Raw genomic sequence first — 57,576 nt, 5'->3', positions numbered from 1 at the left:
GGATAATATCTGTAATCTGTTTTATATCGACAATTTTTAATTGATTAATTAATCCTTCTTTCAGTCCATAGTGGAAATATTCTCCTGGTGCAACCTCACGAATAGTAGTATCTGTAGGAGTATCAATTAAGGTACGACTGTCATTTGGAAGACTTTTTAACTCTTCTATTGACTCCACATTTCTAATAATTTTTAGTAAAGCACTTGATCCAGCTTGAGTAATGTTAAATTCGCATTTCCATTGAGCTAATTGTTTCTTTCTGCTAATTGAATCTTTTTCTTTCAGACATCTTGAGAAAAAAATATTTTAAATTAAAAAAAAATCATAATTTATATTTATTTTTTGGATAAATGTATACGTTACCTTTAAAATCGAATGATTTCTCAAATTTATCACTGATAAAAACATGAAATATCATACACAGTCAAATATTAATTAGCTAAGAATATGCACTTACATTATTTTTAGAACTTTTAATTTACAAATTACGAAATCACTGGTTATAAATAATTAATTGATTTCACTAAATTAAAGTTTTGCAATTCGACGCTGAATGTAAACAGAAAACGTACCATACACTTATAGGTTATATTAAAACAGAGATAAAAAATAAAAATAAAATTTCTATCGTTGTGCGCATGCGCCAATACAATTCAATCCTACCTCAGCAAAAAGACCTCTGAAAGAGTTCATATTCATGACATCTTACGAAGTCAGAAAAAAGACCTCTTAAAAAGCTCAGATTATTGATGTCTGTCTTATGAGTTCAGTAAGTAAACTACTTGAAGAGCTCATATTTTAGAAGTCTTACAAAGTTTGTCAAAAGATTTCCTGTCGACTTCTTGATTAAGAGTTCTGATTGATGAATTCGTTAAGACATCATATTTAGACTTCTTATGGACGTCTTTGAAAAGACTTCTTCCAGAAGTCTTTCTGATTTGGATGCTGACTGGGATGCAGGCCGTAATATTTTACAAAATTTTTGAAAATAAGGATCTTGAATTACATCAAATGATAAATTATTACTATAAAAAAAGTTACTTAAAGCTTCGTCAATTTTTAAGTGTTCTTTGTCACTTATCGAGTCTGAAAAAGAACTGATTTTACGCTTCTCCTTTTTAGTAGATTTCATAGAAATCTAACTATTGCATTTGTCCTCATGACGCAACTTTCGAAAAATTTTGCTATTTTCTGACTCAGTTCGTCAAGCTGATTCAGAAAATACCATTAGCTCAAAAGTTTATATATGTATGTATTTATATATATATATATATATATATATATATATATATATATATATATATATATATATATATATATACGATATAACGCGGCTTATCCGGACGATAGCGTCTCCAATTCATCATGGATCTTTTCCAAACTCAACATACTTATTTTTCAGACGAAAATTAAGGCCAAGTTCAAAGATGAGCTCAATCGGTCAAGTAGTTCAGAAATTACAGGGTTTTAAAATTTTCAAAATCATAAAAACTCATTTTCTGGCAGATTCTTTCGCGTATAATTTTTGAATGAAATAACTTATTTAATTTTTGTAAATTTTGTATTAAAGCCCATTTAATGAGCTTCAATTTTTATACCAATTCATTCTCCTCAACTCAAATTAACCTCTTCGTCTGTAGATTTTTAATAAAATTTTACTCTTGCAGTCGTTTTTATTTTTGTTTAATAAGTATAACGCGTCCAAATTTCTTAACTTCCCGCTAAGAAAATCGAAGATATTCAAAAATCGGGACGTTATTGTTCTTACCCCGTTTTTCAAAAATCGAGTTTTTATCAGATCTCGACGTTTTAAGGTGTCAGGAAGCTTCCCTGACTTCTCTAGCGAGGGTGTCTGTATGGCTGTATGTATGTGTGTGTGTGTGCGTGTGTGTGTGTGTGTGTGTGTGTGTGTGTGTGTGTGTGTGTGTGTGTGTGTGTGTGGATATATGTAAACCTCTTATAACTTTTGAACGGCTGGACCGATTTGATCTCGGTTGGTGCCATTCGAAGGGGCTTGACCAAAGAGCCCTAGTATTTGATCACGTACCAGTAGATGATCACTCCATGTATTTGTATATCTATATTCACAAATATAAGTATACAAATACATGGAGTGATCATATACTGGTACGTGATCATATACTGAGGCTCTTACCTTACCAGTATACGATCACTCCATGTATTTGTATACCTATATTTGTGTATATATGTATACAAATACATGGAGTGATCATATACTGGTACATGATCATCTATTTGGGCTTACTTTACCTTACCTTACCTCACTTCATCTAACCTTACTCCACTCCCTTGTGGAAATAATTCTCTGAAAAAACTCTTGAAAAGTCTTTATAACTCTGAATAAGACTTTTCGAAAGTCTTCACATCCCTAACTAAGTAAAGGAAAGACTTAATAAGTCTTCAAAACTCTGCAATACTCTTCAAAAGTCAAATTTTCCCTGCAATTTCGGAATTTCTCAAAGAGTTATTAAGACTTGTTCAGTTTTACAGGAAAAGAAGAAAATATTTCTTTTCAAAAAAATTACTTATCAGAATTAAATAAAACTATAAAAAAGAAGTAATGCATGTTTTAAAAAAATTTTTTTTAAATAATATTTTCATCACGAAAATACTTTGATGGGCATCGAATCACTCATATAATTTATTATTTCAATAATATATAAAAGAAAAAAAATAATTGGTTTATATTTTATTAATATAGAATTGAAAAATAAAAGTATATATCCCATAAAAAAAAGTTAAAATGATTCTAAGCAACAATTAAATGAAAAATAAAACACAATTTATATTATTGTATTTATTTTTAAAAGTGATTATTATGATTTATATCATCAAAGTATTATTATTATTTTTCATAAGTATAAAAAATGCATCGCGCTTTATGTTTTATAATTATTATTTTTTAATAAAAAATATATTGATTAATAAGAAAAGTTAACATTGTATAATTTAATTATTGTAAGCGTTATTTTTAAACTACTTTTATTTCCCGCTCTAATTAGTATTTCATGCTAAAACAAATGACAATCGAAATTGCAATAATAATCATATAACTGTTTTATGTTGCCATTTAATAAATAAAAGCTATCTTCTGTACATTCTAATATATGTCTATTCATTTAAATAATTTATAATTAAACTATAATATTTTATAATGACGAGTTGGGCAGCTGTACCGTTTGTTGAAGTTTTAAATAGAGTGGTAAATTTTGAAATTTGTTCTGATAATGGTAAAATCAAATCAAGACGTGATCCGGTTTGGTCAGATATTTGTAAAATTTGGAAGTTAGCTTCTGGAAAATACTTGAAAACTCCAATTGCTTTATATATTGAGGTCACACAAAACCGCAATAATATTTTTGAGCGATATCTAAAGGAGCGTGGTTTAAATTTTTCAAAGACTGATCATAAGAAAGATATTTTTCATGTACAAAATGAATCGGTTGAAAGTATGGAAACTCAAGAAAAGTATATAAGTTTTAATATAACTTTTACTAAAGAAGAATGGTTAAAAATTAAACCAATCGAGAAAATCGATTGCAATAATAAAAAATATTTGGCATTAAAAAACGGTTGGACATCTATCGTTACAAAATTAATATATATTTCACAAAAATTACCTTGCGCATTTAAATTTTCTCAACAATCAGTTCTCCACCTAGAAAATAAAAATAACATTGATAAATTTATACTTAAAATTTCTGGTTCATGCACTGAAAAATTATGTCATGCAGCTATTCTTGGAGAGTGTATTTTTAATTTCAGTGACGATGAAAATGTGTCCATGCTAATACATACAACCAATACTTTAAAAATTCCCCATTCTAAAAAACTGCGTATTGCTGGAGAACAAAGGCGTCAATTTGCAAAAGATTTAGAACTGCAAAAAAGAAACCAGTACAAAAGAAAGCTCATAGAAACATATCAAAAGTATGGCGAACAAGCAGCACCAATAATTCCAAATGCACCTGTTCTTAATCAGATACGTCATGAAGGGAAGAAAATCCGACTTGGTATCCAAGGAAGCTTATTTGATTCGTTAAAACATTTGAAACATAATAATTCAGAATTTGTTAATGTTATTAAACAAGTGGGATACGATAAATTTTTCATTATGTACTGGACTCCGCAGCAAATTGATTTATATAATGATCTAATTAAACTTAACCCGATAGTTTCCTTAGATGCCACTGGAAGTGTCGTTCGAAAAATACCATTTGCTGAAGATAGTCATCAGAGTCCAATATTTTTATATCAAATTGTTACATATATTAACAATTTAATCGTCCCGATTTGTCAGATGTTATCCGAGAGACATGACACAAAAATCTTGACATTTTGGCTTCTCGAGTGAATTTCATCAAAAATTCGAATACCTCTGGATGTAGTAACGGATATGTCTGCAGCTCTACAAAATGCGATATGTTTAGCTTTTTGTAACCTGAGTTATAAACAATATTTATCTAACTCTTTCAAGTTTTTAATTAAAAAAACTGAAACTTTGCCACAATTATATTTAAGGATTGATATAGCCCATTTGATTCACAACGTATCAATGGACGAATGTTTTTCATCAACAAAATTTATAGTTAAAGATTTTTATCTGAGAGCTATCGGCTTAATGAGCACACTCGAAAATTTTTCAGATATTGAAAGACTAATGAAAACTTTATTGAACATCTGTCAAAATGAATATGGGTGCAAAAACGATATTCAATGGATATTGAAAAAGTTGGAAACTTTTAGTTTTGACGATACAGCTATTGATTATAAAACCATTAAAAACAGTAGTAGTTGTGAGAAAGAAAAGTCCTGCGATACCCACTTATTTTGCCATGATGAGGATCTAGAAGACGATGATTCTGAGGCTTCAAGTTCAACTGATGATTCTCAATTATCAAATTATATTGATAAAATTGTAAAAACTCTCAGAGCAATATCAATTCTGATAATTCTGTAAGGTTTGTCGATTTTAATCCTTATTATTTAGTAGCAATATTAAAAAAACTAATTAAATTATTCAAGCAATTTCCGGCTTGGACAAACGTAATGCGAAAACATTATGAATCAAAAATCATATTGCCACTTCGTCCCGTTCTGAGAACTATTTTAAATACATCAAAGATAATGTTTTAGAAGGTCACCAGCCTACTCGCGCAGATATATTTTTAGTCGAACATGTCAAAACAATTTCTACAAGAATGATCGAAGGAAGAGCTGCGTATGAGAAACAACAGATGATTCAAAAAGTATCAAATAATACAAAAAAGTGACAGACAACAACATGCTAAACTGTGAAGAAAATTGGAGGAATAAAAATAAACTTCATGAAACTCTTGAATTAAATATCACCGAGGATACATTTTCGGAAATTTCTCTGAATACTATAGAGGAGAAATTAAAACAGTTTAAAAATAATGCTGAAGAAAGAGAAATGTTACATGAATCCGAATCATCTAAAGAAATTATTTTACCAAATGTAAGTATGTCATCAGATTTGGAACCAAAGTCTACTGTTGTTGTTATCGATTCTTCCGTTGATGAGTGTAGTGAAGATGCTTTAAAATTATCAACAAATATTAATTTGAGTTTCAGTAAAGAAATTAGTACCAAAGTTAATAATAGTTTAAATTGGTCTGAACCAAAATTTCATTCTACCCCAGTATCATTGTCAAATTTTTCATATGAACAGAATATATCTCAAACAGTGATTCATATAAGCCAGTTAAGAGAGGAAAATATGTTAATCCTTTACCAGGAGCAACATTAATCCACCAAAATGCAGTTTCCATGAAGTCTAAAATTACTAAAAAAAGAAAAATGATTGAAAATGGTAGCAGATGTGCACCTCAAAAAGTTGGTAATGTAAAATTATCCCTTAAAAATACTTGTTCATTTGATAGTATAGTAGAAATTTTGTCTTTTGCCTATTTAAATTTCAAAAGTTTTCAAAATTTTATTGACAATCAAAAAAATCATTCGCAATTTATAAAAATCCTACAGTTATGCGCGCAGGTTAGTGCTACTCCAGACTTTTACAGTAAAAGATTTAATCTATTAAGAAGAATATTCCATGCAGAACAATATGTTATTAACTGTGTATGTGATGTCAATGAACTAATTCCAAATTTGCTGAGAAATTATGAATCTATCACTGAACGGCGAGATTGTGTAAAATGTGCATCTTCTGAAACAAAAAAATTATCAACATTAAACGATAATGCTAAATTAGTATGGGATAATGGTTTTGATTATTTAGAGGAAAGTGTTTTGAATGATATCGAAAAAGAAACATTTTATTGTAAAAAGTGTAAAAAATTGTGACCGGTCGTAAACTGGAAATTGATTCGTATTTATTGTTAAATTTAGATCATTTTTATGAAGCACAATGTTCATCAGGAGAAAAGTTATTAAATACTAATTTACGGGAAATTCCTATAACAATTAATATTCAAAATAAAAAATATTTGCTAACTGGAGTTATTGAATATGAACCATCGGCAATACCGAAAGGCATCGGACATTTTGTGGCTTTTACGCGTACAATTCAAAACAAATGGACTAAGTTTAATGACTTGCAAGATACTCCACATATTTTACGTACTAAACTACCGAATGTTAGAATTTCCACATTATTATACGTCTTATTGTAAAATTTTATGAATGGTATTATTAATTAATAAAACTAATTGAACTCAAAACAATAAATTGGTATTTATATTCTACAATAATCTATTCAAAATTGATAAAACTTATATACATCATTACAATTTGTACGATTATGTAATTAAAGACGATAATTTTTTTTAATGAATATTTTGAAACGCAGAGGTAGCTTCAATAATGACTTTTATGATTGATAAATGATATAATGTACAAATTAACTTTTAATCCGGTTAATTTATTTAAATAGTTTTAATCTATGCTTACCAGTAATCCTCTGAGTAAAAGTAGTTAGGTTAAATATTACTGTGTCCCTATCATCAACATTTTCATGTATTAATTTCACTGTTTTTTTATCGTTCATTTTTTCATTTTTTTTTAGTACCATCAACAGCCATTGGAATTATACATTAAAGAATTTCATGGAGAGTTACTCAAGACTCTCAAGAACCACTTGTTTGAAATCGATTAAACGGGCAGTAGGACGATTTCATTCAGTCTAAAATATTTTGAATTTCTATTTATTTATTTTGAAAAGTGTCATAAAATGCTATGAACTTACCAATTTAATTAATGTTTATTTATACAATTCATTGTATAAATACTTACGAGTACCCAATTTTTAATACCTTAAAATCGTACTGAAGGTTCTTACTAACAAATGATAACTATGTTTATAATTAACTGCATGCTTCACAGAATCTTGTCTCCTTTTGATTGATACTGCAAATAATAAATAGACTATTTTGAGGATTATTATATTTATAATAAGAATAATGAAAGAAAAAATACTTATCCAACACTTTATTTGCTAATATTAGAGTCCAAATTTGACAATCGCATCAAAATAATCTTTGGTAATTAAAACATATTTCTTCTTTTCGAATAGTTTATAATATTTTTCGACTGCATCCGACAAAGTTTGCTTTATTTATTTACAATTTACTGACTATCATCGATCTAAACAATAGTTATATATATTATATAATAAACTGATAACACTTAGGCTACATTTGCATTTGGCGCTTAACACACTTTCAGCACGCTTAATCTATAGTTTGTGCGTCTTGTACTTAGCATCCAAGACGAATGCACCCTAAGGTCATAGATATGTTTATTAAAAGAAAGGATTATTCATTTTAATCGATATGCATAATATCTTAATTTTTATCCTTCCTTCTTTAAATAAAGTCAAATAATTATTTTAATTCATTTGTACAATCGCTATCGTTACGCCTGGTGTACTAAAGTTGGCCCTCTATACTATCCTTTACAAAATGCTGGTTTAGTATATACTATATAGTATACCAGACATTAATTAATGAAACCGATTGTGCTTTACAACGGTAGAAAACCATCTAGACAAATATCTGGTAATTATCTAGTAAGTTATTTGGTTATTTATCAGCTAAAATTTCAGAATGTAATTTAACAATGTGGATGATTATGAGTGCGTTCACATTTAACGTTTGAAATGTGCTTGTGAGGATAACATACGGACAATGGATATTTCTAGCGTAACATGCAACACGACCATCTATAAACATAGAAAATGTCTAAAGGTGTAAATCATGTAAATCATAACGTTGGATAATTTAAATACTGTATAGAAGCAGTATATTTTTAATAAACAATTTTTAAAATGTTAATTAATGTTCTATCAAACTTATATATGTCGGTTTTTTCTATTACCTATACTGAAACAAGTCGATGTCTAACAAATTTTTATTTTATTTAAAGAACAAATTAATCGCAAGAAAATAAAAAAAAATAATTTATGAAAATATCCACATGTGAAATTTTTTTATCATTTTTTTCTTAAAAAAATTTAAAAAGAAATGTATAAATTTTTTGATTTCTTGTATTTTCAATGCCATATTTTGGATTGATTCAAAATAAAAGTTAGATCATAGAATTGATCAACAGTAACTATCACAAATATAATTTTACGACATTAATTCATTCTTGTGACTAAGTATATAAATTGAGAGTATATATATGTAAAATTACATTTATGATTACGGTGTTCACTAGAACTTTCAATTGCACATTTCGAAGAGTAGATTTAATGCGAATAATTAATTTGTAATCGAGTATGAGTCTCAATGACAATGTGATTTGATGACTAATTAAATACATCAACATTAATAATAAACATTCGAAACTTGCTCTTGTTAGTTTTTTGTGAGAAAATTGAGATAGAACTACAGCAATTTTATAGAGCTTTTACCATAATTATTAAAAAAAATTTTTAACAGAAAAAGAAATTAAAACGTAAAATGTATGTTCTTTATTAGATTATGTATCTTGTGCAATCACAGTAGTTTTAATAATAAAAATAAGTGAATTTTAATAAACCCAAGTTGTTCATAATATATGGGTTGAGCAATTAAATTTGTTTACTTTATAGTAAATAATTACAGTGAACATTTTCAATTATGAAAAATATTTATGTTAAAAAAAATCACTACATGCAATAAAATTTAATCAATTTATTTTATTTACCCTACTTATTTGTTTCTTTTTTGTTTTATTAATTTAACTGATGAATAGCAAAAAAAGTTAATATTTAATAATCTTAATAGGTCTAGAAGACTAGAATTTCGATAAGAGCTACATATAACCATCGATAAATTGAATCATCAAATAGAAGTAATTCGTTGATGTTATAATATCGAATTAATTAATTTAAAAAAATAATTATAACACTATATAATTACAGAATTTAAAATGAAACACTATTTAATTATTTACTATAAGTTATTAATAGCTCTGAAATTATTAATGATATAACTTTAAAGCCGCATCACTTAAAGCTGTAACAGCAGATATGTGATGTTCTCTTGACATATTTTTATAACAAATCATGAAAAAAATGTAAATAAATTTATATTTATCTATCGAAATTCAAATAACTAAATGCTTGATTGTTATAATTTTTTTCCGAATGATTAGTTAAAATAAAAACTATTAAGTATATCATTAGAAATAATTAAATAATTTACCGGTGATACTGTCAGTTGTGTGTTCCTAAAAACTTTACTTTTAGAGTTTAAATATATTATATATTTTTTTTTATTTAATAATACATCATGAAATTTATTTTTATATTCTATTTATTGAAGACGCTTCGATTAGCCCGTTTGTAATATTCATTATCATTCTACATTATGTAATAATAACAAAACCAAAATATTGATTAAAGTCTGTTTCTCCAAACATATAAATAATATTTTTGGAATACGATTATTTTCATTGAATCATGAGGATTCAAAAATAAATAAAATTTCGTGAAAAATTTTTATTTAACAATTATCTTAATTTTTTAATTTGAACATTACAGCAACGATGAATTATCACACTTTCACAGAGTTTAACGCAACATTGTTAAAGAAAGTTTTGTATTTGGCAAAACTAAAATATTTTAAGCAATTATGGTTTCTTCTACTGTTCTTCCGTCGTCACAGAAATTAGAGGGACTGACTTCTTATTAAGAAAAAATTTTAATAAATATTCATCAGTGTAATTGAAAAACTAATCAATTCTTTTTTGATTTAATTAAAAAAATGCTGCAAGTATAAAGAATAAATTTTATTAAGTTCTTCAGGTAAATTTACCTGAAAAGCACAATTTACGACTATCGAATAGTCACTGAAATAACACTAATACGAAGAATGTTTTATAAGTGCATTTTACAAAGTCTCAAAAGTTTTTGACATCTATGCAGCTCCAAGACTTAAAATAAGATGATTGATCTTTTTAAGAAAACTATTCATGCATAAAATAGTAGTAGTGATATAATAATAATAATATTATTATTATTATCGTTATTTTTTACTAACAGTTACATTTACGCACTTTTAATACTAATATAAATATGCAAATAATAATTCTAATCGTTTAATGATAAAAAAAAAACAGCTTTGCTCAACGAGTTACTGATTTTTATTTATTAAAAATATATACCACTTGAAATAGTCTTAATTTATCATGACATTCAAAACATAATACTCGTTGTTTGGTATTTAATAATTATTTATTGAAATAATTGACTTCCGGTATCATGTTTACAGAATCAAATTTTTTTTATACTAAAAGATGATAATAACCCGGGAAAAAATGATCAGACCTGACCATGCCTGTTCATGTATGATCAGGCCTGAAATTAGACCTGATCATGCCTGTTCATGTATGACCAGGCCTGATCAGTTCTGTTCATGCCTGCTCATATCTGGAGTACTAAATACGCTCAGGCCTGATCAGGCCTGTCCATGCCTGACCAGACCTATCCATGCCTGCTCATGTCTGTTCATGTCTAAAGTGTTAAATACGTTCAGGCCTGTCCATGCCTGATCAGACCTCTCCATGCCTGATCAGACCTGTCCATGCCTGTTCATGTCTGAAGTGTTAAATACGCTCAGGCCTGTTCATACCTGTTCATGTCTATTCATGTCTGACCATGCCTGTTTATGACTGTTCCTCTCTGACTATAGTCAGAGATATGATAAAAATTTTTCTTTGACGAAAAAAATTTTTGGTCATCACAAAAAGTGCAAAATTATTTTTAACATTACGTTTATTTAAATAATTTTGAAATAAAAAAATTTATTACATTTTCTATGGGATGTTATGGTCTGCTCTGCTCCTGCCTAATATGAAAATCATTACTTATTATATTATTTAAATAAATGTGATATTATAATGAGATTCGGTTACATAAATAAATTAGGACTATCAAAATATATTATAAAACCAATTTTAACATTATATTTATCATAAACTTATTCGATACTCTATGTACTTCATAGAATTGTTACATCTAATATAGCAGCACAGCAGGCGGGAAATTCAAGGCAAACGGATAACACCAGAGTTAAACAGCATTGAGCATGGTTGGTAGTTGGATGGTTGACCGCTGGTGTTACATCCTTACAATAATATGTAATTATTTTTTTTTTTATTTTATTTTATTATAGAGAATTGCGTACGACTCTATCAAGTACTACAACCATAAAATTAAGCAAAATAATTAATTAAAAATAGTAATGGGTTTTCAGACCTGACCATGTCTGATCAGGCCTGATCAGGTCAATTCATGCCTGATCAGGCATGGTCATTTTTCATGTCTGATCAGGGCTGAAGACTCATGCCTGTTCATGTCTGATCAGGTCTGATCATTTTTTCCCGGGAAAAGCTGTTGACATACTAAATAATCAATAATATAAAAGATAAGTAATTGTGAAAAGCTTGTGTTGCAGCAATTAAAAATTTAATTAATAAAATCCTTTCTATCGTACGATAGCAGTCAATTTTTTCTACTAAAATTCATAGAGCATGGATGAAAATAATTAAAGCAACCAAATTCAACCACCACACACAGTGTTCACACACTTTGTTAGTCGAGTGTAAAAAATAATCATCGCGAACCTATTCAATACTTACATGATTAATTAGACGAAATAGAGCTGCTTAACAATCGTAGAGGAATAAAAAGTTTAATTTATTTTATTTTTTTTTTTATCAAATGTGAAATAAAAAATTAGATTTAAAAAATACTTAGCCCTGAGTTTTTTTAACAGAAAATAATTCATCACCCATTGCAAAAAGGTCGATCAAATTAAATATTGATGTAATTTTTTCGTCCATTAGAAAAAAACAACAGACTGAAATAGGCCGATTTTTACCCAAGACAATTAATTATTCATTGAAATGATTAATTGCAGATTGATAAATACAATAGTTACAAGATTATTGATAAACGAACAATAGAAAAAATTTTTTTATTAAAATCTTATATTTTGCTATTTCAATTAAAAGAAATGTCTAATAGTAAAAATTAAATTGCTATTCATCTGGTACTCAAGCACATAAATTATTTATTTCAAGAGCTAATGTCATTGATTTGGGATTTGAACATTATTAAACTTATAAACTTTTTTTTTTGTAATATTAAATATTGACTAAGGGACATTGAGTTATGTATGATTATTATATTTTTTTTTTTTTTTGAGTTATTATATTTTACCGTAAAAGTAGTTCATGAGGCGAGATTATTTAAGTGTCGCAGCAACTAACTGGTACTGGTGCAACAACTTCAGGCTCAAAAGCACCATCCACTGCAATGATGTCAATCTTGACTTTCATAGACTATTTATCTGTTGAACATTCGTCACCACAATTTTGCTTAGCCTCTTCGTTGATGCTATTTCTGTGCTTCGTTTTCGTAATCTTAACTTGTTCAGCGATTGCGACAACTGTTTCTGTTATTGAGTTACTTTTTCAGATTTAAAGTCGCCAATTTAGTTTGACTTCTTCGACAGCAGATTATTCTTCAACTTGTTTAGTCTTAGTCTTAATAGCGGGAGCTGATTATTTAACTTCTTCGAATATCTTTTCAGCTTTAAAAATTTCTTCAGTTTTAAGTAGTGTTCATGTAGATTTATCCTCTACTAATGTAGTCTCAAATTTTTATCAGCTTCAGTCTCTATTTTAGTTTCAGCAATAAGTGCATAGATGTTTTGAATACGAAAATAAAAATTATTTTTTAAATAAATCTTTTGAATTATTGTATTTCTAGTAATACTTACGTTATTTGTAGGAATGACAAATTGTGAAAGTTAACTTATGAGTGTAATTTACTCATACATTTGCTATCCGGTATAATTTATTTGGTGCACTTATTGTAAGTCCAGACCGAGGGTTATCCTATATGAAGTAAATAATAATATTAATGTTAAAATGTAAGACATAAATTTAATTAATTACCTCACTTAAAACAAAACTTAATTATTTTTTTGGCCATTAAAAAAGAACTGAAAAAAAAATTAATTCTTATACATTCATTTTACTAATATAAATAGTAATATACAAAATATTTACCTATTTTGTTTATACATTGTAAACAATTAAATTTATTTTTCTTGCTATCCTGTTAGGTTAATACCGAAAAAATCACTTCATATATATCCTCTTCAATTATACCAACTTAACTTTATATTTTTTCTTTCTCTCAGTGCGCCTGCGCCTTACATTTGTTGGTGCGAATGTGTATAATATATCTTGCTGTGACGTCACCATGTCGTAATTATTAAATAAGCATAAAAATTATGTTTCATTAATTAACGATAATTAAAAGAAAATAAATAAGATAAAGCACAAAATTCAAATGAACAAAAAGTGAGCAATTTATTGAAAACAAAAAATAATCGAAAGTTCCATTGGTTCACGTACTAAAGGCAAAACAATATTTTGTATTTATAATAATTAATAATAAATTAATTAATTAATTTACAGGGTGAGCAATTTTTGATATGAATTGAGCAATTAATGAGCAATTAGGAGCATTTATTTATTTTATTCTGTCTTTGTGACTCTATGCCAATTTTTTTGTGGTCCAAAATCCCGACAAATCATTTACCATCCAAAACGGTGGGTAATACAGTTGCGCGGGTGAACGATAGATGGCGATAAGAGTATTAAAAAGGAGCCGCAAAGCACCCGTAAGATTTAATAAAATGACTTTGCGTTGCAACGAGAGTATAACGTACCCGTTAAAATTCGCACGGGTGATTTTGATATTGTTAAAAATAATAATAACAATAATCAGCTGGCTAAGGCGATTATAACTAGAAATAAATAATTATAAATTAAAAACTATAAAAGAAAATTATTTAAATAATAATAATACGTAATAACCAACGATTGCCAGCCCATATAATTTTAAACGAGTGACCGCAAGGAAAATAATTGCAATAATCCGATTTGTAGGGGAATTAATATTAAAAATAATTAATTGTATAATCATAAACCAGAAAAGGAATAATTTTCTTAATTGATTAACCATACGCTAAAGAAATTGCACGCCCGTTCATTTTTAAACGGGTGGCCATTATGTTCGCGGAAAAAATAATTGCAATGATCGGTTTGCTCGGGGTATAAGTATTGAATATGATTAATTATATAAAAATAATCAAGAAAAAAAATAATTGTCTCAATTATTTCGACTAGTAAACAAAAAATTGCACGTCCGTTTAATTTTGAACGGGTGAACATTCTATTCACGGGCAAAAAAATTGCAACGATCAGATAACTAGGGGGATTATTATTGAAAATGATTGATTATATAATAATAAAGGAGAAAAAAAAATAATTTTCTTCCTTAATTAACCGAACAAACTAGAAATTGCACGCCCGTTTATTTTTAAACGGGTGACCGTTCCATTCGCAGCTAAAATAATTGCAATGATCAGATAACTTGAAGGATTATTATTGAAAATGATTAATTATACAATAATGAAGAAGAAAAAAAATAATTTTCTCCATAAAGAAATCTAACGAACAAGAAATTGCATGCCCGTTTATTTTTAAACGAGTGACTCTTCTATTTACGGGCAAAAAAATTCAAATAATCAGATAACTGGGAGGATTATTATTAAAAATTATTGATTATATAATAATAAAGAAAAAAAAATAATTTTCTTTCTAAATTAACGAACAAACTAGTAATTGCACGCCCGTTTATCCTTAAACGGGTAACTGTTCTATTGACGGGCAATAAAAGCGCCACGATCAAATACCTGGGGGGATTATTGTTCAAAATAATAAATTATATAATAATAAAGAAGGAAAAAAATAATTTTCTTCATTAATTAACCGTACAAACAAGAAAGTACATGCTCGTTTATTGTTAAACGGGTTACCGTTCTAATCACGGAAAAATAATTGCAATGATCAGATAACTGGAGAGATTATTGTTGAAAGTCATTAATTATATAACAATAAAGAAGAAATGAAATCGTTTTCTTCATTGATTTACTTAACAAACAAGAAATTGCACGCCCGTATATTTTAAACGAGTGACCGTTCTATTCACGGGCAAAAAATTTGCAATATTAGAAAACTGAGGGGATTATTGGTAATAATTATCAATTATATGATAATACAGAAAAAAAAATTAATTTTTTTTTTTTTATTTATCTTTGAACGGGTGACCGTTCTATTCACGGGAAATAAAATTGCAATGATCAGATAACTGGGGGATTATTGTTCAAAATGATTAATTATATATTAATAAAGAAGGAAAGAAATAATTTTCTTCATTGATTAACCTAACAAAGAAGAAATTGCATGCCCGTTTATTTGTAAACGGGTGTCCGTGCTATTCGCTGCTGAAATAATTGCAATGATCAGTTCACTGGGAAGATTAATGTTAAAAATTATTAATTATACAATAATGAAGAAGAAAAGAAAATAATTTTCTTCATTGATTAACCTAACAAAGAAGAAATTGCTCACCCGTTCAATTCTGAACGGGTGACCGTTCTCTACGCGCAGAAAATAATTGCAATGATCAGATAACGGGGGTATTCTTATTTGAAGTGATTAATTACATAATAATAAAGAAAAAAAAAAGGATAATTTTTTCATTAATTAACCTATCAAACAAAAATCGCACGCCCTTTTATTTTCGAACGGGTGACTCTTCTATTTACGGGCAAAAAAATGGTAATGATTAGATTACTGTGGGGATTATTATTGAAAATGATTAATTATATAATAATACTGAAGAAAAAAAATAATTTTTTTTTAATCAATCGGAGAAACTCGAAATTGCACGTGCGTTTATTTTAAAACGGGTGGCCGTTCTATTCACGGGAAATAAAATTGCAATGATCAGATAACTGGGGGGATTATTGTTAAAAATGATTAATTATATAATAATAAAGAAGGAAAGAAATTGTTTTCTTTATTAATTAACCTAACAAACAAGAAATTGCACGGCCGTTTATTTTTAAACGGGTGTCCGTTCCGTTCGCAGCTAAAACATTTGCAATGATCAGATAACTTGGGGGATTATTATTGAGAATGATTCATTACATAATAATAAAGAAGAAAAAAAAATAGTTTTTTTTATTAATTAACCTAACAAACTAGAAATTGCACGCCTGTTTATTCTTAAGCGGGTGACCGTTCCATTCACGCGCAATAAAATTGCAATGATTAGATGACTGGGGGGATTGTTATTAAAAATGATTGAATATATAATAATAAATGATAAAAAAAATTTTTCTTTCTTAATTAATCGAACAAACTAGAAATTGCACGCCCGTTTATTTTTCAACGGGTGACCGTTCTATTCACAGGCCAAAAAATTGCAATGATCAGATAACTGGGGGTATTATTATTGAAAATGATTGATTATAGAATAATAAAGAAGAAAAAAAATAATTTTCTTCCTTAATTAACCGAACAATCTAGAAATTGCACGCCTGTTTATTTTTAAACGGGTGACCATTATATTTTCGGGGAAAATAATCGCAATTAACTGTTTGCCGGCGGTATAAGTATTAAAATATGGTTAATTATATAATAATAAAGAAAATACGTAATTTCCTTTATTAATAAGCCTAACAAACAAGAAGTTGCACGCCCGTTTAATCGCGATGGGCACCATTCGAAAGGGCTGTACTGAACTAAAAAGAATTTTTTTCTAAGTGGTATTTTTGAAATAAATTCTATACGGCTCTACCGATCGATCATCAAAACTTATTAGCTCATAACATTAAATACCCTGATTAAAAATATTGATTGAAAAGTATTGAAAATTTTTTCAATTCTTTTCAATCCACACAGAGATTTTGAAAAATATTGAATGGAATTGAAACTTCAATTATTTGAATACTTTCTAATATCTTATAATGGAATTAAAAAGTATTGAACAAGATTCATTCTTGGATGTCTTTAATACTTTTTAATTCTAAAATGGAATTCAAAAGTATTGAATGGGACTAAATTTTTATCGTTTCAATACTTTTCAATTAAAAAGTGAAATTCAAAAGTATTGAAAAAGATTCATTCTTGGATGTCTTTAATACTTTTCAATGCTAAAATACAATTTAAAAGTATTCAATATAATTGAAACTTTTATGATCTGTAATTTATTCTTATTTTTGTAAAGAATGAAACCCCGGAAAAAATAATTAGGCCGCATAATACGTGGAAAATAAACGTGTCAGGTAAAATCAGAAGGCTATAAAAAAAATTGCTCGTCCAAAAATTCGAACCGTGCATCTCACACTCCCCAGAATGACAGCTTCCCAGTCAACCCAATATATATATATTGTTGTCTAGAACCATCGTGTATGATGTCAAGTTCAGCTAAGAATGAATTTTATCAAATTTCAACCTCAAAAGGGATTGGGGGCGTTTACTATGAAAATCTTTCATAGCCAAACAATAGTTTTTATGGACTCAAAGTTTTGTTGGAACCTTTTATTTATAATATGAAAATCATCTCTAATTGGATCTTACGAAATTTCTCTATCACATAGGTGTGCGGGAGTGATAATTGTCAAAAAATTAATATTCTTCAAATACAGTTCCTGTAGATCTAAAATTTAATAAGAATCTTAAGAGCAATAGGAAATTGCAGGGATAGCCTCTAAGGTCAACAGATTTAAATATTTTCTTTTTTTTTTAAATTATATTTTCTTACAACTAATGTTACATAAATTATTGCAAAAACTAAAATTGGCGGTATTACAAAAATAAAATTTGTTTTTAAATAATGTATTGCATAACAATAAATAAAAGTAAATAAAAGTAAACAAATATCATGATTCTTCATGATTCATCAATAATAAATGCAGTCGAGTCCTCCGAATCTGGCTCTTCGTTCAAATCGTCCATTTCTCCATCAACACCGTTATTAATTTGGATCTCCCCTTCATCTTCAGAATCATGATTTGATCTTAGCGGTGGGGTTGGTTCTTTGACAGCTTTTTCAGTTTTGGTTTTAATTGTATTGCCTTTAAATTTAGCAATGAATTTTGAAATGTAACGTTCCAAAGAGCCAAGGTGTTTAAAAATGATATTTTCATGCATACCATGAGTAAACACTGAATTTCGGAGATAATGTTCGAAGAAACCTAAATGAAAAGAAATATTGTTAGACTAATTATTAATAACTATTAAAAAACGGAAAGGAAGAGTCAGGACAGGGAAAAGTCATTATTGTGGGAAATGTTAATGCAAGAACATGGAATTAAGAAAGTTGGTATTCCGGAGTGGAAGAAGATGTTAAAAGAACAAGAAATATGACGCAGAAAAAAGAACAATTTCTGGTTAACTATGCTATAGTAGATACAGAATATATGAAAAAAATAAAAGAATTTATAGTACTAGAAAATCGAACGTGCGTTGCGCGCTTCTGTCAAAATTTTTATTATCGACAATTTAATTTATCAATATTTTCACAAATTTAACAATTAGAGATAATCATAAATTTTTTAGCTGTAGAGCAGTAATATTTAATTACTGAACACAAAATTATCGTGAATTATACATTTACACGGTCGACGGTGTAAAAATATTCAATTCACACCGCCTAAATTTAACACCGTATTTGGTATAATTTTCACACGAAAATTGTAACATCGACTCATTTACACTACACCGAGTCCAAAAACTTTTTATAGTGTAGTAACTGTTGCGATGGTAACCGTTGCTAAAGTGGTCACCATAGCAACGAAAAGTGACAATAATGAAAACGTTACATCAACTTTTTAATAACGGATTGAAAGGGATAAAGTCAGATCTTTTGGCTGTAATTTGCAAGCTGAAGAATAACATAATGTTTAGGAACAATAAGGAGCTTCTTAAAATGAAGCACAAATTATTTCGAATGACACACTGATAGAAGAATTTATTAACTATTAATAATTTAATTTATTTGAAGATAATTATTTAATTTATTAAATTTTAATCAATATTTAGTAGAGTAAATTTGTTTCGCTTGCAACGTCATATGATATGAAGATTGCTTATAAATAAAAATCATCTTTATAAATTATTAGCATTAATTATGTTGCATTTTAATGATGTTTATTGTAAAAACCAAATTCCATCACAGCTCATATTTATCTTTTATATTTTTAAATATTAAAAATATTTATTTATTTAGTGAATTGAATTATTATCACTTATTCCAGCTAAAGGATGATAAAAATTGTCAAAAGAAAATTGCTATTTTTGCTCTTTATTTTAAATAAATATTTGTTAACAGTTAACAAATATTCATTAACCGTTAATAAATATTTATTAAATCCTATGTTATTAAAAATCATTTATTAACAGTTAATAAAGCTTATTAAATATAAACAAATCCTTCTATCAGTGCAATAGTATAAGGAAACTTCGAAACGACACTATGGAGAAGGTTTTCAGCGTAATAGTTGATATCAACGAAAACTGGAAAAAGTCAATCAAAATAAGTGATATATGGTAATACGTACTAAAGAAAGGTCGAAAAAGAAGATAGAAATAATTTAGAAATCAAAGTGGTGGGACAATTTAACATCACATCTACCTCTAGTTTGTGACAACGACGTTGGATCTAATTGATAAATTTCAGTGGATTTATTTTTTGATCTGTTTGAAGTTTTACCGCTGACGGTGCTTTTAAGAGTACCTCGTCCCCAAATACAAATCGCGCGACATTTTCCACAAATAATTGGATTTTTGGCAAAGCCATGAGTTTATGGTAAAAATTGGTGGTTATCCATTTATCATATCCCATATAAACCTGCAGCAACAACGACAATAATAATAATAATAATAATAATAATAATAATAATAATAATAATAATAATAATAATAATAATAATAATAATAATAATAATAATCCAAACAGGGTAATTATTATTATATTTTAGAAATGATTGTCATATAACTTTATTACATACTTGTCCTTTTTCTTCGTCAATGAAGCCAATTTTCATTTCTGGTTCCTTATCGATTCCAGCTGCTTTGATATTTTTTAAGCCCTCTGTCAAAAAAACATAATTTCCAAAATCTTAATAATACAAAAATTATATAATACATCTAAAAATAATAACAAAAACAACATTAATAATTACAACAAACCTAGGACCAATTTCTGTCCTTCAATTACTTCTCCTTGTAATTTATTGTTTCGTTCAATCGCTTCCTCGTATTTTACTTTTAAATCTTGTAATTCTTTTGTTTTCACAAGGATAATATTATCTTTTACCCTTAATTTATTTTTGCATTCATTGTTAATTTTTTTGAGTACACAGATCTCACGCATGGCTTCGGAAAGTGTCTAAATAAAAAAATAATAAAATCACCGTAAATGATACGATCATCACTTTCATATACTTAAACAAAAAATTTACTTCAATTTTTCCCTGGTGTGGTGGTGAGTTGATCTCCTCTTTTCTTAGAACAGAGTTGCTAGCCTACAATAGAAATCGTTACATTCCAATTGTTTAAGTTTTATCGTTTTTGTGCCTATTATTATTATTGTTTTTATTCTATGAATTTGTTTATTCTTCATAATACAAGTGCTACTTTTCGTACTTACGGAATTACCGGAACCCATAAGATCAGCAAACAGCTCATTTGAGCGAACTTTCAGACCAACTGGTGGCTTCCGTGGTTGAGTGTGTGATGGATTCTGAGAAAAAAGTCAAATATTATCCTCTACTTATTACATGATTATGACGAATTTCTTTACATAAATTTTAAATTAGTAATACTTTTGATTAGAAAAAAAGAATTCAGAAAAAAATTGGTAATTTTAATTCTGCATATGAAAAGGAGTTTAATAGTATTTAAAATATTCAGCAGGATTGGAAGGAATTTAATTTTTTTTTGTTTCCAATACTTTTAAATTAATTTTTTTAATCAGGGATAATTAATTCATGTAAACATTTACCAATGAAACTTCGGGTGATGTAGATTCTTCTTCTGTGTCGGAGATTTCTTCGTTTTCAAGTGACTTTGCCTCTTCGAGTGGAACAATAGTTTTTTTCTAGAAGAAAAAAAACAATGTTTAAATTCAATAACCAGGAAACGCAAAATAAGCACTTTTACTATTTATGAAAATGAAAAGAGTCGATATGAAGATATTCATATTTACCGGTGATTTTTTGGGGTCGGATGATAAATTGTCTTCTTGTAATTTTTGTTTTTTTGCCGGAGGTAAATTTTCTTTAAGTAAATCTTTCTCACGTGTTCGCTGAAAATATAACTTATTACATTAGATAAGATTATATCAAAAATATAAATAAATATTATGAATTAAAAAAACAAGCAATAATAAATTAATAATCGTCGGGATTAAAAATATTGATTACAAAAAATTAAAGAAATTTACGCTATGCAAATTGTATATCGATATATACACTCAGTATAATTTAATTTATTAAAACAAATTCAAATCTCATAATAGTAAATATTTATTAATTGATATTTTTTAATGAAACTGGAGTTAGCAGACAGCTGTCATTTTTTCGAATTTTTTTTGTCAAATAATTTTCTTTGAAAAATTGTACTCTAAGTTTTGGCGAATTTCATCTTGTGCAATTAATAAAAATTGTATTTATTTATAAATTCATTTAGTAAAAAAAAAAATCTAAAAATTGAAAGCAGTCTGCTAACTTCAATATCATATTTTTCATCAGGGAAATAAATGGTTTGGAAGGCACACTTACTTGTTTGGAGGCAGCTTTCAATAATTCCATTCTTTTGTCAAAAGAAACTTTAAGTTTTTCAGAGCTTTCGTCTAATAACTCACATTTCATTTAGTGATTTAGATTTATCATTTGATAAGGTAATTTGTAACGTAGAGATCAAACTTTCTATTCGATAATAAGAAATTAAAATTTTACAGCTTCTAAGCAAAAAAAAATTTCAATTGATTTCAGGAGATAAAAGATTGGAAAATTTAAATTTTGGCTTCAGTTAATTAATTAAAAAAAAAAAAACAGAAACATTGAAAACTCTGATTAATTAAAATTTTTTGTAATCCTACACGTGATCCAAAATATTAAACTATTAAACTACTAAACTATTAAATATTAAACTATAAATAGGAGAAAGATTGAAAAAAATTCACAAATTTGAATTAATATCAATTAAATTTGAAGCCAACGCGTCGGAAATTTAGGACTATTGTAATATTGAGAATGATGCAGAAAGATTCACAAATTTCAATAAATTTTAATTTTTTTCAATCTTATATGTGACCCGAAATAAGTGACTATTTTGTTATTGAAAAAGATTCAGAAAAATTGACAACTCTAAATTAATTTTTATTTTTTTCAATCCTACACTTGATCTGAAATAAGAAACTATTTTGGTATTGAGAAGGATTCAGAAAGATTGAAAATGTTAATCCATTTGAATCTTTCTTAATCCATCTCATAACTCGAAATGTGGAATTATTTTGGTATTGAGAAGAATTCAAAAAGATTGAAAACTGTCAATTAATTTGAATCTTTTTCAATCCCACACGTAACCCGAAAATACGGAACTTTTTTGTTATTGAAGAGGATTCAAAAAGATTAAAAATATCAATTCATCTGAATCTTTTTCAATTCTTTAAGAGTTCAGAAATTCTTATATTATTTTTAGATTCAATATAATTGAAAAGTATTAATTTTATGTTCAGATGAAAAACTTGTGGGATAGGATTTATTCAAAAGTATTCAATTCTCATCTTTTTCAATACTTTTCAATGAGTATTTTTAATCAGGGTAACTACATTGATCGCCGGCGGCCTGGTCATAATCGGTTGATTCGTTCGTGAGTTATCGTTGACGAAAGAAAACCGAAAAAATGTATCATTGGAAATAGTCCAAAATTCCTAGTTTGATCAAATTAAATTAAAAGATTTATTATGAGGCTCAATAAACTTCGTCGAATGCCGTTCACCGCGTAGAAATCGGTTCATTTATTTAAAAGTTATTGTGGTTTGAAAATTTGAAAAATCATGTTTTATCAAACTTCTACCAGACTTTTGCGCTAGAAGTGCTCGAAAGCATACAAAAGCTATTTTTTTCGGCTCGAAGAGCTCAAAATAACACACAAATTCTATTTTTGAGCTCGAAGAGCTCAGAAACGTCATAAGTGCAGTTTCAAACGTTTAAGTATGGAATTGGCGGGAAGTTGCAGGGATGGCCTTCAGGGGCAACCTTTTTTTTTAATTTCTTTTAATAATATTGGTAAGATTTTTTGCAGGCTGAACATTGTAGATTCTAGAATGAGGTCCAATATATCCGACTTGGCCAGAATAACACTTCGTAGTAGTGGATGATTGTTTTCACTTACCTGCTTACTGTTTGTTCGTTAAACGTTATATTTTCTAGTACAATGGTAGAATAAATTACTCACATTTACATTCCTTCCCCTTAAAACAAATAAAACACATACATGCTTTTACATACACACATGACAAACACATGGATCAACATCCACACTATTCCACACGCACTACTACATGTATACTCACATACACCTTTACGCTCATACACATATCAAAATATGCGCACATTCATAATCCTACAAATACACACACAATGGCGACATCATTAACAATATCATTTGCTTTCATGCAATTTTTATGGTGACATTTTATTTGTTTTTTAACTTTTTTATACATTTTTAACATTCTTAACTTCCACGCCTTTTTCGACTTCTTACTGTTAATCAGATTGCACCATTATGTATTAAAAAATTTTAATGTTGGTGAACTTCAGGTTCTATCATCTTTTCTAATCCTTCCACTATGGTCGCATTTTCTCTCAAAAATTCCAACAACCCTTCATTTATTTCTCTCAAATCTTGTTTCGAAACTATATACCCCGTCTCACACCTTGCCGTTATTTCTTGTCCTACTAGATTTTCCAACATATTTTTCAACGTTACCAAATTCTCCATGTCGCTCAGGTTACTACCTCCACTTTCTTTATAAATTTCTGTTTCACCTGATTCTGTTTGTCCTTCATTTTTTTCTTCTCTTTTCTTTTCCTCTACTTTTTTCTCATTTCCTTCGCCTTTGTTTTTCTTATTTTCTGTAACTCTTTCTTTATTTTGATTCAGTTTTCTCTTTTCTCCTTTCCTTTTATTGTTCTGATCACTTTCTTTATCAATTTCTGTCGTTTGTTCATTACTATCTAACATTTCTTCTTCTTCTTTTTCATCTTCTGACTGTTCCGACTTTTTCCCGTCGTCGTCTTCAGAATCAATATTTATAAAATCTAAATCTTTTCCATCTCCATCCAATTTCGCTATTTTCTTTCCACATTCCTTTAATAGTTTTAATTTTTCTTTCAGTGTGTCCACTGATGAATCTAAATTTTTTCTCAATGTATCTAAATAGTTCTCTATAATTTCCTCTTCCAGTGTCCTTTCTTTCTTTTGTCCTTTCCCCTTCCCCTTTTTCTGATTGCCATTTATCCGGTCCTTGCACTTCTTCTCCCATGATTTTTGGTTTTTTTTTTATCTGAAATTTATCCAATTTTTTATGATATAAATTAAAAAGCTATAACAAATTTGTGTATTAAGATAAGTTTGTACGCATGTTTCTGTAGGCACGTATTTCTGTGTGCATGTGTTTGTGCGCGCGCGCGCATGTGTGTGTGTGTATATATTTATACATGTGGTTCTTTGTGTTTGGGCGTGTCTGTCCTCATGTGTCCGTGTGTGTTTTCGATTTTATCTGAATGTATATGAGACTATGTTTTAAGATATGTGTATCAGGGTACATGTGCATGTTTCTTAGTGTGTGTGTGTGTGTGTGTGTGTGTCTGTGTGTGTGTGTGTGTGTGTGTGTGTGTGTGTGTGTGTGTGTGTGTGTGTGTGTGTGTGTGTGTGTGTGTGTGTGTGTGTGTGTGTGTGTGTGTGTGTGTGTGTGTGTGTGTGTGTGTGTGTGTGTGTGTGTGTGTGTGTGTGTGTGTGTGTGTGTGTGTGTGTGTGTGTGTGTGAATTTACATACAGGAGCAGAAATTAATCGTGATTCAGAAGTATTTTCTACGCCCGATGTTATGGCAATGACATCTAGATTACCTCCGCTGATTTTCCACAACAATCATCACGCAGCAGCTAGTCAGTCGCAGATGACGCATTATCCGAATAAAAAACATGAAGTGTCCATGGGATCCAGTAAAAATATACTGATTCTGTCTCGTGTCTAGTACCAGACATTGATGCCCGAGTATCCCAATGAGAAAACTAACATGAGTGCAAGCAAGGCTAAGTGTGCTGGTAGTAATACTAGTGCTGAGAATTACCGTAGCGGAAATGAGTTAAGAAATAATCTGAACGGAAGCATACACAAGATACAAAGAACGAATCAAGAAGAAGGAAAATATTTAAAAAAATCAAAGGTATTGTTATCGAAAGATAACTTAAAATTATTAAAAGATATGAGCAAAGAAAAAAAAAGAAAATAATAAATAGTGATTATACGGAATATTCGTGCATACATAAAACTACTTTTTATAGTAGGATGTGAATAAATTATTAACAGTTTGTTGGATGTTAAGATTGATTATGAAGAAAAATCATTTTTTCCTATACTAATTGATAGATAATAAATGATAATTAATAAATAATGAATCATTTTTATCGATAACTACCTTATCCTAATTATTATTGTTGTTATGCAAAACAATTTAAAGTTGACCCGTTTGAAATTAAACGGGCGTACAATTTCTTGTTTATTAATGTAATAATTAAAAAAATTATTTTTTCTTTAATTATTTTTACATTATCAATTATATTTAGTACTAATACCCCCAGCAAACCGATCATTGCAATTATTTTCTTCGCGGATAGAAGTCACCCGTTTAAAAATAAACGGGCGTGCGATTTCTTGTTTGTTAGGTTAATTAAGGAAGAAAATTATTTTTTTTCTACTTTATTATTATTATATAATCGATCATTTTTAATAATAATCCCTGTTGAAATAATCCTATAGATTCCAATAAAAAATAACTGTATTGGGGTCTAATGTGCTTTTGTCGCTGCAAATCCATATACATATCTATACAATTTTTCAAAGGAAAAAAAACGGAAAGTTTAATGGAATTTATATGTCTCGAGAATTTCTATCTGGATTTTAATAGAATTTGTATGCCTAGAGAATTTCTATCTGGATTTACCAAGCTGCACTAAAGCAAGTGGGTTCTATTAGAAAATCCAATAACATAGCGTAATGATAAAAAGTGTTTTCTGTTGGAGTGTCCAGTTGTATGATAACTTTAGTTTAGTATGTTTTTATCGGTAAATTAACTTTAAGAGTATCTTACGTCTACTTATATCAATCGGACTATCCCGAGTGGATTTTTATGCCAAGTCTATCGTTATACGACTGGATATACCTAGGAGTAGTTGTGGGCCTCTATATTAAAAGCCAGTATTATATTACAATCATTTTTATGTATTTTCATCTGTAAAATGCAATCAAGACTATCTTATAACTATGTGGTATCAAATGGATAATTCAGATTGGACTTTTGTTTCAAGTCTAATGTTATGTATCTGGATATACTCAGATGTAGCTATAGACCTGTATAGGAATATCCGATATAAAAATAAGAGTATTTTAATGTTTTTATCTGTAAATAACAATTAGAACTACCTTAAAGCTTTATGAGATCGATTGGACTATCCATACTAAATTTTTATTCCAAGTTTAATGATATATATTTGTATATACCCAAGTGTAGCTGTAGGCCTTTACAGGAATATTCCATACAGTAATACATATAATTCTATATATATTTATCTGCAAATAACTATTAAAAGGACATCAGAGCTACATAAGAAATTATACTTAGGTGTAATTGTGGGCGTCTATATGAAAATCCAGTATTATATTACAATCACTTTTATGTATTTTAATCAGTAAAATACAATTAAGAATGTCTTATAACTATGTGGTATCAAATGGATTATTCAGATTGGACTTTTGTTTTAAGTCTAATGTTATGTATCGGAATATGCTCAGATGTAGCTATAGGCCTTTATAGGAATATCCGATATGAAAATAAGAGTATTTTAATGTATTTTTATCTGTAAATAACAATTAGAACTTCCTTAAAGCTTTATGAGATCGAATGGGCTATCCATACTAAATTTTTATTCCAGGTTTAATGTTATATATTTGGATATACCCAAGTGTAGCTGTGGGCCTGTACAGGAATATTCCATGCATTAATACAGATAATTTTATATATTTTTATCTGCAAATAACTATTAAAAGGACTTCAGAGCTATATAAAAAATGGATGATCCATATTAAATTTTATTTTTATTTTAATAGTGTTTATTAGGCCATTCACAAGTTTAGCTGTGGGTTTTTAATAGGAAAAAACAAACGAAAGTACAAAATAATCTTTAATTTTACTCTAAACTACTTTCTTCTGCTGCATCTTCTTTTTGCGTCTCTTCTTCTGTGTTCTTCTCGTCATCGGAGCCAACAGAGTTTTCATAGCTACTGCTACTAGATTCCTTAGGCTTCGGCGGTACTTTAGGAACTACTTTATCAGTTGATAAAGACAAGATGAAATTAAATATATGTATTCTGTTTCTAAATATCGATTAATATTCAGATTCCAATAGTTCTCTATAAATGAAAAGCATTATTTTCTTACCCTTTGGCTTAGATGTTTTCGGTGGTCGGAGTAAATCTGAAATTTTTGCTTTGATGTGATCTTCGTACGTGTCTCTCTCTGACAACAAATTCGATCCGATTAACTGTTTGTTAGTCTTTAAATAATACTCAAATATATCTGAAAAATATACGTTAGCAATGTTTATATATGCATTTCACTGAATAAAGTATAAACTGCTCTAAATTAGCTTATTAACTTACAGTCTAATACTTCTGTTACTTATCATAATGTGTTAGACATACATAATTTATGATTTTACACAATGTGTTTGTTACTTTGTATTAGTATACAAAAACATTCAAAATTAATCATTAAAGAAATTAATCTTTAATGACGGTAGTTTTTTACAATAGGAATAAGATATTTATAGATAGTGATAAAAAGTAAACAAGAATCACAATGACATAAATTATATTAATAATGTTACCTCGTATAGCTAGAGCCTTGGTAGGATCAATTTCTGGCCTTGGTTTGCTCTTCGTTTTGTTGCAACCTTTGCCTTTTACACTGTGCTCTTTTAAATATTGAGAACCAAAGACTGCCATTGCAATATTTTTGACAAACATTGAATTTGTTGCAGCATTATAAACTGCATCATCATAGCTTTGTTTTGGTAGCCATACGTTTTGACCTAAGTGGATCTAAAACATCATTTAAAGAAACTATAAAACTAGCTATATATAAAATGACTTCAGTTTGAAACAATTTTAATTACCATATTGGTGTCAATGCGCACATATCCAACCGCTGGAGGACGATTGATATCTTCAATGGTGAGATTTGGATTGTTTGATGGAGCTTGTTGTACATCTAAAAATTTTTAAATTAATAGTTGTTTCTTAAATTATGTTTGTTAAATTACTTCAATAAAAGATTGGATAAATACAATAAAAAATAATTATTACTTACGTTTCACTTGGTTCCAATTTTCTAAGTTTGCCGTTAGATTTTCAATAATAAAAGACTCTAGTCCGGTATGATGCTTTTTCAGCCAATCGACGTCGTCACTTATTTTATTGAGAATCTTTAGAATTGCATCATAATTCTAGAATAATTATGTTACTGTATCGATTCATGTCGTCAATTAAAATTTAAAATTGATCTTCAACTTACCAACTCTTTCTCTTTTGTCTTGCGGGATTTCTTCCCTGTTTTAGAAGTTGACCTATCAGTTTTCACTTGAGAATTATTTTTATCTAAGGGAGATGATGGGATGAGGGCAAGTTGAGCTTCTGATTCAGTAGTAGATATATGATGATCGGCGTTTGAGGTTACTGTTGCAGGAGTTACCACCTAAAATTTATTTTATATTAATTAAGTTATTCTATACATATTCTGAAAGTTATAAAAAATGATACTTTTGCTATGTCTTCATAATTTTTTTTTCTTTTTACGAGTTCAAAAATTGAAGAAGTTTTATTCTTAGCAGATCTGTAAGTTTCATTTTCAATAACCTTGAGATATATGTAAATATCTATATTTTTATACATACTGCCTGGTTCATTTCTGATTTATTATTATCATCACTGACCTTACGCTGCAATTAAATTATTAAAAATATTAAATCTCTGTCATACATAACAATGCTATTGTTTTAAAGTTAATGTATTATTAAGCTCAAAATTCAATAAAAAATATTGAAAAAATGACGATATTCAACTAATAACTTGTAAATTCAATGATATTTGCTGTCAAAAATAAAACTTGTTTATTAATGTTGACTCGACTTACTTTTTTACTTTTTTTTGATGATTTGCCTTTGCCAATAAGTGATCGTTTCAAATTTGAACTTGTTCGAAAGGGTTCAGCATCGTTCTTGGAAACTTTAGATGATTCGGTGCCGTCGACGTCGAGATTTCCGTCACTCGACCCCTCGTCAAGAAGCTTCAGCTGTTTTTTAAATTTTTCGCCTAAAGTCGAATTCTTTATAACTTTCCTTACCTAAAAGAGGAAAGAAATATCGTATAACTGTAATTTAAACGTATATGAGGGAAATAATGAATCCATTTGTATTACACAGCATTCCAAACTGAAAAAATCGATTAGAAAAGATTTTAAAACTTCAATTTTTTTTAATCACTGTGAATCTTGAATTAAGACTAAGAAGAGTTCAAAGTAATCTATTTTGTTGAAAGAATAAGCAAAACTTTGTGGCCAATGTATTTATATGATAAAATGGATTTTTATGGTTAAATTTGGTATCGTTAGAAAAGACTTGACCTGGAGTTGTGCTTTTTCATGAATTCGTATCATTCTCACCAATAGTCAATTTATGAAAAGTATTTAGGCTGCATTTAAAAATGCTCTATCTCTAGATACATAATTAAGAAATTGACCTTGTATCTCGTGAACTATTGACATTTTTAAAGATATAAGCTCATCCTGATGTTACACTCATTAAGACCTTTCATTTGAGTACCCACATCAATTTTTCATATATTTATATATATATATATATATATATATATATATATATATATATATATATATATATATATATATATATATATATATATGTATACATGAAAGATTTATTAAAATGCATATGGGTGAAATGCAAATGAAAGCTCTTCATGACTGTAACATCGGTATGAGCTTATATCTTTAAAAACGCCAATAGTTAAAAAAGTAAAGTGCAATTTGACAAAAGTCATTATTTAATAAAACAAAATTTTATCTATTTATAGTTAACAAATCACGGCAATCACATAGTGACTGCAAGGTTGCTAGTTTTTATTATTTTCATCATTGTAACTATCCAAAATAACTAAAAATCAACAAATCATTGAAGTGTGAAAAATATTTTTAAATTGAATTGAATTAATGCAATAATTGGATACCAAGTAGTTTCAGACCATGAATGACGAAATTTCGTTTATAAATGTATTTTTACTCTTCTTTAATTGATTTCAATTAACATATTTTCAAAATGCCTATAAGTATGATATTTATTATATTATAAATTAAAAATTGAAAACTTCAAACCTGATCATTCGTTTTGATTTCATTGTTTTGATAGCCATCATTCTCTACAGAATTTCCAGATGTTGACAGAATAGCTTCAGCGGGTTTAGAGTGAATTAATGGTTCATTTATTTCAGAGATATTTATAGCAGAAGAATCGTTTTCTTTATCCACTTCTACCGCTTCTTGTTGATCCATTTTCTGTTGTAAAAATAATTAAACACCATAGTATTTTTAATAATGAGACCGATTCATTATTCCAAAGAGTTATAAATTTTATAATGTTCAGCATTTGTAGAATTGAATATATTAATTTGCCTTCTATTCGAATAAGAGTATTATATAGGTCAGAAAATCTGCATGCGAGTCACTAGAGAAAAACCTAATATATAATTAAATTTAATTTCAATAGCTGTTTAAAAAGAATACATTTCAAGCATGCCAAAAATTTTTATCGAAAACGATTCGAGAAAGGATTGGAATAAAGGAATATTGTTGAAATTTTTAAATCTTAAAAATTTTTTGCTTAGTGCTTTATATTCATAATATTTTCAAAAAAAGCAAAGTATTATACATTTTTAGTTTTAAGTAATAATAAGATTATTCATTTTTATTCATAGTAATAATTGCTATTATTACAATTGTAAATTGAAAATATTAATATAAAATGTTTCTCGAATAATGTTACAGATTTCAATCATGCAAGTAAATTAGAATTTTACAATATTTGAAACACTTAGACCAAATAAAATATCCGCATGAGAAAACATAAGCCATTAGTCAAGTAATTAATATTTTAAAGTCTTAATGTAAAATATTTCTTACATTTAAAATTGTTTTATCATCTTGTTAATTTCCTAAGTGTCTTGGTAGCAAAGAAACATAACTCTTTACTCCAGTGGTGTAAAATGATAGTTTTACTTCAAAACACTCAGCATTAACAAAAATCTCATCTCCTCGGATATTGTCTACTTCGAATATATGATTTAAGCGTGATGTAAAAATTCAGGTGTACTCGTTATAAGTTCATGTCCATATAAATAACAGATGTTATTTGCAACAACAAAGTCATGTATTTGCATTTTTTCTTAGTTTTCAATAAAATAGTAGTATTATCAGTTTTTTTTGGTCTAGTATACTTAACACTATGAATAACTGTTTTTCTAAAGAAACATCTGCTGTAAACTTTAACATCATGTGTAATTTCAATATTCGATTGGCGAAGCAGTTAAAGAATTCTCCCATTTGGTTCATCCGCTTTACTAGTAAGCATTGCATCATTACTTGTAAGTAAATATTTAGTTAAATATTGAGGAAGAAATAAATTTTTACAGTAACTTCGACAGACGGTTGATTCTGTAGCATTGTCGATGTTATTCCGAATGTAATTTGTTTTTAAAGTTGCCATAACAATTTGCTGGGAAACACCATGAGCAGCATTTATTTTAAGCTTATAATTGAATATTTCGTTTTCAAAAATAAATGTATTGCTAGAAGAGAGAGGACCACTTTGTCTTACCGATTCACCGACATGAACTAAGGAATGTAAATTGAACGTCATTACTTGTTTTCCATAAAATAATTGACATTCGCCAACAAATTGCAATAAATCTAATTCACATTGAACGATATCTCTCGCACTTATATTCCCAGATAAAAGTTTATAAATGCTAGACACAAATAGACAATATGAATCAAAGCACTCTTTTTTAAAATTCCATCCAAACAAGGCAAACTGTCAAACAACAACCATGACTCCCATTCTGATGCTTTCCATTTTGCCATAGTTTTAATAGATCTCGTCAGCCTATGGATTTCATGTGGTCTTTTTATACTAAGATACCGTTTATCAATTTCTTCACGATTCTTGGACGTTAAGTAATACGGGGTTTTTGGTGTAGTCCATATAGACCATAATTGCCGAGAAACACCTAGCAAAACACCATGCATGTAATCTACAGGTAAACTCCATACACAGTCCAGATGTTTTAATCGTAATAGTTCTGTGCGTCCTTTTACACCATTGATGTGACGACTTAATTTTTCACCATTTTCAATATCAAGAACATGATCATTATGTGTCCTTAAAGCAGGGTCATTTTCAACTATTGGATAACGCATAGCAGAGTTATAATATTCACCATGTGCGTAGCACCAACTACAACCATAATAGCCATTAAACTGATATCGATTTTGTATGACAGGCCTAGCAACTGAATCCACACATACAAGAAGACAGTGAAATTTAAAATTTTTCTGTTCATTTGAATTATGTATAGTAATGTTTAATCCATTTTTCATAAGTTTTTCAGCATCATCAATGAACTTTGAAAGATAAATTTTCATTAATTCCGGACTAGGTTCTGATGAGGTTAAAAACATACCAGCAAGAATTATATTTTGTTTGCGAATTCGCGGTGAAAGTTCATTTAAATGTAATTGTATTGGCCAAAAACTACGATTGGAGCTTTTAAATGCTGGTGCACCGTCAGTATTAAGATTGTATGTTAATGTTTGTGGTGAAGAACCTTGAATGTTTTTATATAGTTTAGAATCATAGATGTCATTAATTACACCATTATTTTGACTTTCACTAATTTTAGTCAATGTTTGCAATAAATCTTTTTGAACATCCTCTTCATGCAAAAGAATCTTCAGTTGGTACTCAAAATCGATGAGTATAAATTGGTTGGGGCTTTCTAGTGTTAAGTTGTACTGGGTTTCACAGTCTGTACATTTTATAGATTTTGTTTTCATTCTTTTGCAGTTATGAGAAGTTAATATAATATTACAATTCGTACAATAAAAATGTGTATTAATTTTAGATTTTGGGGGATTATATGCTTTATCTCGTGCATGTTGCGAAGGGTTCCATGATGAGAATTCCGGGCCAGCTAAAAGCTTTACAAGCTCGATTAAATCATTTTCATCTTTTTTAGTTAATCTTTTTTTTATGGAGTAAACAGTAATCATTAATAAAACATCTGCAATAGTTAATTGTGCTCTAGGAAACATCATGAGGCTACCTTGCATATGGTCGGTGTTAAATAAATTTGATTCATCACAAGACGCACAATTATTATTAGAGGAACAATTAACATCATTTTCTTTTGTACTATCAGAATCGCTATCCGACGAAAAATCAGTTTCTTCAGATGAAAAATCATCACAGTTTATATGAAAAGAAGAACCATCGTTGTCTGAAAAGCTTTCTGAGCTCATATTATGTACATTATTCAAATTGTTTACGTCCAGAAATTCAGTATGTTCATTATCAAAAAGATTTGAATTTGTATGATTATTGCTGCTTAAGAGTGACTCATTATTACTCACGAGACACTCTAAATTACTTAAATTTTCTGAAACATCTTCAATATTATTCTCATTTTTTGTCACAGAAACAGAGTGATCAGAAGACTGCTTAAATGCAAAAAATGTAAGGCGTTATTGATCAGTTCAAATATAAAACCTTCAGATTATCATTGGAGGTCTTTATCGTTTTTGTTTTGACTTCGTAAAGTATATCTTCATTATATTATCGTTTAATAAATAAATAAATCACAGTATTTTTTAGATAATCGATTGTCCACAAAAGAGAAGTTGAGTTCAGGACGAAAATGAGTATGTTTATTTGTTCGGGTATAAGTATTAGACAATTGCACAAGAGTTGCACAATATACGATTTTTTTATTACTAATGCCGGAATAATCAAATCAAGAATAATGTAATAAATTACATAAGTATGAATATGATGTCCAGAGACGCACTCTTGTAATAAAAATAATAGAATTTTTTCTAGAAATTATAATTTATTTCTAGTAAAAAAATTCTAGCCGATTTTAAAGTATTCGATAAAGCATGAAGTGGCTTATAAATAGAATTTAATTTTAATCAAACAATATATCTTACGAAGCTGGTAAAAAAGTTTAGTACTCTTATATTTTACACTATGAAATTAGATGCATTATCACAGAGTATATAAGGTAATTCATAATTTTATCAAATACTGTCATCAATAAAATATTCATTTGTTATTTAAAAATTCTTCACTTGTATGTTTTTTATTTCAAAATTTATAATTTAAAAAAATAGAATAAATCTCACCATTAATTCATTTTCTTTTAAGGCTAATTTTTCTTGAAGGACAGATTGGATAGAATTATCGCCACTTTCTGTTTTTTTTTTCACGGTTATTTTTTATCATATCCACATCGCTCTCTTCAGTGCCAGAAACTAGTTTCGAAACCGGAGGAAATTTGGTACGCTGACTATCTATAGTCTGTTGAAGTTTTTCTTCAGTTTCTGAAAAACAAGACAAGGACAAAAACTGATTAAAAACTATTCCTTATTTAGAGTTTTCTTAAAAGAAACAAAAAATAACTTCAATAGATATCTGATAATTTACATTATCGACATTTCGGATTATTATAATAAAATTATCAAAGTACAGCAGTAGACATTTTTTTTTAATTTACCATCAATTTTTTGCAACTTAAAAAGTTTTTTCGTTTAAATAATATGAATAGCATTTCCGTTTAATTAAATGATCAAATATATAAAACTTTTAAGAAGTCAATACAAATTAAAGAATACTTTGCAGCTGTGGATTACATAATGTAACTAAAAGTCTGTTGGTCTATTTTGAAGGCCTTTTTTCAGTGAAAAATTATTAAAACTACTTGAATATAACCCGAAAATTTAAATATAGTTACGGGAAATGAAATTTATAATAATAAAAGAAAAAAAAATTTTGAATATTTTAAAAATTAAAAAAAAATTGTTTCCGCGGAGAACCCACGACCGAGTCGATCTGCAGTTTTGAAATAGGTAATGCTTTGCTAAGAAAACTTTTTACAAATGTTAAAATATGCATTTTTCATTAGTTTCCACTTCTCATTCTGGAAAATGCGTTAAAAACCAATAATTTTTGTTAACAAAGCTTGAATTTTAAGAGCTTTAAAAAAGTAATGCGCAAGGAACGACAAAAGGTTCTTTTCTTTTTTTTTTTTTTAATTTAATATCTTTTAAAAAGGTAATAAAAATATTTCGAAATTTGTCATGAAGGGTTTTTGATAAGTACTAAAATTTTAAGGGTATTTATCAAAAAAAAAAAAAAAGTTATTTTATAAATAAAATTTTTCGAACAGTCTTATTTCTCGTCACATGCTTCTAATTAAAACAATACTTTATAGATAAATAGATTAAAAAATATTTTATTTGATTCTAGAGCCTAGGCTCCTCAGAACCATAATAAAAATACAATGTAATAAGTTTATTAAAAAATGACTCACTTTCGGCGTAAATAACCACAGCTTTTTTAACTGTATCATCATCACAAGTGACCTTGTACTTTTTATTTTTTTCAAACGGAATTTTAAATTTGGCTATCTGACTTGTTTTGACAATACATAAGCCATTGTCCGGTAGACAAAACTTCACGTAGGCAAACATGACTGATGCCTCGAGGTCAGAATCAATTTATACGTGGGTAATGAATATCCTGTAATCCAAATTTACGTTGTAATTATGTGAAATAATAATCGTAAGCTATACAAGAAATATGAATGGAAAAAAAGTAATGAACATAAATACAATATGATAACGTTAATATTTAATAACAAATGCAAAAGAAAAACGTCTTAACCAACATTTTTGAAAAGTTTTTTTTTAAGTATATTATTTTTATCATGCAAACATATCTGAACCCAAATATATTATGTATAAAATTTCCAAACAAATGTTGATTAAAACGTTAGTGCTTCATCATCATTATCTAACTGTTTCGCATGGTATCGTTCAGCAATAATTAATAAAAACTAAACATTCATTATATTTTATATCCATGCTTATCATAAAGACATAAAAACTTCATAACCAAAATGATAAGTGGCAAGACAATTAAATAATTCAAACCCTACTCATAATTCCGTTACAGAGCAGTTCCCACCTACATATGTATTATGTTTATCATTAATCAAAAGTAAATACAAACAAGTCCGTCACATAAATGTCACATACATTTTTACAAAAAAGACAAATTTTGACAGAAGTTAAATTTTCTCCGTTCAAAAATCGATAAAAGAAAAAAAATGTTATAGCGATCCCAAAAAAAATTTTGAGAAATATTAAACATACAACAGCTGATTTTCCTTTTAAAAGTTCGTGCAAGTTTATTTCTGGCAAGGAATAAAAATTTTCAAACGATAAAAATTATATCAAAGTATTCAATCATTATAGTTATTTTTTTCTCATTTATAGAAATTTTTCAAAAAGATAACTTAACCAGCAATGAAAATTACATTAAAAAAATTTGATTACTATTTGGGCTAAACCGAATGTTCAATAAAAACTATAATATAAAAATTTATCAAATTTATGTTAATTGAAAAAAAATGTATACGTAAAGTTTAATAAATCCAAAAATGCACGACTCATAATGCTAATATCTTTGTAAAGAACAAGCATAGGAAAACGGATAAAAAGAAAATTCTCATAAATAGATGTTTAATTATATTTTTAATTATTTTAACTTTAAATATTTTGAGCTGACAGAAGTAATGTCCATTAAATTATTTATAAAATGTTTTAATTATTTTAATTTGGAAAAATCCCGAAAGTATAATTATTAAAATAGTTGCGAGACAAAGGCAAAAAAATTTTGAAACATAGAGCACAATCTTTGATGTCACGCATTGTGAGTCGTGCTATATCAATATTCATTTACAGAATTTTCAAAAGAATAGAATACTTTTTAATCCTGTAATCAGTAAGGGTTTTCATTTAAATTGTTAGGAACAGTTTAGCAGAAAGAAAGTATGAATTTTAATCAGACAAAAATGTCAAAATTTTTTATTTTCAAAGTAAAAAATTATAAATTATTATTATCTTAGGCATATACTAGGGTGGGTCAAAAAAATCGAATAATTTATGTTTGACTTTATACTCTGAAAAATAGGTTCGTAGACACCTAAAAAGAATTCTCTCCAAGTATAAGCTCTTAATTATAACGGGAAGGTCCTCCGCTTTGCGGGTTTCTATTTTTTTCGAATAATCAGATAAAAAAATTTATATCTCGCTTCCAACTGCTTGGAAAAATATTCCGTGGCATAGATTTTGTGAGAAATTGAATGCTTTACAAAAAAGGTCTCTTATGACTTTTTCAAAAACTCAACCGATTAAAAGATATTCATAGTTGAAGTTTGGCTATTTTAAGGAAAATATTCGTTTTTATTATGAATTTTATAAGTCGATGAAAAAAATTATTTCGGATTGCGGAACTCATGATTTTGTAGGAAATTTACTGCTCTACAAAAATGGTCTCTTATGATTTTTTGATTAAGTGAAGCCGTTACGAGATATTCATCGTCAAACATTAACGAATATCAATATTTCCAGTTTTTGATCAATAATTCGATAAATTTTAATTTAAACTATGAGTTTCAGGAAAATTTACATAAATTTGAGTTTCGATCGATAAAGAAATGTTATAAACAATTTTTTTAATATTGTTTTCAGTCTTGAGCTTGTTTGATTGCATTAAAACAAGAAATTAGAGCATTTTTTTCGACATATAGCCAATGATTAGTTTAATTTGAAGTGAATGACATATTTCTTTGTCAAATTTAATATGAAAAGTATTGAATCAAGTGAGAAACAACCAGTATTTAACTTTTTTATAGATAAATTTTTTATTGAATTATCAATTGCAATATAATTGTCTATATTTTTAACATAACAGTACGCTATTACTATAAATAATTTCTTTTATTACAATTTGGGAATGTTTTTGATGTTCTTTGACAACTTGCAATAAGTACTGGAATTGTTCTTCATTTTTGTCAAGCATTGATTATATTCACTGACTAATGCAACAGCTCGCTCTGCTGAATCATTGACAACTTTTAGTTGTTGAAAGTATTCTTTATTTTCGAGATAACTCTCATTAGTAGGCCATAATTCAACATCGACATCAAGAAAGTCATACGGTAGATCGAAGATTTTGAAAAGATTTAATGACTTTTTAGACACAAAGTCACTCAGAGTTCTCTGCGCCAATGAATTCAAATCTTTTTAGCAATTACAAATCTTTTAGCTTTAGAATCTGTACCTTCACGAGTATTAACAGCTTCAACAATACGTTTTTTTACTTCTAATGGAACGCCATCGTCAAACAGTGATAAAATGGCAAGTTCATCGCTCAAATACCATAAGTGCGAAATCATTTTTTCACACGTAGCTGAAGAAATCAAAGGATTGATATGTTTGTACTCCAATAAATTTTTCATAAACTGCAAGTCATGATAAGCAGCAGTTGTTGCAGAAGTTGATGAAAACCAAGCTTTTAAATACAATGTGACTATAAAAATACAGAAATGACGAAGACCATGCAATTCTTTCTGAGAGAGTTTGAATTCATCTCTGAATAGATACATTTTTAAACTATAAATGGCCTTAGCCATCCATCTAGCATGATGAACAGCACCAGGACGTTTGAAAGAAATCTTTTCTTGAGGCATTTCTCCAAGGAAAATCAATGATAATTCCAATAATTCTTTATCTAACTTATTATAACATTTCTTTATCGATCGAAACTCAAATTTATGTAAATTTTCCTGAAACTCATAGTTTAAATTAAAATTTATCGAATTATTGATCAAAAACTGGAAATATTGATATTCGTTAATGTTTGACGATGAATATCTCGTAACGGCTTCACTTAATCAAAAAATCATAAGAGACCATTTTTGTAGAGCAGTAAATTTCCTACAAAATCATGAGTTCCGCAATCCGAAATAATTTTTTTCATCGACTTATAAAATTCATAATAAAAACGAATATTTTCCTTAAAATAGCCAAACTTCAACTATGAATATCTTTTAATCGGTTGAGTTTTTGAAAAAGTCATAAGAGACCTTTTTTGTAAAGCATTCAATTTCTCACAAAATCTATGCCACGGAATATTTTTCCAAGCAGTTGGAAGCGAGATATAAATTTTTTTATCTGATTATTCGAAAAAAATAGAAACCCGCAAAGCGGAGGACCTTCCCGTTATAATTAAGAGCTTATACTTGGAGATAATTCTTTTTAGGTGTCTACGAACCTATTTCTCAGAGTATAAAATCAAAAATAAATTATTCGATTTTTTTGACCCACCCTAGCATATACGCAAATAGAAGCGGACTATAAAAATTGATTGTTTTTGCCTACATGAAATCATGCATACATGTTAATTTATTAAATATTATAATTTTATTAGAGCATTGTTAATTACGCTAGCTACGGAATAATAATTTTATAATGAAACCTAATGGACTCTGATATTATAATCGATACATTAAATAATAGTATATTACACCCCTTGGGAAGGAAAATAAGAAAAGCCTCAGATCACATGTAATTGTTGGCCGAGGCGAAGCCGAGGTCGACAAACATGTGATCTGAGGTTTTCTTTTTTACTTTCCAAGGGCTGTATACTATTTTTTTGTCCGACGAAGGCGGAAAGCGGCAACTTTGTTTAGCGTAGCGGGACGAAAGTTGCCACTTTCCGCCCGGAGGGCAAAAAAATACTTTCCAATCCCAGAACTAGTTCAGTTTTCTAATAGTAGTTTATTGAAAAAATATTATAGAAAATTAGGATCACATTCTTTAGCGCAAAAATGCAGCCACAGTATGTTTGAATGGTAGAGTAACGGATTTAAAACTACTAGGTCATTTACGAAAATAAAATGTGATGTTGATAATAGATTATTATTGATTAATCATAATTCATAAATATGTAATAATTCTTCTAGGAAGTATCTTTGAATTTTTTATAGGAAAGCCTCAATATAGTAATAATTTTAAAATTTTGTTAATTATCATACACCAAAAACAAAGTGTAAATTTTTACAGAAAATTCATACAGAATACCTTACGATTCCACATAATCTGTTAAGGTTCCATACAAACAATTATTGAAAATATTTTATGCAAAAAAAAAAAAACAAACAATAAAATTAGCAACGACAAAAAGTAAGCTGTTCTTATTTTTTCGAAATAAAATTTACGAATTCAAATTTATTGGGACACTAACGCAAATAAAATAAATACTTAAAGTTAATTATTGTTAATAACGAACTAATAAATAGATATTCTTGCTATAAAAAAATTTATATCTACAGGTTATATAATGACATATTTTAAAAAAAAAAAGTGTAAAATTTAAGAGTGTGAAAAATAGGAATTTTTCAATTATTGAGGAGAACAAAACATTTATTTTTTAGTTCTTAAAGACACAAACGAAAATAAAAACTAATTTTTTAAAAATTTATTAAAGTTGAATAAATGAATTTTTCAATATAAGACAATATATTAAAAAAAATTCTATCAACTTTTTACAGCCAGCCTCAGTACAATAATATTATTTAAGCTTTGTTAATATTAAGACGCCAGTAACACAATGAAAGTTTATATTGTAACCTATCGGATTCTAATGTTGTAATTGGCACTCCATACAAAATACTTTAGAATCCCATAATCTACTGAGGTTTTAATATCGATTGTTGGAAATATTTTGTTAAAAAATTAAGAAATTTTGATTTGAAAAACACCAAGATAAAAGTAGATTTCAGTTTTTCAATAAAAGAAATCAGTAATTTTCTTTTACAAGGACATTTACGCACACACAATCGATTTATGAAATTGATTTTGATTTTGTTAACAAAGAAAGTGGGATTTTATATTATAATTATAATTGTACTTACAGTTTTCTTTACGTCGTTTAGACAAATAAAATTTTTTTACGTCTTCTTCTGCTATTACCACGGAATTTATTTTTTGAAACAAAATTTGACACACAATTACTGACTTCTTACAAAAACTCTTGTACACACAACTCTTAGCGAACAACTGACTAACAGTCTAGGCTGAGCCAGATTGCGAACAGCGTAACCCCCTTCCCCACTACCACGTGGCAGCAGTGCCTTCGTTTTGGCGGGTTAACATATTTTTTACACATATGACTTTTTCTCTTTTCTTCTCGAGCGTTTACTTATAATTTACTCACTAGATAACAATACTAAAGTTAGCCAACGTTTTTAATTTAAAAATTTTTTTTTTTTTCACTTATTAAATTGGAACCGAAAAATATTTTTTAAAAATTGCACTTAAAATTATTCAAGTTTATTACAAATGAAATTTTTTTTTTCTTATTTTTTTGTAATAATTTTTTCAATAAAAAAAAAATATAAAAATTTTAGATGTCGGCTGACTTAATTTTCATCGCTAGATACTACAGTATCTAAATGTAAATCATCAAATGTTTATTGAAATCGTTTTTTGTTTCTTAAAAAAAAATCTAAGCAAGAAATAGTTTTTAATCAATTTTTGTTATTGACTTATTTTTCAGAAACTGAAGAAAAATTTTTCAAAACGATTGACAGCCAGCGAGCCAGAGTAATTTATTCAGATATAGAACATTAATCTTGAAATAAAAATCCAATCTGGATAGTCCACTTAGTATCACATATTTGTTAAACACTCTTGATTGTAATTTGCAAATAAAAGTATATAGAAGGAATCTTGATGTAAGACTGGATATTTGTATAGAGGCACATATAATAGCTAAACCTGGGTATATCCATTTACATAACATTAGACCTGACATATAAATCTAATTTGTATAGTCCATTATATTTCATAGAGGTTTGAGGTAATTTTAATAATTATTTACAGACATAAATACATTGAATTATTTCTATCATAAAGTTGAATATTCCTATAAAAGCCCACAGCTACACCTATGGATATCCTCATGAATTCCATGAGACGGGATAAAAATTAAATATGGATCATCATCAATATTACACCATTTTGAGACACTCTTAAACGTAATTTATTAATAAAAACATCAAAATTATTTTTATTTCAAAACTGGATTCTCCGATAACAACTAACTTCTACTGTAGAATTTCATTATGGATATTCTGCTTGATTCGAATAAATTTTAAATTATTTTTCAATAGTTACTTACAAATAAAAATCTTTAAAATAACTTTTAGTATGGAACTGGAAAATCCAATAAAAATGGTGTTTTTTGATGTGTTTTTGTCGCTGCAATTCCTAAGGCATTCCAGTGGACACATTATTTGATTATGTTCGTAACTGCTCATAAAATAACATAGACCAAAATGTCGTGTTATTGGTGTTGCCAGATAAATTATTTATTTCCAGTTTATATGGAATTACTTAAATATTCTGATATTTTCAGAATGGCTATTACATATAAAATACATAATTTTTTCCGATTGTGGAATTGTCATTAAAAATCAATAAAAAAATTTTCTTTTTCGAATTCGGAAATCCAGTTTGGTTTTTCTGTCCATATAGACTTACGAAAAGAACAGATACAAACCTACGTGTAAGGTGCAGATAAGATCCATACAAATACAAATAACATTATAATTCGATTAATTCCAATAAAGAAACTCCGCTATGGTGGACTTACATATAGATTCCAATAGATTCCAAATCTCAATCTATCTGGAAATTTTTTACTCCAGATAGATTACATATAAGCCATTGCAGATTCTATTGTTCTATATGGGACTGTATTGGATGTTTTCAACAGGGATCCACCCAGTTATCGAATCACTTTAATTTTATTTCCCGTGAATAGAACGGCCACCCGTTTTAAAATAAACGCACGTGCAATTTCGAGTTTCTCCGATTGATTAAAAAAAAATTATTTTTTTTCTTCAGTATTATTATATAATTAATCATTTTCAATAATAATCCCCACAGTAATCTAATCATTACCATTTTTTTGCCCGTAAATAGAAGAGTCACCCGTTCGAAAATAAAAGGGCGTGCGATTTTTGTTTGATAGGTTAATTAATGAAAAAAATTATCCTTTTTTTTCTTTATTATTATGTAATTAATCACTTCAAATAAGAATACCCCCCGTTATCTGATCATTGCAATTATTTTCTGCGCGTAGAGAACGGTCACCCGTTCAGAATTGAACGGGTGAGCAATTTCTTCTTTGTTAGGTTAATCAATGAAGAAAATTATTTTCTTTTCTTCTTCATTATTGTATAATTAATAATTTTTAACATTAATCTTCCCAGTGAACTGATCATTGCAATTATTTCAGCAGCGAATAGCACGGACACCCGTTTACAAATAAACGGGCATGCAATTTCTTCTTTGTTAGGTTAATCAATGAAGAAAATTATTTCTTTCCTTCTTTATTAATATATAATTAATCATTTTGAACAATAATCCCCCCAGTTATCTGATCATTGCAATTTTATTTCCCGTGAATAGAACGGTCACCCGTTCAAAGATAAATTAAAAAAAAAAATTAATTTTTTTTTCTGTATTATCATATAATTGATAATTATTACCAATAATCCCCTCAGTTTTCTAATATTGCAAATTTTTTGCCCGTGAATAGAACGGTCACTCGTTTAAAATATACGGGCGTGCAATTTCTTGTTTGTTAAGTAAATCAATGAAGAAAACGATTTCATTTCTTCTTTATTGTTATATAATTAATGACTTTCAACAATAATCTCTCCAGTTATCTGATCATTGCAATTATTTTTCCGTGATTAGAACGGTAACCCGTTTAACAATAAACGAGCATGTACTTTCTTGTTTGTACGGTTAATTAATGAAGAAAATTATTTTTTCCCTTCTTTATTATTATATAATTTATTATTTTGAACAATAATCCCCCAGGTATTTGATCGTGGCGCTTTTATTGCCCGTCAATAGAACAGTTACCCGTTTAAGGATAAACGGGCGTGCAATTACTAGTTTGTTCGTTAATTTAGAAAGAAAATTATTTTTTTCTTTATTATTATATAATCAATAATTTTTAATAATAATCCTCCCAGTTATCTGATTATTTGAATTTTTTTGCCCGTAAATAGAAGAGTCACTCGTTTAAAAATAAACGGGCATGCAATTTCTTGTTCGTTAGATTTCTTTATGGAGAAAATTATTTTTTTTCTTCTTCATTATTGTATAATTAATCATTTTCAATAATAATCCTTCAAGTTATCTGATCATTGCAATTATTTTAGCTGCGAATGGAACGGTCACCCGTTTAAAAATAAACGGGCGTGCAATTTCTAGTTTGTTCGGTTAATTAAGGAAGAAAATTATTTTTTTCTCCTTTATTATTATATAATCAATCATTTTCAATAATAATCCCCTAGTTATCTGATCGTTGCAATTTTTTTGCCCGTGAATAGAATGTTCACCCGTTCAAAATTAAACGGACGTGCAATTTTTTGTTTACTAGTCGAAATAATTGAGACAATTATTTTTTTTCTTGATTATTTTTATATAATTAATCATATTCAATACTTATACCCCGAGCAAACCGATCATTGCAATTATTTTTTCCGCGAACATAATGGCCACCCGTTTAAAAATGAACGGGCGTGCAATTTCTTTAGCGTATGGTTAATCAATTAAGAAAATTATTCCTTTTCTGGTTTATGATTATACAATTAATTATTTTTAATATTAATTCCCCTACAAATCGGATTATTGCAATTATTTTCCTTGCGGTCACTCGTTTAAAATTATATGGGCTGGCAATCGTTGGTTATTACGTATTATTATTATTTAAATAATTTTCTTTTATAGTTTTTAATTTATAATTATTTATTTCTAGTTATAATCGCCTTAGCCAGCTGATTATTGTTATTATTATTTTTAACAATATCAAAATCACCCGTGCGAATTTTAACGGGCACGTTATACTCTCGTTGCAACGCAAAGTCATTTTATTAAATCTTACGGGTAGTATTTTACTCCGTATTCTCTTCTTTTTCTATTTTTTTGTCTCGCATTTAAATGCTTTGCGGCTCCTTTTTAATACTCTTATCGCCATCTATCGTTCACCCGCGCAACTGTATTACCCACCGTTTTGGATGGTAAATGATTTGTCGGGATTTTGGGCTTCGGGAAAAAAAGCCTCACCCCAACTAACAGGTGGTGTTACCTGCAGAGCAATGTCTGGCATCACAAATAAATACATACCATACCATCTACCGTGTATATTTTGTGTATATAAGTATAATGTACACAAGTAGCGCTTCAAAACAATGCACAACTTGACCACTTTTACGCGGGAACGAAATTTAATTAATAGATAATTTATTGGTGTGATTAAATTAATTGTCATCTCGCATAGAAATACGCACACAAACACACACAACAAATATATCTATACATTAGGGTGTGCCAATATGTAACTTCCTTGATGGACCTTTTAAAATTGGAATTTTCAGTTCCGCTTTTGAAATCAGCTGTGTTTAGGGTGTTTAGGCCTTTCCTAAGATATTTTGGGTTAAGACGATAGATTTTATTTTCATAGAATTTTTTAGCAGGAGGTTTAATTGGGCACTTCCGGCGAAAATTTGAATTTTCAGCGCAAGTGCCCTAACTAAGCTCCAGTTAAAAAATTCTATGAAAATCAAATTTGTCGTCTTACCCTAAAATATCTTAGGAAAGGCCTAAACACAGCTGATTTCAAAAGCGGAACTAAAAATTCCAATTTTATAAGGTCCATCAAGGAAGTTACATATTGGCACACCCTACTATACATACATACAAGCTACCCTTAATCCTTAAATTATGCATTACATCTAGAGTCATTGACAGTGCTTCGCATCAAGTACACATTTAACACATGTAAATTTATGTGTGTAGGTGATAGATAATACAAAAATTACAGATATACAATTAGAGGTTAGAGATCATTAAATACATAATGAACAAATAAGCAACGCTCTTTTTTATGAATAAGCAATCAATTCTGTCTAAAGTTTCTGTCACAACAAAAATGGTTAAAAATGACAAATAATCAGTATCATGACCTTAATTTTTTGTTGTCATAGCCTATACCGGTATAATGATCGATAAACGTCAAGTGGTAATGCTTCTTTATGATGCTTTGATCTCAGTGCAATATCCTGGAATAGCCCAGGTTGACGTTCAAAATTTTAAATCTTGTTTTCTTAGTGAAAACAATATATTTTCATTACTACGATGGCTTTATATGAAAGGTTTGGATAAAATAAATCCAACAGATAAAACTTTGAATTTCTCTCAAGAAAATAAAGATTCCGCTGCAGATCTACTTGCAGTTGATGAACGTAAGTTTTTATATTTAATTCGTTTAAAAAATTAAGTATTATGACAATTAATAAGTTTTAATTTTTAGAATTCCTCATAAAATGGTATTCTCAATCAGGGATTTACACCAGTGAAAAAGCAATTCAGGTTTGTTGTGATTTCGTTAAAAATTAAACTATGTTTATATATTTATAAAAAGAAGACTTAATAATATATTCAAATTATTAGTAAATAATTGATAATTATTTTTCTTACAACAGGGTCAATGTCAAATAGATGCGTTCAATAATTTAACTGATTATATTATAAATGTAATATGTTCGAATACAAAAGTTCTACCTGAATTAATGGCTTGGAATGCTGTTGAAAAATATTTTGCTAACCAAATAAGTTTCACACCATTATCTTATAATCCAAAGAAATCAATTCCAGTCGGTCATTTCAAGTTGTATGTAGAGAACCTAAAAAAACGTGATAAAACTGAAAATACTATAGACAAAGAATCAATGAAACTGGTATCTATTATCTATTTTTTCTTTAGTTTAGATAAATACTAAATTTAAAAATATGTTTAAGGAATTGACTTCTTTCACATACGAAACTGAGTCCAGCAGTACCGTTGAAAATCAAAAGAAAAAAAACCAACCATTCGTTTTTAAAAAGTTTTGCAAAAATTTTGAAAATGATGGTATTAGTCCCAAAATTGTTGTAGAAAATAAAAAAACACATGATGCATCTGTTCGAAATACAGTTTTGAAGTTTTCGAGCTTGAGTAAGGTAATTTCTCGATTATTATTCAGAGTACAAAAATGATTTCTGTTTCAAGATTTTTGATGCTTGAATGCTGAATGAAATTGAAAACTTTAATACGTAAGATCACAGAAAAATTTTCAATTGCAGCATTGATTGCATTGTTTACATGAAGTTATTTCAATAAACATGATTAGAAGATTTTGCTAATTTAAAATTCAAATCTTAATCGTTCACAACATAATTGTTAATTAATTTTTAAATTAAATGAAAAAAAAATTTTTTTCTCATATTGACTTATCTAACTAACTTGAACTGATCTTTATTTTCTATTATGTTAGTTGACAATAATAAAATTCTTCAGAAGTTCAACTTTATCTATGTGAATGATTAAAAAATTTAACTTTTAAATCGTCAAGTCGTCGAATAAAGTGATAATCAATTGAAATTTTTTTTTTTTCTTTAGGTCATGTGTGCTAAAACAGAATTACGATCCAGTCTAGATTCAGCTCATGTGAAAATTGAGAATAGTTCATTTTATTCCGTTTCTGAAAACATCGTGATTCAGCTTAATGATCTTGCTAAAGCACGTAATCCTAAATAATTTAATCTAAACTATTATTGAGCTTAATTATTTGTAATTATTTTATGAGAATGAGGAAATAAAAAAATTGTATTGTTTTGAATTCATTTATAATACGTAGAAATACATTATTTTATTCCTACGATCTTGGGCGTTCTTTTTTTTCCTTGTACAATGCAAGTAATGATACATTTGCAACTTTAATCACTTTGAAACGAACACCAGGAATGTCACCAACGGCATGACCTTTACGTCCAAATCCAGCAACTAATACTTCGTCATTTTCCTCAATATTGTTCAGACAACCGTCACGAGGTACAAAAGCTGTTATCTTCTTGCCGTTTTTAATAAGCTGTACTCTGACACATTTACGAATAGCAGAGTTAGGTTGCTTGGCTTCAACTCCTCTGCAAAATACAATACATTTTATTAATTTTATAATTGATATTGTCCATTAAATTTGTAAATGGACAAGAATCAATCAAATAGCGATATTTTTGATAAAAGTAAAAAAGATAAATAGAAAATTAGAAAATGTCTATTTAGACACTGACGAAATGCAAACTTGTTCAATTTTAAAATAATTTATTCATATTTTTTTTAAGAATTATTCTGCATTTTCTAGGATGTTGATAGCTTAGGCAAGAATTATAATTATTATTTAAAAAAAAAAACTTACACTTTTTCCAAAACAATCCCTTTAGCATGAGAAGCCCCTCCAAAAGGATTAGCTTTCCAGCGTGTTCCCAAATGAGCTTTTTTGTAGTCTTTATCATTCCAGCGTTGTTCACGTCGGTGATTCACGTGTTTTCTCGCAGTGCGAAGACCTCGTGGCTTACCTTCGATGATAAAAAAAAATAAATAAGTATATATATATATATATATATATATATATATATATATGCAAATATGTATATCTCTCGATAAAAAATCAACCAAAAGCGAAATAAAATCTAATTATCAGAAAACACAAGTTTAAGCAACTGTAACAATAGAATAGTCATAGATAAATTAAGGTTAGTCTTACTTAAACCATTCAAATAATAGAAAATGAAGAATTTTAAGAAATATTAGTTAATGATAGAATCGTATTAAATGATTGTCCTTTTTTGTTAACAAAATTTTTACAAAAACTTTGGTAAATAGAATGTTTAATTGTAAATTATGTATTAAAGATTACGGCCTCACCCATGTTAACTACGGTAGAGCCTGGTTGTAAAAGAATCAGGTCGGAGAAAAATTAAATGTAGTATAGTTCAGTGTGGCCAGATCGTGCGATTTTTTTACCCCCACTTTGTACCGCTTTCAATGTAGTCAGATGAGTGTCCTACAAAGTGGGGGTAAGAAAAGAGCACGTTCTGGGCATACTGGTATAGTTCAGTTAGCTTTATTTGTCGACGCTGCACTTAGCGGAAGTGCTTGAGTAAATTTAGTTTAACAGCGTTGTGTCTCTACCTAGCGTAGAGAAAATTAATTCGAATGAAGACTATATCGACTGTATATCTACAATGCGCGTGTGGACTGTTATGTCGTAATAACTATAATGCTTTGGGTTGCATCTGGCAGGTGACACTACTTGTCAGATAAAACAGAATTTGAATATGTTAATTAGTTACATTTATAATTTAAATTTATATTTATATTTTATATAGATTTAGAATTTCTATTTGATTTAATTGCTGAGTTTGGTCGTTGAGTGCACACGTGTCTTCGAAAGAGAAACTTTAATCTCAAGAAAATAATACAAAGGAATATAGTATTAGGCTCTGAAAAACCATAAAATCTTCGAGTAAACACAGAACATGTCCTTGCCACATTGACAACTTCAAGTCCTTAAAAGAAAAGCCATAAAAGACACGTGTGGAAAGTCAACGGTCTCTTGTTCTCTAAAAAACAAGGCACTTCAACTGAATTTAACAACAAATAAATAAATAATAACTTATTTATCCACTTTATTTTAAGTAACTAAATAACATAAGTAATGAGTATTTAGACGCGACAACATGTGTATATATGTATGGATTTAATGTTACAATGGTTTTAGACAAATTTAATTACATATTAGAATAATTGAAAAGTAAATGGTATTAAATTGAATTTAGAAATGATTAGCAAATATTTAAGTAAAATCCGCATCTGATATAATTTATTGAGCAGATAATACTTTAAAATTATAACACGTTAATTGATTCTAATGAATATATGTTAATTAAATTATAAATAATAGATAAGGATGATCATTGTTAATAACGATCTGATATTATGTTACCATTACTGTCTGTACCTCGACCAGGTATTCTGCGGTTTCCCTAGGTCGCTGTGCTGAATTTAAAGCCAGGTAAATACAGGTACATGAATATGTAAGCCGGCCGCAGCCGCAAATAATAAGTGTTATATAAAAGTAAGTTTATATAAGTACATGTAAGATAGTATATTACGCACTATGTATAAGAGTAGTTCTAGCAATAGTATAAGTGTATACGTGTAACCATAGTGGGGGAAAGTGAAGCTGAGGAGTCAGAGTTGAGACTTTGTGACTTCACTTCTCGGATAGAACTCTATAGCCATGAAAGTGATGACTTAAACAACAACTGATAACATAGGTTCCGATGACTTGAATTCCTATAGCCCAGATTCCGATAGCCAAGATTTTCGATTGGATATAATTCCGATAACCAAGAATCCCGATGAAATAGAAACAGTTAACCTAAATTCCGATTACCAAGATTTCGATACCCAAGATTTTTGATAGGGTATAATCCCATTAACCCAGGATCCCGATGGAGTAAAATTCCCAATGCAACTGCGAAAAAATTTTTATTCAGATAGGTGGCGCTATTTGATTGCAGCTGTTATGCCTCCATCTAGTTGCGAATTGTTTTATTGACTCGAGCGTTACCTACCGTCGTTTTTTCGCCCGAGAGTATTAAAATACTCGGTTCCAGTGCGGGAAAAGGAAATTTGAATTTAAATTAATTATACTGAACGACTTGTTATTTGGTTATTAAATCGTGTAAAATGTACTTATTTCATTTATTGACTAAACATTTAAATATAAGATTATGATTTGAATTACAGAGGGTAGATTATACAGTTCTGGGCTCTCAAGGAGAAGTGAGTTACAAAAATATCGGCTCGAAACCTCCGACCTCACGTCTCCCCTCTGTACGTCACACATATATACTCAAACTATTACAATTCGTACTTCGCTTGACGCTTACACTAATACATACAACTAAACTTATCTCGAAATACACTTATACTTATTGCTTTTTACATGTATATCTACAATATAAGAAACTGAAAATATATATATATATATATATATATATATATATATATATATATATATATATATATATATATATATATATATATATATATATATATATATATATTAGGTAGGGGTTGTCTTATTACACCAAGTTTCTTATACCTTAAGTTTCTATTTTATTAATTAACTTAGATTACTATCATCATATCTACTTTAAATATCGTTAATATCAACACTAATTATTATTATTGTTACTACAATTATTCGTATGTTTGTATTTTGTAATTACTATTATTGTTAACATTATAATACTATTATACTAACTTATTATTATTATTATTATTATTATTATTAAGTTAATTTTGAATACTATCATTTACTTATCAACAGTGATCTTATTATAATAACATAATTATTCATTAATTAATTTCTATTGTTGCGGCTGTGGTCTGACTTGTGCATGGTGTATCGCATTTGCCCTGCTCCTCACCCCTTTCTCTCAGGCTCTTGGAACAGTGACACGGGGAAACCACAGAGAAAACCCATTTCGATACATATATAATAAAATGAGTCGATTATAAAAATATATTACTTATTATAGAAATACAATTTCCAATTTACGATGAATATTTAAAAGTTATTTTAATATTTCCTTAATTATTCATGTAACAACCGTGCCATTGTTATTTGAATTTTATAATTTTAAGTTTTCTTATTTTGTATTTATATTTTATTGCTTTTGGGAAATGTTGTTGTAGGATATCTAAATGGTTAAGGGAACCCCTTGAAAGGTTCAACATGTGTTTTCTTTTTATGTGTTTCCACAAAGGTCTAATTGTTAGGCGACACGTGTGGGTCATATTCGAGTGTATATTTTTTCGTTACGAAGAGGTTTACAAGGATTTATTTATTTATTGTTTACTCCAAAAGAGTGTTACCCAAAATTTATGAGCCATAAAGATTTCTTTTTGGACGTTGATTTAACCGGATGTTGTATTTGTTTTTAACAATTATAGTTTTACATATTATCGGACAATTTAAATTCGCGCCTCCTGATTGCAGCGTCATCTTACGGATTCCGCTGATGACATTACAAATGAAAAAAAAAAAAAAAAATGGTAATTTTTCATGATACTGAAGTTGGCAGACATCTAGCAATTTTTAAGATTTTTACAATAATTAAAATCATTGTGAAAAAAATTTAGCAAAAAAACTCACATGTAGAAATTTAAAAAAATGAAAAGTGAAAGTTTTTTAAAATATTTTTTTCATTGTAGTTAATTTTTTATAAAATTTTTGAAATTGTCAGACGTCCGCTGATTTCAGTATCATAATTTTTCATTTTTTCATCACTACTCGTACATACTGTTAATTACTCAACAACCACTAGTGCTAAATATAAAAATTCTATTACGTATGTTATTTTTATACATGATAAGCTAATTTATACAATTGAAGATAATAAAAAGCGTGTAAAAAAATATAGTTATTAAATAAATAAATAAACAAATAATAAATATTAATTTCATTCTAAGTTCTGTAAAAAATAAAGGAATAATTTATATTTTATTATTCATTAACTTATTTCCATAACTAATATAAAAATATTTATTTAATTTATAGATAAGAAAATTACTATAATATTTACAATAAAAACAGCATGTTTGTAAAACACTTCTACGAGCCGATATGAAGAGAAGAAGAAAGATAGGTTAAGGGTCCACGAAATGTAAACAATAGGTAAATATTTTATTATTTATTTGGATTCAAAGAAATAAGCACTCATTAATATTTAAATCAATGATAAACTGTGATACGAGGATTATCATTCACCCTGAAAATTTTCATTCGTTCAGGAGCTGTTAGATTTTAACCTAGATTCAGGTTCAGATTATGGATGAGAATTAAATTCTCAAAATTAATTAATGAAACGTGCATTAAATTTTTAATCTCGGAGAAAATACAAAGATAATATACCATTGAAAGAGTGTTTACTTGCATTAGTTGAATGTTAATGTTTATGAAAAATTTTAAAATAAAAATATATCTGGATTATTTTATCATGCATTACCTAATACGGTAATTAAATGATACTATTAGTTGCTATTAATTATAATAGTGGATATAAATATAAAATGTATGCACATATATAAATGTTATCAATTCAATCAATTAAAAATATTTAACTGGATGAACTTTTGCTTTTACATGTTTTTTTTATGCCGATATATTTCTGTTTTATTTTATTTTTTTGATTTAAAAAAAAAGTCCAATAAACATTTGTAGCGGAGTTCATCAGTAATTATACTGACGTATCAAAAACAATAAGCACTTATTGGGTTTGTCAGCGGTGGGTTCTTTATAAGTTTAGTTTTAAAAAAAGTTAGTTCAGACTAATTAGTATTTAAGTAAATGTAATTGTTAAATTTAACTGACTTGAGAAAAAATGATAAAAAATTAAAACGTACGAATTATTATAAAATGAATTGTATGGGATGCGTAACCACTGCTATCGAAGCTAGAACCTTAAGAACTAGATACCTGAACAAGTGAAAAAAGCATGACCGCAAAAGTGAGCTTTTATCCGTAAGCTCCACTGAACCCTGATAAAACAAAAGGATTCAAAAGAATTAGAAATAACTTGATTTTTAATCATTTTTAATGATATTTAATCCTTCCAATTCTTTCTCTTATGGGCGTTTAACACGGAGAAATTCTTTTTAATTCTCTTTTTTAATCAGAGAAGCTCATCCAGTGACCTATGGAGGGTAGAGGTACCTCTACCCTCCATATAGTGATCGCAAGTAACCAAATACTTGTTTTAAGAGCCGATCCCATCTTTTTCTCGCGTCGCACTCACGGCGAGAAACGGTACTATCCTTGTTGCACTCGTGATGATAAAGCTAATTGCAGTTTTATGTTTTTCTTTTAAACAAATGAGAATTTCTAAAAAAAACGCTTTGCTATAAAATAGATATTTAAAAAATTTAATTCGTAGTAGAGCGTTTTTATAAAATTCTTCTTTGTCGAGGAGAACAATAAAAAGCTGCAATCATAGGGACCGCTCTTAACTAAATAAAAAAGTAAGTCCTACGAGTTCCAGATTTTACTTATTTTAATGAGATACATTCAATAAAGATAAATAAATTTTTATAATTGAAAAATATAAATATCTTAAATCACATATTGATGTTATTCAGATATTTTATTTATTTTCAGCATCAAAAAAATTTAATTTTGTTTATTTTAAAAAGTGGATCCTTGTCAATAATTTAATTTTTCAGTTGTGTAGATTTTGCACAAACAATGATGTGAGAATCATCAGTTTGCTGGATTATTAATTTATGGGTCATGGACATCTCATGGTCATTCAGTAACTTTTTTAATAAATCAAGTGAAATCAAATTAACTGTTCATAATGAAAAATATGTGTTCAAAGTAACGTATCGATATTATTAAAAATTTTAACAATTCAAAGTATCTCAAAAATTTTTGAAATGTTACATTTTTTTACAATTTTGTAAATAAAATTTTCGAAATTCGCTCGAATACTAGATAAAAGTTGAAAAATAAAATATAAATAATTTTTAATAGATCAATTGTTCTTCTTATTTGACTTAGTTATAAATAATTCAATTATAATTGATTTTGACTAATTATCATGCAAAATTTAATAAATTGATTTGGAGGAAATGTTTTATTTACAGGCGTATAGTTAGGACTCTAGCTAATATATTAATCATTACAAATTAGACGTACTTAATACTTGAAAATTTATATTTTGATTATTTTCCTAAAAGTGGTCAGTAACAATATGATTTTAGTTAATTTTAAATCTGGTAAATATATTTATAAAAAAAATAACCACGTGGTAACTATAACCTACAAAGCGTATCATTTAATCAAAAGTAAAAAAAATAATTTATAATAAAAAAAAAAAACACGTAGCACTTTAATCATAATAAGTAAAACTTTTTTACATTAAGTATTTAAATTTGAGAAAATATACCTTTATTGATATTTTACGTTTTAATTATTATCTAGCTATCAAACGATTTCTAAGAATTTTGTTCAAGGTTTCTAATTAGTAACTTTTCCTCCTGGTACTAATAGTTAAGTTAGTGTTTAATGATTTTGACTACTTATTATTTGAAATAACGTAGTTTTACAACTTATTATAATTGGAGATTTCTAATTTTTTTTCAATCTAAAAATATTTATAATTTAAAAATCATAATAAAAAGTATATCAGAGTTAAAAATAAAATCATACGTGTATGTTATTGAAAAAATTTCAAAAAAGTAAGTTATTGTTTGAAAAGCTATAATAAATTATAATGTTCTCGTATTATTTTCAGCACAACACTTTAGAAGCAATATTACAAAGAGGCGAAAAATTGGATGATTTGGTTAAAAAATCAGAACATCTGAGCATTCAGTCCAAAACTTTTTTTCTAGTAGCGATCGAATAGCTTTCAGTTATTCGATTTACTAATAGTTTATTTAGATGCACTGAACTTTTTATAAACAGTAGATAATTCTTTATTTTTTATGATCATGAGGTATTAGTAAAAAAAATTATTTTGATAGTATACACTGAATTGATTGGTGTTGAATATGAAATAATGTTGAGAATAAATAATTGTTTTATTGTTATTATAAAGATCTATTATTTATATATTTAAGTATGTTTATAAATTGAAAAACATTTTTGTAGGTGGCAATTTTATCTTATTTATAATTTTTTTAAGACATGCTTTACATCATAATGACTAACTTAAAATGTAAGATTATAGAGAGGTGAATTTAATGAAAAAAAAATATTTATTCTCTCGAATGATTTAATGAATTTTACAATGAATTACGTTGATCACCGTTTTTTTTATTGAACGAAGCTTTAAGAAGATCCATATCTTCACCAACATATACCTACTAAGATTTAAATGAATTAAAAATATTGTTTTATAAGTTCCTCTATTTTTTCTCAATTGCATAAGATATAATCAAAGAACTCCGTTGAAAAGGAGAACAAAATATTGTATATAAATAATTACGAACATTTTTATCTGAATTTAAAATATGAAATTTAAAAAAGACATCAAATTCCATTTAGGCTGTCGAATGATATTTATTATTATTATTATTATTATTATTATTATTATTATTATTATTATTATTATTATTATTATTATTATTATTAATGATAATGATGATGATGATGATTTTGTTGTTGTTGCTGTTATTGTTGTGTTGTCTCTTTGAATCGAATTCAAATAGGCCGCGCATAATTTATGAGAACTATGCGCATTGATACTGCGCATGCGCAATAACATTTAATTAAGATTTATAAAAAAAAGTTAATTATTTAATTACAGGATAATGAAAGCCGAACAGTTGTTTATTTTGAACGAACAGTTATTGAATAGTTCTAAACTATTAGAAAAAAAAAAACATCAAAATATCTATAGTTCGTGCCAAATTGAGGGTCAATTTTTTGATAATTAAAAAAAAAATATTTTTGATAGAACAATGAAGAACAGTTAACGAACAGTTGATAGAGCCAAAAAAAAGTGCAAAAAATTAATTTCCCCCCGCCAATTTAAGAGAGCCAATGAGAATCATTCTCAGTGCCAATATATTCTGTTGTTTGTTAGTTTTTATTAGAACTATTTATGTGTCCTCGGTTTTTAAAGGTTATGTAACTA

General features: G+C 28.0%; 6 protein-coding genes and 3 long non-coding RNA genes across 18 annotated transcripts in view; 3 read left to right on the top strand and 6 right to left on the bottom strand.

Annotated features, from left to right (window-relative positions):
- Nucleotides 1-5,958: 5,958 nt before the first annotated feature.
- LOC141535703 (uncharacterized) lies at nt 5,959-7,919 on the bottom strand. Of its 3 annotated transcripts, none has more exons than XR_012480633.1 (4): nt 7,905-7,919; nt 7,248-7,645; nt 6,953-7,184; nt 5,959-6,209 (listed from the first exon to the last, which is right to left on the bottom strand). It is a non-coding gene; the product is annotated as an uncharacterized LOC141535703 (long non-coding RNA). The 3 variants fall into 3 exon arrangements; XR_012480632.1 differs by lacking the exon at nt 7,905-7,919 and adding an exon at nt 7,721-7,735; XR_012480631.1 differs by lacking the exon at nt 7,905-7,919 and having other exon boundaries at nt 7,248-7,843.
- Nucleotides 7,920-12,670: 4,751 nt separating this feature from the next.
- LOC141535835 (uncharacterized) lies at nt 12,671-14,003 on the bottom strand. The gene is made up of 3 exons (XR_012480652.1): nt 13,565-14,003; nt 13,273-13,390; nt 12,671-13,169 (listed from the first exon to the last, which is right to left on the bottom strand). It is a non-coding gene; the product is annotated as an uncharacterized LOC141535835 (long non-coding RNA).
- Nucleotides 14,004-20,078: 6,075 nt separating this feature from the next.
- Nucleotides 20,079-24,209, bottom strand: LOC141535901 (uncharacterized). The gene is made up of 8 exons (XM_074256067.1): nt 22,201-24,209; nt 21,627-21,725; nt 21,423-21,518; nt 21,069-21,161; nt 20,881-20,943; nt 20,609-20,807; nt 20,428-20,510; nt 20,079-20,267 (listed from the first exon to the last, which is right to left on the bottom strand). Exons 1-8 carry the CDS (start codon nt 22,288-22,290, stop codon nt 20,079-20,081), a joined length of 912 nt encoding a protein of 303 aa, XP_074112168.1. The 5' UTR covers nt 22,291-24,209.
- A 3,579-nt stretch (nt 24,210-27,788) lies between these two features.
- Nucleotides 27,789-42,011, bottom strand: LOC141536291 (uncharacterized). Of its 6 annotated transcripts, none has more exons than XM_074256716.1 (12): nt 41,874-42,011; nt 36,423-36,631; nt 35,236-35,433; nt 31,153-31,332; nt 29,899-30,108; nt 29,660-29,704; nt 29,281-29,460; nt 29,077-29,212; nt 28,883-28,977; nt 28,595-28,808; nt 28,147-28,284; nt 27,789-28,032 (listed from the first exon to the last, which is right to left on the bottom strand). In XM_074256716.1, exons 3-12 carry the CDS (start codon nt 35,236-35,238, stop codon nt 27,896-27,898), a joined length of 1,338 nt encoding a protein of 445 aa, XP_074112817.1. In that variant the 5' UTR covers nt 35,239-35,433; nt 36,423-36,631; nt 41,874-42,011; the 3' UTR covers nt 27,789-27,895. The 6 variants fall into 6 exon arrangements, with proteins under 6 accessions (XP_074112817.1, XP_074112820.1, XP_074112819.1 ...); XM_074256719.1 differs by having other exon boundaries at nt 27,789-28,029; XM_074256722.1 differs by having other exon boundaries at nt 27,915-28,082.
- LOC141536290 (uncharacterized) lies at nt 32,632-35,209 on the bottom strand. Its single transcript, XM_074256715.1, has one exon. The coding sequence runs from the start codon at nt 34,351-34,353 to the stop codon at nt 32,773-32,775; it is 1,581 nt and encodes a 526-aa protein (XP_074112816.1). The 5' UTR covers nt 34,354-35,209; the 3' UTR covers nt 32,632-32,772.
- A 4,476-nt stretch (nt 42,012-46,487) lies between the features above and the next one.
- Nucleotides 46,488-48,755, top strand: LOC141536041 (uncharacterized). 2 transcript variants are annotated; one of them, XM_074256260.1, is made up of 6 exons: nt 46,488-46,835; nt 47,028-47,285; nt 47,354-47,412; nt 47,526-47,780; nt 47,842-48,042; nt 48,482-48,755. In XM_074256260.1, exons 2-6 carry the CDS (start codon nt 47,042-47,044, stop codon nt 48,617-48,619), a joined length of 897 nt encoding a protein of 298 aa, XP_074112361.1. In that variant the 5' UTR covers nt 46,488-46,835; nt 47,028-47,041; the 3' UTR covers nt 48,620-48,755. The 2 variants fall into 2 exon arrangements, with proteins under 2 accessions (XP_074112361.1, XP_074112360.1); XM_074256259.1 differs by having other exon boundaries at nt 46,488-46,878.
- Nucleotides 48,687-49,937, bottom strand: Rps23 (ribosomal protein S23). The gene is made up of 3 exons (XM_074256262.1): nt 49,787-49,937; nt 49,278-49,437; nt 48,687-49,005 (listed from the first exon to the last, which is right to left on the bottom strand). The coding sequence occupies exons 1-3, from the start codon at nt 49,788-49,790 to the stop codon at nt 48,738-48,740; spliced, it is 432 nt and encodes a 143-aa protein (XP_074112363.1). The 5' UTR covers nt 49,791-49,937; the 3' UTR covers nt 48,687-48,737.
- A 2,577-nt stretch (nt 49,938-52,514) lies between these two features.
- LOC141535969 (uncharacterized) lies at nt 52,515-56,496 on the top strand. Its single transcript, XR_012480666.1, has 3 exons — nt 52,515-53,612; nt 55,157-55,310; nt 56,230-56,496. It is a non-coding gene; the product is annotated as an uncharacterized LOC141535969 (long non-coding RNA).
- Nucleotides 56,497-57,365: 869 nt separating this feature from the next.
- The window catches only part of Koko (cyclin Q), a 10,337-nt gene continuing 10,126 nt past the window's right edge, over nt 57,366-57,576 (top strand). The window contains exon 1 of one of the 2 annotated variants that reach the window (XM_074256157.1): nt 57,366-57,564. In XM_074256157.1, the coding sequence (XP_074112258.1) occupies nt 57,483-57,564 (82 nt within the window). In that variant the 5' untranslated portion in view covers nt 57,366-57,482. The remainder of the gene's footprint in view (nt 57,565-57,576) is intronic. The other variant, XM_074256158.1, reaches the window with a different exon arrangement.

This window comes from Cotesia typhae, unplaced genomic scaffold, assembly GCF_013202065.1.
Source record: "Cotesia typhae breed Kobodo isofemale line unplaced genomic scaffold, CoteBio_Ctyphae scaffold_152, whole genome shotgun sequence".
Lineage (NCBI taxonomy): Eukaryota > Metazoa > Arthropoda > Insecta > Hymenoptera > Braconidae > Cotesia > Cotesia typhae.
The sequence above is the reverse complement of the archived record's forward strand: the minus strand, read 5'-3'. Positions and strand labels throughout refer to the sequence as shown.

Excerpts from the sequence above, each read along its gene's own strand:
- LOC141536041 (XM_074256260.1), top strand. The coding sequence starts at position 47,042 with ATGATCGATAAACGTCAAGTGGTAATGCTTCTTTATGATGCTTTGATC. Across the intron at positions 47,286-47,353 it reads TCTACTTGCAGTTGATGAAC|AATTCCTCATAAAATGGTAT; the intron begins GTAAGTTTTTAT and ends TTTAATTTTTAG. Across the intron at positions 47,413-47,525 it reads CCAGTGAAAAAGCAATTCAG|GGTCAATGTCAAATAGATGC; the intron begins GTTTGTTGTGAT and ends TTCTTACAACAG.
- LOC141535901 (XM_074256067.1), bottom strand. The coding sequence starts at position 22,290 with ATGAAATGTGAGTTATTAGACGAAAGCTCTGAAAAACTTAAAGTTTCT. Across the intron at positions 20,944-21,068 it reads TTATGGGTTCCGGTAATTCC|GCTAGCAACTCTGTTCTAAG; the intron begins GTAAGTACGAAA and ends TTTCTATTGTAG. Across the intron at positions 20,808-20,880 it reads CACACCAGGGAAAAATTGAA|ACACTTTCCGAAGCCATGCG; the intron begins GTAAATTTTTTG and ends TTTTTTATTTAG.
- Rps23 (XM_074256262.1), bottom strand. Across the intron at positions 49,006-49,277 it reads GGGATTGTTTTGGAAAAAGT|AGGAGTTGAAGCCAAGCAAC; the intron begins GTAAGTTTTTTT and ends TGTATTTTGCAG.
- LOC141536290 (XM_074256715.1), bottom strand. The coding sequence starts at position 34,353 with ATGAGCTCAGAAAGCTTTTCAGACAACGATGGTTCTTCTTTTCATATA.
- LOC141536291 (XM_074256716.1), bottom strand. Across the intron at positions 29,705-29,898 it reads CATCAAAAAAAAGTAAAAAA|CGTAAGGTCAGTGATGATAA; the intron begins GTAAGTCGAGTC and ends ATTTAATTGCAG. Across the intron at positions 28,978-29,076 it reads AAATTGGAACCAAGTGAAAC|ATGTACAACAAGCTCCATCA; the intron begins GTAAGTAATAAT and ends AAAAATTTTTAG.